The sequence below is a fragment of the Lactuca saligna genome, chromosome 6 (assembly GCF_052625555.1).
Source record: "Lactuca saligna cultivar CGN05327 chromosome 6, ASM5262555v1, whole genome shotgun sequence".
Lineage (NCBI taxonomy): Eukaryota > Viridiplantae > Streptophyta > Magnoliopsida > Asterales > Asteraceae > Lactuca > Lactuca saligna.
Window position 1 is genome coordinate 159943067 of NC_136422.1, and position 72089 is coordinate 160015155.

The 72089-nt window shown below is 39.3% G+C and overlaps 4 protein-coding genes and 1 non-coding gene across 6 annotated transcripts; 1 reads left to right on the forward strand and 4 right to left on the reverse strand.

The window, feature by feature from the left end:
- Positions 1-18349: 18349 nt before the first annotated feature.
- On the forward strand, positions 18350-20680 carry LOC145000275 (large ribosomal subunit protein uL3z-like). Its single transcript, XM_078959476.1, has 5 exons — positions 18350-18461; positions 18781-18887; positions 19231-19341; positions 19445-20159; positions 20250-20680. Exons 2-5 carry the CDS (start codon positions 18803-18805, stop codon positions 20506-20508), a joined length of 1170 nt encoding a protein of 389 aa, XP_078815602.1. The 5' UTR covers positions 18350-18461; positions 18781-18802; the 3' UTR covers positions 20509-20680.
- Positions 20681-24212: 3532 nt separating this feature from the next.
- On the reverse strand, positions 24213-27759 carry LOC145001333 (uncharacterized). Its single transcript, XM_078960709.1, has 2 exons — positions 25148-27759; positions 24213-24825 (listed from the first exon to the last, which is right to left on the reverse strand). The coding sequence occupies exons 1-2, from the start codon at positions 27669-27671 to the stop codon at positions 24521-24523; spliced, it is 2829 nt and encodes a 942-aa protein (XP_078816835.1). The 5' UTR covers positions 27672-27759; the 3' UTR covers positions 24213-24520.
- Positions 27760-30096: 2337 nt separating this feature from the next.
- On the reverse strand, positions 30097-32608 carry LOC145003206 (uncharacterized). Of its 2 annotated transcripts, none has more exons than XM_078962334.1 (9): positions 32436-32608; positions 32181-32305; positions 31739-31819; positions 31557-31645; positions 31383-31457; positions 31225-31286; positions 31061-31117; positions 30681-30938; positions 30097-30461 (listed from the first exon to the last, which is right to left on the reverse strand). In XM_078962334.1, exons 2-9 carry the CDS (start codon positions 32301-32303, stop codon positions 30361-30363), a joined length of 846 nt encoding a protein of 281 aa, XP_078818460.1. In that variant the 5' UTR covers positions 32304-32305; positions 32436-32608; the 3' UTR covers positions 30097-30360. The 2 variants fall into 2 exon arrangements, with proteins under 2 accessions (XP_078818460.1, XP_078818459.1); XM_078962333.1 differs by having other exon boundaries at positions 30681-30941; positions 32436-32607.
- Positions 32609-35895: 3287 nt separating this feature from the next.
- On the reverse strand, positions 35896-40205 carry LOC145001051 (somatic embryogenesis receptor kinase 1). Its single transcript, XM_078960381.1, has 11 exons — positions 39716-40205; positions 39356-39488; positions 39179-39250; positions 38953-39096; positions 38796-38867; positions 38656-38727; positions 38452-38564; positions 38228-38359; positions 37804-38145; positions 36488-36882; positions 35896-36425 (listed from the first exon to the last, which is right to left on the reverse strand). Exons 1-11 carry the CDS (start codon positions 39807-39809, stop codon positions 36111-36113), a joined length of 1884 nt encoding a protein of 627 aa, XP_078816507.1. The 5' UTR covers positions 39810-40205; the 3' UTR covers positions 35896-36110.
- Positions 40206-46898: 6693 nt separating this feature from the next.
- On the reverse strand, positions 46899-47005 carry LOC145003576 (small nucleolar RNA R71). The gene has a single exon (XR_013662031.1). It is a non-coding gene; the product is annotated as a small nucleolar RNA R71 (small nucleolar RNA).
- Positions 47006-72089: the final 25084 nt, after the last annotated feature.

Consider the following 72089-nt stretch of genomic DNA (forward strand, 5'->3'; position numbering starts at 1 on the left):
CCAATGCTCAATACTAATTTCATAAGCACTCATAAACTTTGTAGCAAACCTTTGCTATGTCTAAAACTTTTCAGACAATCTACAAACAAATTTATGACAATCTTTCTTCATATCTACTTCCAACATATGAGCGATTGTGGACTGTTCGAATAATCTCATTATTCAGGAAGTCAAAACATGCAAAAATCGGAAAAATAGATAAATAATCAACACATGATAGAAACTTTCTTATAAATAACACACTTTTATTTAATCATCAATTGTTGAGTATGACTTTATCTATTACAAGTTTCCTACCTATCTAATCTGAACTAATATCGTCCTTCAGCCCTACGCTCCTAGCGTGCTGAAAATGCTTGACCCTACTCAGTCCCTTCGTAAGGGGATCTGCTGGGTTATCTTCTGACGATACCCTCTTCACAACGAGGAGTCCCTCTTCTACCCGATGTCTAATAAAATGGTATTTCCTGTCGATATGTCGAGATCTGCCATGATCCCTTGGTTCCTTGGTTAAGGCAACCGCTCCTTCATTATCACAGAAAATTTCCATGGGCTCCTTTATGGATGGCACAACTCCAAGGTCTCCAATGAAGTTCTTCAACCATATAGCCTCCTTTGACGCTTCGCTCGCCGCAATATACTCTGATTCGCACGTTGAATCAGCTACGGTCTCTTGTTTGGAACTTTTCCAAGTCACTGCTCCTCCATTTAGGGTAAAGACCCAGCCCGACTGCGATCGGAAGTTATCCCGATCCGTCTGAAAACTAGCATCACTGTACCCTCGTACCCTTAAGTCATCACTCCCACCGAGGACTAGAAACCATTCCTTGGTCCTCCGAAGGTACTTAAGAATATTCTTAACTGCAATCCAATGTGCTCTACCAGGATTCCCCTGATATCTGCTGACCATGCTTAAAGCGAAGGCCACATCAGGGCGAGTACAAGTCATAGCGTACATGATAGAGCCTACTACGGAAGCGTAGGGTACTCGGCTCATATAAGCTATCTCTGTCTCTGTACTCGGGCTCTGAGTCTTACTCAGCTTGGTATTGCTTTGGATTGGCAACTCCCCTTTCTTGGAATTTTCCATACTAAAACGCTTTAGCACCTTTTCCAAGTATGTATCCTGACTGAGTCCTATCAGTCTCTTTTCCCTGTTTCTTACTATTCTTATTCCCAGAATATAAGCAGCTTCTCCGAGGTCCTTCATAGCGAAACATTTCCCAAGCCAGGACTTGACCTCCTGCAAGGTTGGGACATCGTTTCCTATGAGTAGTATGTCGTCGACATACAATACGAGAAAGATTATTATACTCCCACTGGCTTTGACATACACACAAGATTCATCTTCGCTTCGCAGAAAGCCAAACTCTTTAACCTTCTCATCAAAACAAAGATTCCATCTGCGAGATGCTTGTTTCAATCCATAAATAGAGCTCTCAAGCTTGCATACTCTATTCAGATGCTTCACATCGATAAAACCCTCTGGCTGATTCATGTAGACATCCTCAGCCAACTTTCCATTAAGGAAAGCGGTCTTTACGTCCATCTGCCATATTTCATAATCATGAAACGCAGCTATGGCAAGCATCACCCTAATAGACTTTATCTTCGCAACTGGTGAGAAGGTCTCATCATGGTCAACTCCGGGAGTTTGAGTAAAGCCCTTCGCAACCAATCGCGCTTTATAAGTATGCACTTTCCCATCCATGTTCGTCTTCTTCTTGAAGATCCACTTGCACCCGACTGTCTTACGACCTGGTACATTATCAACCAAATTCCAAACTTGGTTGTCGTACATGGACTGAATCTCGCTGTCCATAGCCTCTTTCCATTTTGCAGACTCTGGGCCTACCATGGCTTCCTTATAGTTGCCAGGTTCATCCAAATTTACTAGTGTACTATCACTAATAAACGTATCCCCTTCAGTAGTAATATGAAAACCATAAAACTGGGGTGGAACACTAGCCCTAGAGGAACGTCGAAGAGGTAAGGACACGTCAACAGGTTCAACAGGAGTTTCCTCCTCAAGTTGAGTGCCAGTGTCAGAGGTTCCTTCATCGCTTTGATCTTGAATTTCTTCAAGTTCAATTTGCCTCCCACTGTCTTCTTGGCCTATCAATTCCTTTTCTCGGAAAACTCCTCTTCTAGCAACGAAGACAACATTGTCACTCGGTCTATAGAAAAGGTAGCCAAAAGACTTCTGTGGATAGCCGATGAAATAACACTTCTCACTACGAGGTTCAAGTTTGTCGTGAGTCTCTCGTCGTACGAAAGCCTCACAACCCCAAACCTTAATATGTGCCAACGAGGGAGCCTTCCCTGTCCACATCTCGTGAGGAGTCTTGGAAACCTTCTTAGTGGGAACTAAGTTAAGTATATGGGCGGCAGTCTCTAAGGCATACCCCCAGAAAGCTATTGGTAACGAAGTCCGACTCATCATAGAACGAACCATGTCCAACAAGGTCCGATTACGTCTCTCAGCCACACCGTTCAATTGTGGCGTTCTTGGAGGCGTCAATTGCGAAACGATTCCACATTCTTTTAGATAGTCGTGAAACTCAAGACTTAGGTACTCTCCTCCTCGGTCTGACCGAAGCATCTTGATTTTCTTGCCCAGCTGATTCTCCACTTCACTCTTAAACTCTTTGAACTTTTCAAAGGTTTCCGACTTTTGCTTGATCAAGTAGATATATCCATATCTGCTATAATCATCTGTAAAAGTCACGTAGAAGCGGCAAGCATCCCTTGTGGTGGATCTAAAGGGCCCACACACATCAGTGTGTATGAGATCCAATAAACCCTCACCCCTTTCACAAGTGCCAGTAAAGGGTGACTTGGTCATCTTCCCAAGTAAACAAGATTCACACGTATCATCGTCCCTAAGGTCGAATGACTCCAACACTCCATCCTTTTGGAGTTGGGCTATGCGTTTCTTGTTGACATGGCCAAGGCGACAGTGCCACAAGCATGCTTTGTCTAGACTAGTAGACGAATCAATATTCAAAACATTATTTCCGAAATTATCAACAATCATCACAGATTCATAAATCCCATTACAAGGTAATGCATTGAAATAAAAGACACCATTCAAATAAACATTAATAGAACCATTACTATTATCAAAAGAATATCTGAAACCTTGTCTAAACAACCCGTGAAAAGAAATAATGTTTCTTGCCATATCTGGCGAATAACAGCAATTCTCTAAATCTATTCCTAACCCATTTCTCAACACTAAAGAATAAACACCGACTTTGGTCACAGGCGATGATCTTCTGTTTCCCATAATCAGGTTCATCTTCCCATGCTCCATTTCCCTACTTCTTTTTAGGCCCTGCAAATCAGAACAAATGTGGTAACCACATCCTGTATCAAGAACCCATGAAGTAGCAAATGATGAGTTATTAGATTTAATAGAATATATACCTGCAAATGTGGGCTTGATCTTCCCATCTTTTATGTCCTGCAGATATTGTGGGCAGCTTCGCTTCCAGTGGCCCTTTTGGTGGCAATAGAAGCACTCTGCTTCTTTAGGATCGGAAGAGGGTCTAGCGGGGCCTACTTTGGTCCCACTTGAGGACGAACCATCACGGGGTTTCCCCTTATGGTGGCTCTTACATGGAGCCTTCCTCTTTTTACCCTTTCCTTGACCTATCGCCATCACAGGAGCGGCCACAGCAGGGGACGGTGCAACGGATTTGTCTTTGAGGTTGCTCTCAGCAGTCCTCAAGAGTCCTTGGAGCTTGCTCAAGGAGACCTCCTCTTTATTCATATGGTAGGTCATCCTAAACTGATTGTAGCAGGAGGGCAAGGAGTGGAGGATTATGTCGATAGCCAAATCCTCATCAAACTTAACATTAAGTTTGAGAAGACGATCAACATACCTCTGCATTTTCTGCAAATGAGAGGTTAGGGATTCTCCACTCCCCATCTTAGCGGTGATCATGTTAGTAATGATCTCATAGCGCTCTTGCCTCGCGCTCTGGTGATACCTTTCCAGCAAATCCTGATGCATTTCATATGGATACATGTCCTCATAGGACTTTTGGAGTTCGGGGTTCATGGTGGCCAGCATGATGCAGTGAACTTTCGTGGCATCACGCTCGTGGGCCTCAAAGGCGGCCAATTCCTCAGGAGTAGCAACATCTGGGATGATCTTCTCAAGCTTTTCATCGAGGACATATTCTTTGTCCTCGTAGCGTGTGATCATGCGGATATACCTCATCCACTCGGTGAAGTTTGAACCATCAAATGTCACTTTCTGACACAAGTTCATCAACGAGAATGACCCAGAAGCGTTGTTGTTGTTGTTTGTTGACATCTGAAAAGGAACAAAGTTTGATTAGGAACAAAGTTTGATTAGAAATGAATCCCTAATTAAACACCCAAATGAGTAATTAGGGCTAGGATCCAACAACATTATTTACAACTTAGAAAGGGATGCCGTACTCTAAAAGTAAATAATTTGAAGGTAAGTGAATGACGATTCACTAATTCTCACCATGAAAAACGAAAAAGCAATTTAGGTTTTAAATGTATTGAAAACTCCTAGATCTTTGAGATTCATTGAACTTTTCAATGGCATGTTTAAATCTCGATATGCATTTCAAATTTGCGACTGGGATGCCGAGGATCGCAAACAAATTTGTGAATAACCATGCGAATCAACGCGGTGCACTCAATGTCTTTATCACCTAATCAATGTGCCGGTGAACCACACACGCTCCATTGATCTATGACAAACATCGAGTCACCCTTCGCTACCAATGTCATCCCCAAATTGATGTTCCGGTTAACCACACGCGCTCCATCAACGTTTGACAAGGGTACGAAGTGTAATTCCATGGATTAGCATCATTTTCACATTTTACCCTAAAGTAACTAAGAGTGGGAATTTGTAAAACAATGTAGTTACTTTAATATTTCCATTATACTTTTAATGAGGAATTAAGTGCCCTATCCTATCCGTTCGGCTAACGACCCTCCACCAGTCAAGCAAGCGGTAGATATGAGTGTACATCCATTAAGCGCCATTTTATAGGCAGCAACCTTATACCCACCTTATAGACTGGCTTCGTGAATGAGGCCTACTAGCGATAAGACTAGCTTATTCTTATACATATATAATAATTAATCTTATAATATCATAATTGTATAAGGGTGTATTTTAAAACATTTCAAAAATACTAGTATCTTAATGTGTATTTAAAATTTTCGGAATTAAGGCTATTTAATTTAAAATTTTAAACACCAAAAAATCTTTGATTTAATAATTATCAAAATCAAACAATTAATTTGAAATATTAAATCTTTAGGGATTATCATAAAATTAAACTATTAATTTATTTAATCCTTTTATTTTTAAATATATGGAAAGGATAATACAAGATCTTCAATTATCTAGTTTAAACAATTAAATTGATAATCACAAAGATAGTATTATCCATATCCCTAAAATCTTGGGATCTTATCTTGGGGACAAGGGTTTTTCGAAATCCCTAGGGTTTCATAACCCTAATTTCGAAATTTGGAGGCTAGGCAAAAAGGTTTCAAGAACCCTATCAAAAATCGCCAACTAGGGTTTGGCAACCCTAATTTGCGAAAATCACCAAGCCTTAGGGTTTACTTGCCATAAACCCTAATTTGTCAAGTTCATAATATGCATCAAATCCAATTGAAAACAAAAAACCTGGCTCTGATACCACTGTTAGGTTTTATACAAACAATCCTATGTGTGCATGCAACCCTAGTTTGGATCTATGTTTTCACTATAAGACATACAACTTTATGAACACAAAATAAACCCTAGCATGCTTCTATAATTTTCGAAATTTACATAGAAGTGTAGAAAACATACCTTTGTTGTTATATAGCAATAACAACTAGTTTCCTTGATCTCTTGAACTCTCTAGAACTCTTGAAAGCAAGCACCACAATTGTAGTGCCTCTAATGGCTCACAAACACCTTGAAGCAAGAAGGCAACTAAGAGAGAGAAGGGAATGATGCTAATTTCGGCCCTAGGGTTCCCTTGGAATCAAGTGGCCTTAAATTGAAGCATAGGGTATGTATTTATACTATAGGGTGCTAGGGTTTCAGACAAAACCCTAATGGACATCTTAGCCACCAAGCAGCCCAAGAAACCTTATAGAATGAGGCCTTGGACGAAAATATGATGATCCTTCATCATAATTTCGTTCTCCCTTAATCCATTAGGTTTCCTAGCCCAAAACTCAACTATCACACAATTGACAGTTTATACCCCTTTATTTAATTTGTCTCTTTTAGTCACCAAATTAATTCCTAATTAATTTATGACTAATACTAATCAAATAAATATGATTTCTCCTTTAATATATTATTCTTATAATATATTAATAAATCATAATATCTCCTCTCTCATATCAAATTACCTTGTCAAGTTGCTTTGGTGAAGGCAACCCAAAAGGACCATGCACACTCGGGTCAAGTATATACCAAATACGGTTACTGACTTAGACATTAATCCAACATTGATCACCTACTACTGCTGCTGCTGCTCCGGAAACTCCCCGGCTGTAATTCCCACAATATACTTAATCATACACTGCTAACTGTCCTTTGGGTAAAAAGACCATTTTGCCCCTGGTCTAGCCCTAAGTCAAATCGAAGTCAACTATTAGTTTACCCGACTCGCCGAGTGGATCTCCACTCGCCGAGTCCCTAGCAAACTATGGTCCTGGGTCCCTGATTCTACTCGTCGAGTTGGGCTATGACTCGACGAGTTCATCTTCTAAACTGACGTTCAACCCCTTCATCCTACTCGCCGAGTTGTATGAACAACTCGTCGAGTTCATCTTTATCCGAAGAACACTTTATGCTAAGACTCGCCGAGTTGTATGAACAACTCGTCGAGTCTGTTCTTGATCTATGAAGATTGCCTTGGACTCGCCGAGTCAGGGCATTGACTCGCCGAGTCCTATCATGAGTGAGTTCAGCTTCCAACTCACCGAGTCACCCCCTGTGACTCACGGCTCAACTCGATACATCTTAAAGGGACCGGTTCAGTGACTCGCGACCAGACTCGTCGAGTCACATATGTGACTCGCCGAGTCGCAGCCATGCATCCATCAAATACGCCGATTTGCTCGATTCCAGTCCATGCCATTCACAGATCTGGGCTTCTAGGACACAAATCACACGTAAAGTTTCCAACTTTACGTGTAGATATTCACCAATAGGGATTTTAAGGCTCAAAGTGCACCAAAAGGGGTAGATCTAGGGCTTTCATGCAATATGACCCCATAAAGGCATTAGATCCAAGTTCCAGGGACTAGATCATGCCTAGATCTAAAGGCTAACAACTTATTATCACCCACAAAGCACAAACAAGCTTGGGGAAGAGCCCAAGAAGGACTCCAAGGAAGCAAAAAGAGATTACAAGCTTGAAAACAGAGGGGAAACGAGCTATACCTCAAGGAATATGTTGAAATGACACAAAGATGCCTGATCTCCTTCTCCTCTTCTTGATCTACACCTCTTTCTCCTCAAAACCTTCAAGAACACACCAAGAGCACTTCAATCTCTCAAGGAAATAAGGGAAAAACGATGTTGAGGAGTTCTGGGGGTGAATGGGGACGAGTTGGGGCGGAATGAGGATTTAAATAGGGTGCAAACCCTTGAAACTTAGGGTTTCATCCAGCAGCGGTGACTCGCCGAGTCCAGAATATGGACTCGCCGAGTCGCCCACTTAAACGTGTCCTGAGTCTCGTCCCTACTCGGCGAGTCGGACCTTATGACTCGCCGAGTCCAAGGCTAAAATAGGGCAATGCTCAAATAAAATTCACATACCGGAAACCAGGTGCTACAAATCTCCCCCACTTATTTTAGACTTCGTCCTCGAAGTCTGCTGCCCGGTCCTGAAACAGCTCGGGGTAATGCTCCATCATCTCGTCCATCGGTTCCCAAGTCCATTCCGAACCCTTGCGATGCTGCCATTGCACCTTTACTAGTTCTACCCTCTTGTTTCTCAACATCTTTGTCTTTCTGTCAAGTATTGCGACTGGGCGCTCAATGTAATTCAAGCTGTCGTCAACCTGAATATCCTCCAATGGAACTACTGCTGAATCATCCACCAGGCACTTCCGCAGCTGCGAAACATGAAAGGTGCTATGGATCTGACTGAGCTCGGCTGGCAGATCCAGCCTATACGCCACCTTGCCCACCCGGGCTACAACCCTGAACGGCCCGATGAACCTTGGGCCCAACTTGCCCCGCTTCCTGAATCGAATGACACCTTTCCAAGGCGACACTTTCAGGAGGACCATATCCCCGACTTGGAACTCCAAGTCGGATCGACGTCTATCGGCGTAGCTTTTCTGCCGACTCTGTGCAGTCTGAAGTCTGCTCCGAACCTGCTGGATCCTCTCGGTCGTCTCTAGCACCACTTCGGTGCTTCCCATGACTCTCTGACCAACCTCCCCCCAACATATCGGGGTTCTGCACTTCCGCCCAAACAACATCTCGAACGGTGGTTGGTCAATGCTCGCGTGATAGCTGTTGTTGTAGGAGAACTCAGCCAAGGGAAGATAGGTATCCCAGCTACCACCGAAATCCAACACACACGCCCGCAACATGTCCTCCAAAGTCTGGATGGTCCGCTCACTCTGACCATCTGTCTGCGGGTGAAAGGCGGTGCTAAAATGCAGACGAGTGCCCAACTCGTCATGGAATTTCTTCCAAAATCTGGAAGTAAAACGCACGTCCCTGTCCGAGATTACCGATACTGGCACTCCATGTCGTGCCACAATCTCCCTGATATAGATGTCGGCCAATTTTTCGGCCGATATGCTCTCCTGAATTGGAATAAAGTGAGCACTCTTGGTCAATCTATCCACGATGACCCATATCGAATCCACTCCACGTGTGGTCCTGGGAAGCTTTGTGATAAAATCCATCGTGATATCTTCCCATTTCCACAGTGGAATGTCCAACGGCTGCATCTTGCCATGCGGTCTCTGATGTTCGGCCTTGACCTTCCTGCAGGTCAAACACCGCTCGACGTACCATGCCACATCCCGCTTCATGCAGGGCCACTAGTAATCCGGACGAAGATCCCTATACATCTTCATCGCCCCGGGATGAATAGAAAATCGGGACTTGTGCGCCTCCTCCATCAAAATCTGACGCACGCCACTGTGATATGGCACCCACACCCTACGGTGTAATGTCAAAAGTCCTCTGCCATCATAATCAAAGGAGGAAACCTGACCCACCACACACTCGCTCTTCCGATGCTCCTCCTTGATAGCCTCCTGTTGAGCCTCCCGAATCTGCTCCAACAGGGGAGTCACCACAGTCATCCTCAAACAGACGTCCCTGATCGGCACCGTCTTGCGGCTAAGCGCATCGGCCACCACATTGGCCTTCCCCGGGTGGTAAAGGATCTCGCAATCATAATCCTTCACCACGTCCAACCACCGCCGCTGCCTCATATTCAGATTCGGCTGGTCCATGAGGTACCTCAAACTCTTGTGGTCCGTGTAGATGGTACAACGAACCCCGTATAGGTAATGCCGCCAAATCTTGAGGGCAAAGACCACCGCCCCCAACTCCAAATCGTGCGTCGGGTAGTTTGCCTCGTGAGGCTTGAGCTGCCACGAAGCGTAGGCAATGACATGCCCCCTCTGCATCAGAACTGCGCCCAACCCTGAAATGGACGCATCGCAGTAAACCACAAAATCCTCTATGCCCTCAGGCAGGGCTAGGATCGGCGCCTCACACAATTTCTGTCTCAGCATCTCAAACGCAGCCTGCTGCTCGGGTCCCCACCGAAAGACCACGGCTTTCTTCGTCAGTCGCGTCAGGGGTACGGCTATCTTGGAGAAATCCTGGATAAATCTCCGATAGTAGCCCGCCAATCCCAGGAAGCTCCGAATCTCGGATGGAGACTTCGGGACCCCCCATCTCATCACGGCCTCGACCTTGGCCGGATCAACCAGAATCCCGTTCTGGTTGACGAGGTGTCCAAGAAATTGCACCTCCCGCAACCAAAACTCACACTTGGAGAACTTGGCATACAAGCTCTCCCTCCTCAGGGTCTCCAATACCTCCCTCAGATGCTCCTCGTGTTCCTCCCGAGTCTTGGAATAGACCAAGATATCATCGATAAAGACTATCACAGACCGATCCAGCATCGGTCTACACACGCGGTTCATGAGGTCCATGAACGCGGCAGGAGCATTGGTGAGCCCAAACGGCATCACCACGAACTCGTAATGACCATAGCGCGTCCGAAACGCAGTCTTCTGCATATCCTCCTCCCTGACCCTCATCTGATGATAGCCTGAACGCAAGTCAATCTTGGAGAACCAAGATGCTCCCTGAAGCTGGTCAAATAGGTCGTCAATCCTCGGAAGCGAGTATCGGTTCTTCACCGTTACCTTGTTCAGCTCCCGATAATCTATACACATCCGATGCGACCCGTCCTTCTTTCTTACAAACAGAATCGGGGCTCCCCAGGGTGAGCTGCTCGGCCGAATGAATCCCTTGTCCAGCAGCTCCTGTAGCTGCGTAGACAACTCCTGCATCTCGGGAGGAGCCAACCGATATGGTGCTTTGGCTATCGGAGCTGCACCGGGAATGAGGTCAATCTTGAACTCCACCTGTCGCTCCGGAGGTATCCCAGGTAGTTCCTCCGGGAAAACATCAGAAAAATCTCGAACCACCGGGACCTCGCTCACGGTCGCCTTACCCACCTCCCGGGTATCCATCACATACGCGACATAACCCGCGCATCCCTGCTGAAGGTAGCGCCTAGCCCTCGCTGCTGAACATACAGTGGGTCCACACTACGGTCGCTCTCCATGAATCACTAACTCTCCCCCGCTTGGGGTCCTGACTCGCACTAGCTGCTGCGCGCAATCTATCACTACCCCATTAGGGCTCAACCAATCCATACCAATAATCACCTTGTTCCCACGCAATGGGATGGGAACCAAGTCTACCAGGTAACGCTCCTCAAACAGTCGCAGAACACAATCCCGAAACACCATCGATGCTCGCACTGATCGATCGTCAGCAATCTCTACCTCTAACGGGCAATCTAACTCGCCTGAAGTCTCATGAAATCTCTTGCTAAGAGCAAGGGAAACGAACGATCGGGATGCACCCGAGTCGAACAATACCTGAACCGGGATGCCGTTCACATGGAACGATCCTAATACACATGTATACACACGGAGCACATATCAATACCATAACATCATAAAATAAAAGATAAGAGGAAAGAATCATACCCGTCACCACATCGGGCGCGGCGCGTGCCTCCTCGGCAGTCAACTGAAATGCCCGACTCCTCACCACTGGAACCTCTGCCTTGCCCTGCCGACCATCCGTGATCCGCAGGGTCGCTGGAGCCGGCGCCTTCACTGGCGCTGCAACTGACAACTGGGGGCAATTGGCCTTCTTGTGGCCCCTCTGGTTGCAGTGAAAACACAACAACTCGGATGTCTGAATAGCTGAAGCTGGAGCAGTACAATCCCTGCTAAAGTGCCCTGTCTTGCCGCACTTGTAGCAGCCTCCTGATCCCATCCTACATATCCCCACGTGCGTCCTGCCGCATTTCCCGCAGCGGCTCGATCCTGAATGACCTTTCGGTCTACCGTCTGGTCCCTTGGGCTTCTTCCCCGAAGCCCCTCCTGCCTGACCGTCGTCCAGTTTCCGTTTCCGGATGTGCTCCAAATCTATCTCCCTCTCCCTAGCCCTGGCAATCATGGAGTCCAGGGTGGGGCAAGCCGAAAAACTAACATGCTCCCGGATGTCAGCTCGTAGCATATCATGGTAACGAGTCCTCCTCATGTCCTCGTCACCGGCATACTGGGGCACCAATAAAGCCCTCTCACGAAACTTGGCGGTGATCTCCGCCACGGTCTCTGTCGTCTGCCTCATGTCTAGAAACTCCCTGGCCAGCTGCTAAAGCTCGACCGCCGGTGCAAACTCTGCCCTGAACCTAGCCACAAAGTCCGACCAGGTCATTGCCTCGATAGCCGAGGCTCCCAACGAGTCACCCACTGACTCCCACCAATCCCGGGCTCGGTCCCGTAAACACCCTGCTGCGTACCTCACCTTCGACCCCTCGGGGCAGAAGCTAGTCAACTGGGCGGACTCGATATCCGCAATCCACCGCCTGGCGACAATGGGGTCCTTCACCCCATGGAAATCCGGCGCACCACTGCCCCTGAAGTCCTTGAAGGACAGTGTGCGAGATCCTGACTGGCTAGGGGCTAAATCGCTCCTGAATGCCCGTAGGCGATCCTCCATCAACTCTATGATCCCTTCCTTGATCGACCCAAAGAGGATGGGGGTCGACTCAAGGATGCCCCTGGTAATCTCCGACGTGATGAACTCACGTAGCCTCTCGTCAATCGGCTCAGTGCCTGATCCCGAACCTGACCCCTCTCCTGACCCGCCATCTGTCGGTCTCGGTCGAAGTACCACCATTCTGCAAAACATCATAATAATCATTAGTGATACTGCTACTTTCTGAGGGATCTCAACTACTTACAGGTTCCTTGGTCTCATCTTGGACTTCCTCGGCTCGGGTACGGATCCTCTGCTTTCAGTAGTACGGGCCCATACTACCTTCCACATCTATCCGTACCTTCTTCGAGGAATTCCTCGACTTCACCAGACCCCCTTTACTACTGCTACTCTCTGCTATTCTCATCCTAGGCTTGCCCTAGGGAAAACTCAAGTTCAACACGATTGGTCCTCAGCCGCTGTAGGTCTCCTCATAGTGCCGGTTAGCCACCACCTAAACACCATCACATGGGACGAGGATTAGATAATCCTTCAAGTAAAAGATTCGTCCCTACAACGGTTGGACTCAAACAAGAGCTGCGCAATAGGGCCAGTTCCAATACTTTGGGATTATTCAACCCTGATTACATGTGGTGGGACGTGTTTACCTAGTGGCTTACTCCCATTACTCGGAACCCCACAAAGCACGAAGCAAGCAGCATTCGGATAAGGGGAAACAGACTCAAGCCAAAACTATCCTTATAACAAGAAACGACACTTAACATAGGATGCTAAGCTCATACTATCAGGCATAACCTAAACAGGCTATCCTACTGCTGTCTACTCAATTCTAGCATGCAATATTCATAAAGCTGTAACACATAAGCAGACACATAAGGCATCACTCCTAGATCCTTAGCCCTATTCTAGCATGCAGTTCTACGTAAGCTGATAAACATGACATAAACTTGTATGGGTACTATGGGGAATACTTACTTGAGCTCGGCCGGTCGCGCACGTCACACACTTCGCTCTTTCTTATGACCCTTTTCCGAGTTTTAGAGAACATTTTCTTTTGGAAAATCTTTCAATCCCTCGATTTGAGTTCAGACACTCCCGAAGGCGTGTCCGAATCCCTCAAACCAGGGCTCTGATACCAACTTGTAACGACCCAATTTTCATGTCCAAAAATTTCATTTTTAAATATTACTTTAGAAAACATTAATAATTAAAAACATTGTTTGGTCACAACATAACACATCGCAAACCATGTTTTAAAAGTCAAACCATACATCCCATCAAATATCAGAGTACAATCCCAGTGAATCTCGTAAATGCGGAAACCGAAGAGTGTGTGTGTGACATGCTGCTACCGTGCCGGCTCCTTTCCCCTAGCTGAGGAGGTACCTGAAACCGAAACTGAAACCGTAAGCACAAAGCTTAGTGAGCTCCCCCATAATACCCCATACCATATAACATATGACAAATGACATGCAATTAGGAGATACGGGCCCCGTCCACACTCGTTAGGATACGGGCCCCGCCCACACCTCACTTTCTGAGAGATACGGGCCCCACCCACACTCGTGAAGATACGGGCCCCGCCCACACTTCGCTACCTGGGAGATACGGGCCTAGCCCACACTCCATTCTCGGAGGGATACGGGCCTCGCCCACACCCAACCGTCAACACATATCATACAAGTATCACGCAGACAACAAGTATAAACAGTTCTATCATACTGGTGTATATCACGATCAACTCGACTAATAGATACGGGCTCGGCCCACACTATAATACTAACGTCTCATCTATACGGGTCGGCCTTGGTGCCTTAGACCCGTTACTAATGAAAGGAAACTCACCTCGAAGTAGCTGCTGGTCTGTATGGGAATTGATCACCTACTACTGCTGCTGCTGCTCCGGAAACTCCCCGGCTGTAATTCCCACAATATACTTAATCATACACTGCTAACTGTCCTTTGGGTAAAAAGACCATTTTGCCCCTGGTCTAGCCCTAAGTCAAATCGAAGTCAACTATTAGTTTACCCGACTCGCCGAGTGGATCTCCACTCGCCGAGTCCCTAGCAAACTATGGTCCTGGGTCCCTGATTCTACTCGTCGAGTTGGGCTATGACTCGACGAGTTCATCTTCTAAACTGACGTTCAACCCCTTCATCCTACTCGCCGAGTTGTATGAACAACTCGTCGAGTTCATCTTTATCCGAAGAACACTTTATGCTAAGACTCGCCGAGTTGTATGAACAACTCGTCGAGTCTGTTCTTGATCTATGAAGATTGCCTTGGACTCGCCGAGTCAGGGCATTGACTCGCCGAGTCCTATCATGAGTGAGTTCAGCTTCCAACTCACCGAGTCACCCCCTGTGACTCACGGCTCAACTCGATACATCTTAAAGGGACCGGTTCAGTGACTCGCGACCAGACTCGTCGAGTCACATATGTGACTCGCCGAGTCGCAGCCATGCATCCATCAAATACGCCGATTTGCTCGATTCCAGTCCATGCCATTCACAGATCTGGGCTTCTAGGACACAAATCACACGTAAAGTTTCCAACTTTACGTGTAGATATTCACCAATAGGGATTTTAAGGCTCAAAGTGCACCAAAAGGGGTAGATCTAGGGCTTTCATGCAATATGACCCCATAAAGGCATTAGATCCAAGTTCCAGGGACTAGATCATGCCTAGATCTAAAGGCTAACAACTTATTATCACCCACAAAGCACAAACAAGCTTGGGGAAGAGCCCAAGAAGGACTCCAAGGAAGCAAAAAGAGATTACAAGCTTGAAAACAGAGGGGAAACGAGCTATACCTCAAGGAATATGTTGAAATGACACAAAGATGCCTGATCTCCTTCTCCTCTTCTTGATCTACACCTCTTTCTCCTCAAAACCTTCAAGAACACACCAAGAGCACTTCAATCTCTCAAGGAAATAAGGGAAAAACGATGTTGGGGAGTTCTGGGGGTGAATGGGGACGAGTTGGGGCAGAATGAGGGTTTAAATAGGGTGCAAACCCTTGAAACTTAGGGTTTCATCCAGCAGCGGTGACTCGCCGAGTCCAGGATATGGACTCGCCGAGTCGCCCACTTAAACGTGTCCTGAGTCTCATCCCTACTCGGCGAGTCGGACCTTATGACTCGCCGAGTCCAAGGCTAAAATAGGGCAATGCTCAAATAAAATTCACATACCGGAAACCAGGTGCTACAGTGATGACCTACCCCTTCGGTCTCTTGCAACCAATAACTTTCCTAGCATGTCAGGGTGTTGGCCTACCCCTTTGGTCCTTTCCACTGGTACCTTGCCTAGCATATCAGGGTGCTTGCCTACCCCTTCGGTCCTTTCGACCGATACCGGGGATTATTTCACCCGTACTTCTACCATATAACATTCTAGCTCATAAACACATAAGTCATTTACTGCCTAGCTTATCCGGGTGCTGGCATATCCCTTCGGCCCTATCGACCAGTACTGAGGTTTATCCTACCCCTCCTACCATTATCACATAATATCATAGCATACTAACACATAAAGCATAACAGATAGTGACATACCAAATAATTATCACAAAAGACAATCATCTCTACTATAACTCATACCAGTGGGCCAACATTGGTGCCTTCGACCCACTTCTTCTAGAAGACAACTCACCTCAAATGTCGTGTAGTAGCTGAACTGTCCTCGACTCTGGGATCAACTCCTCTCAAACTCCTACATATAAAAATCTCCTTTAATTACTCCTTTCATACTCATAACCCCTTAAAGGGTCAACTCCGGTTAGTGGTCAAAGTGAAAGTCAACATCCTAGTCAAAGTCCATATCTAGGTCAAAGTCAACATCCTGGTTGACTCAACTCGCCGAGTTGGTCCATCAACTCGTCAAGTTCCATGATCCATAAAACCCTAAAAATATCTATCCAACTCGTCGAGTTCTTCCATGAACTCGTCGAGTTCTTCCTCATAACAGAGTCGAGACATTTCCCTCTAAACTCGCTGAGTTCATCCTTGAACTCGTCGAGTTCTTCAATCTTCTAAACCCAAAATCATGGCTAACTCACTGAGTCATCTCCTAGACCCAACGAGTTTGCCTAATAACAGAAAAGGTTGGGGGACCACGACCCAACTCGCCGAGTTGCATGAACAACTCGTCGAGTTCCCTATAGGCTGAACTCATTCAATCGTTTCCAGTCGAGTTCAATGCTTTCAATCATAAATCTGATTCCCTAGGACTAAGTTACCACGTAAAGTTGCTAACTTTACGTTCATGCATGGTGCCACGAAACTCGAAACACCAAAACTAAGTTATATAAGAGGTCTAGGGCATAAGGAAGGGTCAAGGCTTGATAAAGTTGGCAACTTTAAGTCTCATAAGCTCATGAGTGTCTAGATCTGAAGTCAAAACCTCATGATACACTCAAATCTCGAAAATGACTTCAATATGGCCCAAAAGTAACAAAATACAACCGTAAATGAAGATCTAAGCAAAGGAAAGCCAATGTATCAACTTTATACCTCAAACGAGTCAGAAATGCAGCTCAACTTCCGGATCTACTGGCTTCATCTAGAATCCTCAAGCTTCTCCTTCCCCCTCAAGCTTCAAAATCACCAAGAACACCTAAAAATGGCTTAAGAACACTCAAAGGTGGATTAGGGTTTCGTGGCTAGGGTTTGGAGTGATGGAGGCTACAAATGAGGTCATCCTTTGGAGGTTAAAGTGTTTAAATAGGGTGCAAACCCTGAAAATTAGGGTTTCAATCTGGCACCTTACTCGTCGAGTTGAGGCTCTCAACTCGTCGAGTGGATTTCAAGTCCCGCATCCAAAAATCCATTCCTACTCGACGAGTTTGGGGCCTCTAACTCGTCGAGTCCCTTTGCAAAAATGACTAATTTGATTTAAATACATATCAGGATTCAGACCTTATAAAAACATCACATAAAAATTGTAACATCTTAACTTTGGGCCTAAAAGTTTTGAGTTTTTTGAGAAAAAATGGGAAATTAAAAAAATAATTTAATAAAATAAAATTAACTATAAAATAATAAAAAAATTAATTTTTTATGGAGGTAAAACCTCGAATAAAAGACTTTTACAATTATTTGAAGATTTAAATGGGTAAAAATGGGAATATTTACCAATTTATTTAACTATGCAAGATTTAAAATGTTAGGAATATGGTGGGGAGGGGTTTAATACCAAAATGGTGGGGAGATAAAAGAATAACAAGGATGGACTATACTTGCATAAGTGTCCATAGTTAGTCTATTTGAAGCTTCTTCTTCTAAAATTTCAAGCTATTGCCAATTTATTTAATAATGTATTTAATTGTTCCGGATCATGAAGTTATTTTGGGCTTAGAGGTTGGGCCTCTATGTGTTTGGAGCTAGCTAAAGCCGTACATTGGGGGAAAGCCTAGTGTATGCACGGTATAGTAAGAACAAGGAAAATGTGGAGCCATGCATGTATGCGCAATGGACATATGCGCAATGGACAAAGTGGTATGCATAACATACGTGTGCTGACTCAAAACCCTAATTTTTAGAGTTGAAGCCATAATCATTTAATGTGTGATGGATTTAAGACCCTAACTTGTATAATGATTATTTTGAACATTAAAGAGGCCACAAGTTATATGGTGAACTTGAATCATATTTTGATATGTTTATTGTTAACAACTTTATTATTATAAACTTATTAAAATATTTAATATGTTAAAATATTTAATATGTTGAACCATATTTTACAGTAAAATCCTTTTGAAAATAGTCAACTAGGCCCTAACAAATGCTGTTTCAAAAGTAAATAAATAAATCTTCAATAACAACGATGATTCATTTTATTTTATTGGACAAAAATAAACATGTATTTTTTATTTCTATAAAATGAATTCTAATTTTTATCAATATGATGTAAACATTGCCTTTGAAAATTGAAATACACACAGAGTTAGAGGCCCTGGCCCAGGAAGACAAGAACCAACTTTAGCCCAAGCCCGTTAGGTGTCTTTTAGAAAACTGAGGGGAATTTCGGAGCTTTTTGTAAAGTTTAGGGGTGCTTGTTGTGCAATGGAAACTACGACGATTATATATAATTTGCTAGGGTTTTAGTTGCATTTCACTGGGGCAACTATCGCCGCACGGCTATCTTCGCAGCAACTAGCAGGTTCTCTCATCCTTTCAACATCTCTCTAACACATTTGATCCTCGGTTGCTGTTTTCGTATGCTAATCATAGATGATAACCTTTATATCGTTTAATTCTGCAATTTAGTCGATCTGCATTTATGCGAACATCTTCAATTGACCATATACGAGTTTTATTATGTTTAAAGAGAAGCATTTCTCTTTTGCAATCATTTTGAATCCTCTATTTTTGTGTGTTCGTCGATTTAGAGATGTATATGCTTGTTTTTACTTCGATTTACAGCTCATTTGAGGTGTGTATTGTTTGTAATTGTTTTTTTCTTTTTGTTAACTTTAAAGGTGAAGGAGGAGGAAGAGTAGGATGTCTCACAGGAAGTTTGAGCACCCCAGACATGGTTCCCTTGGATTTCTCCCCAGGAAGCGTGCTGCTCGCCACAGAGGGAAAGGTATACATTGTTGTTTTTTACTTAAAATACGCATTGTCTGTTTTTTGATTGAGGACTTACATTATTATGGCTTTGTTTAACAAACTTATTTGCGATTTTGTGTCAACAAAGCCATGTCTATTTGCATCACAAATCATCATCAAAATGTTTCATTTGTAGTTTGAGGTTTATGATGTGAACAATAACGTTTCCTCTTCAATTTGATTTAATTGGTTTCTTTTACGTAAATCCTATTGGCTTAATCACTTTGACTACTTGTAATCTTAGACCTAAAACCACAATCTGATATGATTAAATCATGTTATATCTTAATCAATGTCTTTCTTCCTTATATCCATTACAGTGAAGGCTTTCCCCAAGGATGACCCAACCAAACCATGCAAGCTAACCGCTTTCTTGGGCTACAAGGCTGGGATGACTCACATTGTCAGAGATGTCGAGAAGCCTGGATCAAGTAAAACCCTCTTCAGATCTCCACTTACTTTTCAATCTTTGAAAAAAAAAGTCTGAAACTTTCTCTGTTTCTTGATTGATACATTTTTCCTTTTGATTCACAGAGCTTCACAAGAAGGAAACATGTGAAGCAGTGACCATCATCGAGACCCCACCCATGGTGGTTGTTGGAGTGGTAGCCTATGTCAAGACGCCACGTGGCCTTCGCTCATTGAACACTGTTTGGGCTCAACATCTGAGCGAAGACATCAAGAGAAGATTCTACAAAAACTGGTGCAAATCCAAGAAGAAAGCATTTGCTAAATACTCAAAGAAATTTGAATCCGACGAGGGCAAAAAGGACATTCAATCCCAGCTTGAGAAAATGAAAAAGTATGGAACTGTAATCCGGGTCTTAGCCCACACCCAGATCAGGAAAATGAAAGGGTTGAAGCAGAAGAAAGCACACCTTATGGAGATTCAAGTGAATGGAGGAACAATAGCTCAAAAGGTGGATTTTGCTTATGGATTTTTCGAAAAGCAAATCCCAATTGATGCTGTTTTCCAAAAGGATGAAATGATTGATATAATTGGAGTTACAAAAGGTAAAGGTTATGAAGGTGTTGTGACTCGTTGGGGTGTGACTAGGCTGCCACGTAAGACTCACAGAGGTCTCCGTAAGGTGGCGTGTATCGGAGCGTGGCACCCTGCCCGAGTTTCCTTCACGGTTGCCCGAGCCGGGCAGAATGGGTACCATCATCGTACTGAAATGAACAAGAAGATTTACAAGCTTGGGAAAACTGGACAAGAGTCGCACACCGCTCTTACTGAGTTTGACAGGTTTGTTATTTATGAGGACTAAAAATGTAAATAAATGTTATAGGAGGACTGAATGTGTAAATAATGTTGTGTTTAATGATTTGATTGTAGGACTGAGAAGGATATAACTCCAATGGGTGGGTTCCCTCACTATGGAGTGGTGAAGGATGACTATTTGTTGATCAAAGGTTGCTGTGTGGGCCCCAAGAAGAGGGTGGTGACACTTCGTCAATCCTTGTTGGCACAGACGTCCAGGCTGGCGCTTGAGGAGATTAAGCTCAAGTTTATTGATACTTCTTCCAAATTTGGACATGGGCGTTTCCAGACTACACAGGAGAAGCTCAAGTTCTATAACCGCATGAAGGCTTGAGGGAGAAGGGTAATTTTGGTAAGTTATTGTTAGTTAAAGTTTGTTTGAACAAGTTTATTTTTTACGAGAACAAGTTTTGGTTGGTGTTTTGTTAAATTGTTATTCAGCATGGACGTGTTTTTTGGTATTATTTGTCTTGGTTATCTTTAATACAGAAAGTATGTTTTAAATAGTTTTTTTGGTTATTTATATTCCCTTATTTAAAATATATCGTAGTAATAGATTAGCCAAATAGCCTTGATGAAAAATCTCGTGTTTCATAGTTGAAGCAAGACATTAAATATCTTAAATTTAAATTGGACTATTTGTAACGTGAGCAAGTTGCACTGAAATATGTCGAATCAAATGATCAACGAGCTGATATCTTTTATCAAGGCTTTGATGCATGTGAAGCTCATTGAAATGCTAAAGTAAGCTAGCATACATAGTAGTTAGCAAACTTTTTCCCATTCTTTTTGTTTTTTATTGTCATTGACCATTTAGTGTAATTGGTAATAGAGATTTAAACAATGATCTAAAACAGATTAGGAGGATGCAAATTGTCTAAAAGATAGGCTATCTTGGTAGCACAAGCAGCCTATGTAACTTCTTATAGAGAGTACATATATTTTGCCGATATGAAACTCTCATGAAATCCAACAATCCAAATACTCTAGAGAAATGAACTTAATATTTTGTGCTTGAGGGGGTGTTTGGCTAAGCTAATGATTTTTCATAAGCACTTTTCAACTTATAAGCTAATAAGATAGAGGGAGTTACTTATAGATTTTGATTTATTTATGGTATTACAACTTAGTAAATTATTCTTATCCAAACATTCCTTTTAACTTATATCGGTTGCAATTGGTAATAAGTTTAAAAATGAGTTGAAATAAGCTTAGCCAAACACCCTTTAAAATTTTGAATGGTTTGCATGCCTTTAAAAGTGGTTCATTTCTTGTTTTTAAAGTGGTTCATTTCTTGTTGATTCTTGTGCCGTTTTGAAATATATATATATATATATATATATATATATATATATGAAAAAGTGAATATACCCATAAGAATATATAAAGCTTAGGTACCTAAACTCATTATAATACGTCATTTTATTTAATATATATATATATATATGGAAAAATGAATATACCCATAAGAATATATAAGCTTAGGTACCTAAACCCATTATAATACGTCATTTTATTTAATATATTCATTATAATGTTATTAAACTTCAACTATTAATTTGATTTACTTTCAAAATTTTCGATATTTCATTACTATCTTCCTCTTACATCACGTCTTTTTGCCGAACACCTACTAGGCTATATATATTATTGTTGAAAATGAAAATTATGTAAGAGGAATATAAATGTGAAATTGATAAAATTTTTGGAAGTAAATCAAGTTAGAAGTTGAATTATAAGAACATTGGACAATTACAATGTATATATATGATACAAAACGATATAGTATAGTGAGTTTGGGTACCTAAGCTTATATACCCTTATATATATATATATATATATATATATATATATATATATATATATATATATATATATATATATATATATATATATATATATATATATATATATATATATATTACAACCCATGATATGTATATTCCATCTGTAAGATAGTAGTCATGCTTGTAGTGCTTGTCATTTAGATAAAAGGAACAATCAAACAACGGTGATTGGTAGGGGACGTTTAAATCATTGTTCGAACCAGCTAAACCATAGAATACATGTCAAAACCATAAATCTTGTGACGTCACCGCTTCCAGTATAATTGATGGATACCGATGGTCACCCTTATGTATTGGCCTCTCAATTCCGTTAGACAATTCCTCAAATTTCAATGTGTTCAAGCATTCCAGGGAATCATTGTCTAACTTCATGTGCTTCATATAAAAGTTGAATGTTACTGGATGTCGGACGACGTAAATATTCAGCCTTATACATTTGGACAACACCGTAGCAAAAGTTTTCAAGAGCTTCACAGAAAGTTCTTTTGACATATTCAGATACTCATCTAACAAGTCTCGGTTATAACCATTCGTTAATTGACGTATTGCTAGTGTGTATTTTTGTAGCGCACTGAAAATTTTCTGATTTGTTGCATCCCATGTTGTTTGAAATAAGGAAAATTTATCTCCATGTCACCAACAAGTTGCATAAACAAACATTTTCTCATACAAACCTTTTGCGGAATTGCGCGTGACCATAGGTTAAATCATCCGCAAAATAATGTTGGATCAACAATCTTTCAGCCTCTAAACGATCTTTGTGGATTGTGTTTCTCCTTTGAATGTTGTTTGAACTAACATTATTTTGAAGAAGAAGTTGTGCAGTACGGGACAATACAAGTAACAAATAATTTTTGATAAGTTCATCCTCAGATGATGAACTATCATCGTTAACTTCCATTACTATTTTCCGAACGCTTGGATTCATTTTGAAAAGAGAGAAAAGATAGAGAGAAAATGGAACAAACATATATATATATATATATATATATATATATATATATATATATATATATATATATATATATATATATATATATATATATATATATATAGATGATGAAACAATGGTACATATAGAGATCTTAATAAAAAAGAAAAGGAAAAGGAAAAAACATAATAGTAAAGAGAAAGATTCTCCAATCAAATGATGCCGGCATTTTAAACTTCACGGGTTCTCAAACTCTCAACCATATTTAGTTGCATTTTATTGTTTCCTTTCAAGCACTTTGCGCAAAATACCTCTAGTCAAATGATCATGCGATCAGAGAAAATACTCCATAAATTGGTTCTTTATCTTCCGATCCAACAATTGAGCTTTTAGTTCTTCATTAGCTTCGAGAATGCGTAGTTTTTATTCCCGATGTCGTTGTCTCTGTTCTGCCTCTAATTCGGTTGCAATCTTGATTCCGACAATTTGTTTGACGAGATCCAAGATTTCATTTTTTGTTGATGATGCCAATGTCACTTTTTTTTTTCATTTTCTTTTTCTATGAGGCGGTGAGTCTTCAACAATAAACGGTTGTTGTTGTTGGAGGGAGAATCCTGGAGGATTTTGTGGATCACAAGATGATGTGTAGGTGTTGGATAAAGATATTTTGGTTCGTTTAGAAGGAGGTGGAGAGTCTTCACCAGGTGTGACCGTTACCTATTTATCGTTGTCTTTCAGCCACTCCCAAGCTTGCTGATGAGGAAAACCTCCGATTAATAATTATCGCAGTCGAAATTTGAATAGCGGTCACATGCCGCTATTTGAAATCGCAGTTATTGTGGTGGTATAGCAATGATATAGCGGTTTTTTTTTTTTTTTTTTTTTTTTTTTTTTTTTTTAATATTATGTATAATTTATATTATATATTTATACAAAATTTATATATTAGATTATTAAAACTATATAATTCATAAAAAGTTATATAAAAACATGACATAATCTATATACAATATTTTAATATAGTAATATGGAAACTAAAAATGACCAAAATATCATCATAGCTCAAGTCGTTTGTGGTATCTAGGTACTGAACCAGACGAGAATGGAAGTTGTCATTTGTTACTTTGTAGTTTGTAATTAATTATATTTATTATTTAGACTTATTAAGACAAAAAGTTTAGTGGATTAGTTAAAAAAATAAAGATTTAATATTGAAATAACACATAATCGTTTTTTTTCTTTATCAAAGTAGCCTAATATGCATAAAATTGTAAAAGCGGGTGTAGCGTCGCTATAACGCCGATGAGATTCACGGTAAATAGCAGTCAATAGCACCGCTAATAACGCCACCGCTATTCGTAAAAAGCTATTTCAAATAGCGGTTCCGTAACACTGCAAAACGCTGTAGCGCCGCAATAGCACCGCTATAGCACGTTAGCCATATTGCTCATCTTACAGTTATAGATGTAGTTGAAAGCGTTACATTTCTTTTGGAGGTCTTTCCATTTGGTCAAATTCTTAATTATCAAAAACCTGTTATAACCTCATATCTTTCTCTAACACCTAGATCATCTAAATATAAAAGTTATAATTGTTGATAGTTTTATAGAAACTTGTAGCATCGATGGACGAGAGTGAGGATTTGCGTTTAAACATGCAAAAGCAAGCTCTACAACGTCGTTCACAATTTCAACAACTTGACCCGTAGGGGGCACAAGTCGTTGGTCAAGAACAACCAGTCTTGATAACTCTTCAACACTTAACCTTGACATTGTCAAATCTCCTGGATGCTTTCCCATTATCACTTCTAGTGTTAGAACCCCAAAGCTATAGACATCACACTTCTCAGTCACCGCCATTGAATATGCTAATTCTGCATGTAAATACAAAGAAATCATGATCATCAAACCCAATATGACTCAATGTGTATGATGCACACTAGTATTTATGATGCATGTATCATTACCAGACACATCCATTGTCTTGATGGACATGGATCCATTGTCTTGATGGACATGGATGTGTCTGGTTGCTAATACATATATATTTACTGATTTACATATTTGTATGTAAATCCGTAAATATGTACTTATATGTATGAGATTGTGCTTGTGCATAATTTCATACATTATGCCTATACATGTATGTATATGTATATTGTGTTTAATACATATATGTATCTTTTTGCTTCATACCTGGAGCACTATAACCGTAAGTTCCTGCGAAAGAAGTCCAGTTCGACGAACCAGCCTTCAAAAACTTAGCCGTGCCAAAATCCGACAAGTGAGCAATATACCCCGAATCAAACAAAATATTACCACTCGATAAATCTCTATGAACTATCGGTTCCAAACAATCATGATGCATATACGACAATGCATCCGCAACACCTTTGATTGCATTCAACCTCTTGCACCAATCAAATTCTTTGGCTTTTTCGGCATCATTTAGTATCGTTCTTAAACTTCCACCATCTATGAACTTATACACCAAAAACACGTGTCGTGGATGCGAACAAAAGCCATAAAGCTTCACGATGTTAACATGTCGGGTTTCGGTCAATGCACGGATCTCATTCTCAAAACCTTTAACATCCCGCAACTTGTTGTCTTCTTGTGTGTTAAACTTTTTCACAGCGACTATTTCACCGGTTGGTAATTCGGCTCGATAGACTGTTCCACAACCCCCGATCCCAATTATATACTTGGAATCGAAGTTTTCAACAGCTTCAATGATGGTTTCGTATACCATTTTCCCATCGTAGCTCCAGATGGAGAAAGGAGAGTGGTTTAAAGACTCCTCCGGCTGGTTTTTCTTCTCTTTTGATCGCCGGAAAAACAAGATTCCGGCGATCAAGAGAAAAGGGAAGCACACGGTTGGAAGTATAATCAGAATCAGAAGAGATCGGATGTTTTTGCGAGTTCTTTGTTTCGTAAGGCAATTGTTTAAACCAATGATATTACCACATAACCCTTTGTTGTTTTCGATTGCTTCGAATGGTGCTTCTTGAAAGACATGGATATCAGGAACCTTACCTTCAAACTGATTGTATGATATATCGACAGTGATCAAACTCAAAAGGTCAACAAAAGTGGATGGGATTGAACCAGTGAGATTGTTATGTGAGATGTTCAAAATTTCCAACATTTTCAAACCTCCAATCTCTCGTGGAAGTCCTCCGGTGAGCCTATTGTCACCTACATCAAGAACTTGAAGCTCAGCCAACCTCATGAGTTCAACTGGAATCGTGTCCTGTAAATCGTTCCCACTCAAATTCAAGATCCGCATCCTTAAACAGCCACTGATTTCACTTGGAATTCCACCATTGAGAGCATTTTTTGCCAAATTCAATCTTCCAAGATTCATAAGTTTCCCGAATTCACGAGGGATGCTTCCCAAAAGACGATTATCATCTAGAAAAAGATCGAGCAACGAACTTAATCTTCCTAAACTTGGCGGGATTTCCCCAGTTAACTTATTCGCTGAAAGATCAACTTCTTGCAACCGAGAGTCTCCAAGATTATCGGGTATTACTCCAGAAAGATTATTATTAGACATCTTGAGAGCCATTAGGCTACGACACTTCGCCCAGTTTGTAGATACCTCTCCATAAAGATTATTATAACTCATATCAACATACTCCAAGTCATTATACACACCAAAAACATCCGATATGTTTCCTGTAATCCAGTTCCCATCGAGCCTGAGTCGTAACAATCTACTACAGTTTCTGATCGAACTCGGGATCCGACCCGAGAATGAGTTGCTGTTTGCCGTGAATATCTGGAGCGACCCACGATCGCATATATGGTTTGGTAAACGTCCTGATAACTTGTTGCTTCCGAGCGATAATGTCTCCAGTTTTTCCGTTAAGTTGTTAAGTTCTTCAGGAAACGAACCCGTAAGATTGTTTAGAGATAATGCCAAATCAAGAAGTGATTTAAGTTGTCCTAAAGCCGGAGGAATCGAACCCGATAGTTGATTTTGATGTAAATACAACGATACAAGCCGTGTGTAGTTTCCTAAAGAACTCGGGATTGAGCCTGTTAGATGGTTGTAGTAAAGACGGAGATCGATAAGTGTTTCTGGGTTTCCCAATTTGGGAAGAATGGAACCTGTTAACTGGTTGCTATGAAGGTGAAGACGTTCGAGTCGAGTGAAGTTTTCAAAAGAACTCGGGATCGAACCGGTGAGATGGTTAACTGAAAGCCGAAGGTCTAGAAGATCATTTGGGCCTCCTATTTGAAACGGGATTGGGCCAGAGAGTGAGTTTTCGTGAAGATTAAGGTAGTATAATCGAGTTAAGTTCCCTAAAGAAGATGGGATTCGACCGTTGAAACCGTTAGATGAGAGATCGAGACTCTCGAGGGAGCTTAACTCACCGAGTTGTAACGGGATTGATCCAGTGAGTTGATTTGTGGAAAGATTCAAACTTTGGAGAGTTGTGAGAGATGTGAAGTTAAGATAATCGAGTGTACCTCGTAAGTGAAAACGATCAAGATTGATGCTAATTATGACATGAGTTGTGTTGTTGCAGCCAATGCCGACCCAGTTGTTGCATGGGTCAGACCCGACCCATGATGAAAGAAACTTACGGGTTTGGTCATCCGACAGAGTTGCTTTCCAGTTCTGGAGAGCCGGAGCTACCATGGAATTAGTTGCGAGAAGCAGTGTGATCAGGGTATGGAATATGAAGAATGTAATTAGGGATGATTTCATTTTGGCTTAAAGATTGAAGAAGATAACACATGAGTATATGACAAAAGCTAGGTTCATTTGCGTATTGTAACAGGCACTCACGAATGGTTTGACTAATTTAGCTATGTAATTATTTCTCTCTTTATCGTTGAAAGACATACGTACGGTTGTAATCAAGAGTGAGTAAATTACACGAATGATCCCTATGGTTTAGGATAATTTACGTTTTTGGTCTCTGTCTTATTTAAAAAAAACTATTTTATCATTGATTTTTTAATTTATTTAAATAAACACACCACTAGCCTCATCCCCCTCACCTTACATTACCTATCCCATTATTTTTTCCTATTTAAATAATAGTTTTTTTAGGTAAAAATCAAACGTGTAACAAAAAAAACAATAAGGACCAATGATGTAACAAAAACAAACAGTAGAGACTTTTTGAGTTAAAAAAAATAACTTAGAGACCAAACGCGCAAATTACCCAAAACCATAGGAACCATTTACTCTGTAATCAATTCATTGCCGACAATATATATATATATATATATATATATATATATATATATATATATATATATATATATATATATATATATATATATATATATATATATATATATATATATATATGAGAGATTAAATCACCTTCTATTTTTTATGTCTACAATTATTCATACTCACTAAAACTATGACAAACCATCATTCAATATTATTTTATTTGATATATTCCTAATATAGCTTTAATGAGTTAGTTAAAAAAAATATAGAATGATAACATTTGTCGTAATTTTATTGGGTATAAACATTTGTAGACATACTTCATCCATCGCATCAGAAAAATGTTATATATTGCTTAGGTGTTTGGCTGCTTCCATTTTTTCCGCCTCAAGTAGCCGAGTCATCCATTACCTATGCGGTGGCTTCGGAGTTCCTTGCCACCTCCTGCTTAGATTGAAGCGCCAATCTATGCGTTGTCACTCAATTGATCTTGTTTAAGCCTATGAAATAAGAGAACTGTTAATCCCCATGTTGCAGCTCCTCCATGTTCCTGACTTGTAACTTGAACTGTGAAGTAGGAGAAACGCCTTAATCATATGCTTTACTATAAGCGTCTGCCCCACCTTGAAGCTCCTTCAGGTTGCGTTGCCAAAACTCTTGCCATATTTTTTGTGGTCGGTTTATCGATAAAGAAAATACGAGCTAACTTGGTGTACTCTCTTGGCGACGAACCCTTCACTCAACACCGTGCATGATCTTGAGCTGGAGACGGTCCAGAATAGTTGTCGTCCCTACATATTACCCCACATGCATCTTACATCTTTGGTGGGAACGTGGAAATATTACTTTCCTTTCTAATCGTTCCTCATCCCCATCGGAAAATCGATTCCAAGTTTCTTATAATTTAAAATTATTTTAGGTTCATTACTAGCTAGGTTGGCGAATCAAGTTCTAGTTTGGGGTTAGTCGGTATCCAAAATCTCTTTTCCTAATGTAAAGGCAGCTGAGTTGTCGATTGCCTCTACATGAGTTTTGAGTTCTTATTTCATTTGGAAAGAAAACAATCTGTATCCAACCTCCATCTATTGCTGCTATATTCAGAAAGAATGATACGATGATAAAGGAGTGTCAAAAACTGAGATATTATCTTTTATAGAAGAAATTTTGGTGGATATTAGGTCTGGTCAACCCTCCTTGAGGTATGTGTTTTAATTTGTTGGTAGAATTAGTACAAGGAAAAACTCAAAATGACTTAAATGTATATTCATCTTTTATCCTTGATAATTTTACTCTTCTTTTGCTGGATACTCAAACTTTCAGATTCAGACATGTAGTCTGTTACTTTTTAGCTATTTGATTAATTTGTTGCTTTCTGTGTACCGTCTTCTGTTTCTTTTAATAGAGATGAACTACTTTTAATGCTATCTTTAGATATTTAAATTGCTTCGGTACTTATATCTGATTGTTGACGTTGGTTGAGCTCTTCAGAGTGAAGATTTAAGAAACCCTAAATAGCAAGATGCTAAGACCAACAAAATAGCATATTCACCCAACTGTAGGATAAGAGAGGGAAAACACAACCTTAGAGTAGTTTTTTAGGAATTTTTTTTAAAATTTTCAAATATATCTTTTAAGCAGAAAGAGAACATATGAGGATACAATTGGTTAAGCAGAAAAGAAACCAATGCTTCCTTATCTACTTAAAGATTATAAAACCTATATTAATGTTGGAGGAATAGACGATTTATAATTAGAATCTAATTTTATGTTGTCATCAACTATCTCACATCATATTAGTCGACTATAATCTTTTACAAAATTCCAAGATTCAAACAAGGAATCTGAATTTATGATTGGAAAGGGATTTGGAATAGAACTTCAACAAAGAGTTTCATAAATCATAAATAACTGATTTAAGAGTCGTCAAATTTGAATGAGATATACCTTGAATAAAGAATGTACTGCTCTATTATTTCCTATGAAAAATGGTGTACAACTTTTGAGAGTTTCTGTAATAACCAAATCGCTACCTACTTACTTAATTCTAAAACTACAAAAATACCCCCGCCACGTCATCACAACAGCAGCTTTAATCAATTATATCCTCCAAATTTCTTTTTTTCCATCTTTTTTTTTTTTTCATAATAATTATCAGAGCAGGCATCCACCATATTTCACCCAAGAAACACACACATCTCAAATTCAGGGCTCAAGCTACAGCTTGGACGGGTGGTGCGTCTGATCTGAAATCCCGACCACCGCCACGCCCTCGCCCACCACCTCTTCCCCGCCAAAGACCACGCCCACGCCCTGCACGGGTTAAACACTCAATATTTTGAAATTTGTTTCGGGAATGTAAGGGTAAAACGGTCATTTGGTCTCGTTCAGACCGTTTATTCGGTCTAGAAAAGAAAAAAGAAACAGACATTATGTATACAACACTTTATCCTTATCCACATAAACCAGGTACACAGAGGCCCACTAGATAGCTGACATAAAAACCCTGGAAAGATGGTTTTGAGAAGTTACCACGTCCGGGAGGAGGCATTCGTCCGGATCCACCGTAATCATTATAACCACCGAATTCTTGTGGTGGAGCACCACCACGATAACCACCACCACCACCACCACTGCCACGTCCACGGTAACCACCACGACCTCTTCCTCGTCCCCGCCCTCTTCCACCAAAACCACGCCCGTCATCCCATCCACCGCCACCATAACCTTCCCCATCTTCCCACCCACCATCTCCATTGTACTCGATGATCCCTCCATTGTTATAATTTCCTACTGTTAGGGCAAACATATGTCAGATCTGATTTTCTTATTGTTAGGGCAAACATGTGGGAATATAGAAAATGTGTAATTTTTTAAGAAAAATAAAATAAAAATTATAGATGATTATTTACCTCTACCTCTACCCCTTCCACGACCACGGCCTCTTCCACGCATGTTAGATGAGCCATCTAATGCATTATGATAAGTAATTAAATATGCAAAAGTTTTATAAATTTTCTAGTAGTAAAATTTTAGTTAACAAAAGGAAATATGTTTATGAAAATAAAAAGGTTACCTCCTTCATGATCGTATTCTACTAATGGTTTCACTAGATCAGCTGGAATAGGTTGTTGATACCTGCAGTTAGGGCAAAATTGGAATTTCAAAAACCCACAATTCATGTAAACCCTTGTTTCTTTTTTCCATGAGAAGAAAGTTTAGGGAAGTTTTTACCCGATGGATGATGTGTCAAGCTCTTTTCTTGACAAGGTAATCGTAATCACTGACACGTGGCGGGTAGTTTCAAGACTTAATTCAAGAAAGAAAAAAAAAAAGTTATTTCCACATCATTATAACATCAAGAAAAAATTAAAAAATGTTTTTTTTTTTTTTTTTTTTTGTTCTTACGGGAGGAGGCCTTCTTCTAGTGGTTCCCACATATCTGTTATATCGGCAGAACCAATAGATGTAATTTGATGAAGATCAGCAATTCTTCTCTGAAACAAGTTTTTTTAATCAGAAAAAAAAAATGAAGACGATGTATAGATATGGAAAGAATCAAAATTTGTTATATGAATCACTAATTTTACCTTAATTAATTCAGCTATCATAACAGTTTTGTTAATAGCTCTTCCCATGGCCTTGAGAGAAATCTCATCAGCTCCTTTCTCCTGTAAGATCATATCAAGTTCATCGTGAAACGAAAACTTCAGACATATAAAGGGCTAATCGCATTGAAAAAGAGACAAACTTTATGTTCGTTTATGTTTAAACTATTACTTTCTATATGGAGATAGTTTAAATTGAGAAGCAGGCCCACTGAGACAAAACATCAAACACATGGTAGGCATCCCAGAAACGAAATCGACCAGTTATTCTTAATTCTTGCTTGAACAAACCCAACTTATCGATTGCAAAAATTAGAACGAAAGAAGGCCCGATTCCAGTAACATGAGATACTCCAAGTTTAGATTAATCCCAAAATTAAGAACAAGAACAAAAAAGAAAAGAAAAGGGTGCGAAAATAAAGACCTGGACGAGAGTGATGGCATAAGTAATGTAGTTCCGCATCCTCCCCTGAGTGGTTATACGAATCTCATTCTCATTAATCGGCGCATCAGTCCTTGGCTTCTCTACCCTCTGATACCGATCCATATCTACACACACATGTCAATAATCCAGATAATAATAATGAACATCCCATATCGATGCAACATAAACCCAGAAAAGCTAAACATAAACATAAGAAAAAAAACTGGCAAAAGAAGTGTAAGAATGAAGAGGTACAGCTGATTGATTGTTAAATGAGACCCTGAAAAGAAGCTCTGCTCTGAAAAGTTTTATTGTGATTTTGGCAATAGGAGTGGATAGCTGCTGATAGTAGAGAAGTAATAATGTTTGTCGTTAAAAGAAAGAGAAAAAGAGTAGGGTTTTGTAAGTGTGGCGGTCGTATCGCCAATCAGACCGCCGTATTTATCTAATCTTAAAATTGAATTTTTGATGTCTACAAATCTTGGTTTCAATTTTCAACTTTCAACCCATCAAATCCAAACACATCGGATTCAAATAACCTGGTTTGTGTAAAAATTGTTTGTTTGTTATAAATAGTTATATAATCATTTTTAAAATTACATAAAAATAAAAGTTATAAACTGAAAAACGTATTTTTATATCTCAACTTTGAAACAACTTAGTTTTAGCTTTATATCTTAAAATTACTACAGATCGGTATTTTTTTTTTTTTTTTTTTTTTAATTCTATTGTTTTGTTTTTGTGATCGTTCTAACTAGATATACATATTTAGTAGTTATTCATACTGCCCAAATATTAGATTAAGGAGAACACTTTGCTATCCAAAAGTTCCGATATACATATTTGTCAAACTTCAAAAAAAAATATCAAAAATATAACTTTAACTTTGTGGTGAAATAATAAAACATATACTTTGAATAAAAATATGGGGTTGAAATGACATACATTTATTACACCGTGTACTTACATTTATACCTTAAAGCACTTTTTAATTTCAAATATTACATAATTAGTTAATAATCAATAAGCATTAACTAATTTCATCCCAATTATTATTTGACATAATGTTGTCATTTTAGACATATTTGATCATTTTAATTTTTTTTAACCGGCAAATAGGAGGCATATATATTAAAGAAAAACATGTTAAACAACCCAATAAGGAGCTAGGGGATACAATAAGTAAAAGAAACAAACAGAAACATGATAGCTACAACCCTATAAAAGGGTTAGTACACCAATCCGCCCAACTAATCGTCTCTGTCTCCCCAAGTATTTGACCCACGTATACATTGTAGATATGATTATATCCGTCACTTTTGTTGGTTGCATCCTCTTGTTGAATAATCTGTCATTTCTTGCCTTCCAAATACTCCATAAGTATCCATAGCAAATCCCCAATAATCTTCGCTTTTTTTTTTGGGCAATTACCTTAGTTTGACGCATAATCTATAACATCATGTACTGTCGTAAGGTCTGTAAAGGGTACCGGACACCATATTAAGATCCATTTCATGATAGATTTAGCAAATTTGCATTCAACCAATACATGATCCGCCGTCTCCTCTTTTTCGCCGCATTGAGAACAAATTATTGAGTTTACTATTATACCCCTGTTGGAGATGGCCACCGATGCTGGTATACGTCCCTGTTTAGCTCTCCATACGAATGTTGTGACTTTAATGGGTACTTCTTTTGGCCATTCGAACCTCCTAATGTCAATTGGGCCAGATTTGTCAAGTCTATTCCTCATAGCATTTACCTTGTAGTCACCATCTTGAGTTAATGGGCATGTCCATGTTTGACCGTCCGAAGTGGATTTTTTTTTTCCAATACCATATCAACCGATATCCCTAATTTATTCAGTTCTTTTTGCGAGCAAGCTATGTTGTTCCACACTCTCGCCAACGTTTTTAGAGAAAAGACGTGATCCAGTTTACCCTGTAGTTTGTGCATACTTGTGATTGCTTTGGCCCAAATAGAACCTGGATCCTTTCTGAACCTCCACCACCATTTGACTATCAAAGCTATGTTGAACGCATTTAATGATCCTACGCCAAGCCCACCTGTTTCTTTGCTTGTAATTACCTTATCCCATGATACCCAATGTGTCTTCGCGTGATCCACCGAGCCTCCCCATAAAAATCTTTGTCTGATTCTTTCCAGCTTTTCGATGACTCCCGCAGGTGCCATAAACAGAGACATGAAATAGGTTGGCAAATTACTTAGAACCAACTTGATTAAAGTAAGTCTGCCACCAAATGAAAGAGATTTTGCTTTTCATTGTGTGAGTTTATCTTGAAACCTATCGATCACTGGTTGCCAATGTTTTTTGAGGCGCATATTCGCTCCGACAGGTACTCCCAAGTAATTGAAGGGGAGTGTAGAAGGTTCACAACCAAGCGGACTGGCCATTCGAGCCACCTCTTCTGTCGCGACCCCAACCCCAAAAACCCGGGATTTGTTGAAGTTTACTTTGAGCCCCGAGGACACATAAAAACACCTTAGTATCCTTGCAAGGTTCTTTACATTGTGCTCCGACTATTCCCCAATGAATAATGCGTCATCAACATAGAGGAGATGTGAAATAATCGAACCCCCATTCGGTAGTTGTAGACCCTGAAAAACACCCTTTGCACATGCTTCTTTCATTGCCACACTTAAGCCTTCCATTGTTGTTATGAATAGGAACGAGGATAAGGGATCTCCCTGTCGAACACCCTTTGAAGTGGTAAACTCGTCAGTTGGAGTTCCATTGATCAAGATCGAAGCTTTCGAGGAGGTCAGGCACCCATTAATCCACATCCGCCATTTTCCACCAAATCCCATTTGTGATAGATTGTTGTCTAAAAATTTCCAGTTAACGCAGTCAAAGCTTTATTGAAATCTACTTTAAACAGCAGAACTTTCCTTTTAGCTTTTTTGGACCAAGAACAAATTTCGTTAACAAGAAGCGGACCATCTAAGCTGTTTCTTTCTGCCACATAAGCTGTTTGAACCTCATCTATACAACACCCCATGACCTGTTTTAATTTGCCAAATATCATTTTGTAGTTATTTTGAAGTAATTCTTTTTTCACATATCATTTTATAAGTTTTTTCTATTTTATTAAATTCTACATAATATTTTAATGCAATAATTGCAATAAATATAATAATAAATGGATATTAATTTCATTAATAAACTTACCTTTTATTTTCAACATTCTAAAAAATAAAGCTTATTAGTTTTTTTTATTTATTTAAATTATTTGTTTAAATTTAAAAGATAAAAAATATTTTCATTATAATAATTCATTATTTTTCTTATTTTCTTATAAATTTAAATTTCTCAAATATTTAAACCTTTATATTTATTTATTTATTAAAATTAACTCATTTAATACATGAATCTCACAACTAGCTAGTATTAACCACATATCTAAAAAAGTTAGAAGACTTTATATCTGTATCGAACATCTTCAAAAAACCAAACCGCCTGCTAATATCAATGTTTGTACATGTTCGACGTAGACAAAAAACAAACATGAGTAATTGGGTTATATTTCTTGAATTTAGTACCATATTTAACGATTTCAATAATTGTATGTTAATTATCAATAAAAACATACTATGTTCTTAAATTTATTCATGCTCTGTTTTTAATGTTTGCAATTTAAAATCAAAATAAATAATAAACTCACATAACATAAACACACGTGAAATCTCTCAAAAATAACCTTGAACGGATCCCATTCGTCACGTCCAATGAAACAAACACATTCATTCCAAAAGGAAGCACCATTTTCAGTTAAAACCTCATCGTCAAAATTACATTAATCCCATTAAATTATCTAATAATCCCCCCCACCCCACAATACAATTACAAGCTCAAAATATGCACAAAATTAACCACCATAATCATAATAAAACCCTAACTTTGAAATCGTCTCATCTTGGACCCGATAATTCAACAGCATGCAAATTCTCAGTGGAATCAAGAATCCAATCGGAATTAGGATGTGGTGCTAAATCCATTTCCTGTCTTAAAACTTCCACTTTCTGCCATTCATCCCATCTTTCAGCCAATCCATCACCTTCCAGCATCCTCACCACATCAGACATCTTAGGTCTCTCCATTGGAGACCCTTGTGTACACAGCAATGCCACCTGTATCAGTTGCTCCACTTCCGAATCCACATAATTCAATTCCAAATCCGGATCCACAAGCATTTCCACTTTCCTCTCTTTTAACAGCCCTTTAACCTGGAACGGAATCAGAATCAACAACGGAATGGAATAGTAAATAGTAAATACTAAATACTTACCCAATCAAGTAACATGACATCATCATCATTAGCAAGGCGAGCAAGGTCAAATGCCCTTTGACCAGTAATCAACTCCAAAAGCATGATTCCGTATCCAAAAACATCGGTTTTTTCGGAAGATTTGCCTGTGGATAAGTATTCAGGGGCAATATGGCCAATTGTGCCACGTACAGCTGTCGTGACATGTGTGTCTTTATAATCCATTAGTTTAGCTAAACCAAAATCACCAACAACTGCTTCAAACTCTTCATCCAATAAAATATTTGCAGCTTTAACATCGCGATGAATTATCTTCGGGTCACAATGATCATGTAAATATGAAAGTCCACGGGCGGATCCTAATGCGATCCGTTTTCGGGTTGCCCAATCCAAGGGTGGCTCGTTTGGAGGCCGCTCTACAAATAAATAAATAAATGGCTCAGATACCAAAAATATAGCAATGTACTTTCATTCATTTGTTTAATATAAGTAATAAAGATCTTACTTTTATACTTGTAGCAAATGTTATTAAAATTTAAATACATTGCAACTAGGGTGATACTACCCGGGCGTAATCTGTAAATTTTCTATTAGGCAGGGACCATTTTTGTAGTTTTTTTAAACATATGAACTGTTTCTGTAAAAAGAACTGCATGGGGAGCATTTCTGTAAATTACGGTGACAATTTTCGTAATTTATTTTCTACACAGGGGTCAAACCTGCCAACATACCAAAATCTTGAATATATGGACCGTTTGTGTAAAATAAAATGCACCGGGATCTTTTCTGTAAATTACAAGGGCAGTTTTTGTAATTTATTTTCTACATAGGGATCAAACCTACCAACATACGAAAAGTTAAGGGACCAAATATGCCAATACATGAAAGTATGAAACCTAAAAATTGTAGGACCAAACATGGTAAGATAGAAAAGTTAAGGGACCAAATATGCCAATATATGAAAGTCTTGTGGTCAGTCTGAAACCCGAAAATTCTAGGGACCAAACCTACCAATATACAAACATAATGTGTGATGAAACCCACAAACTGTAGGGGCTAAACCTGCCAATATACAAAACTTTTTGTGGCCAAAGTCTCAAACCCAAAAATAAATACACTATTCATTTCTCAAGTGAAATTAGTATATATAACAAATTAACAATAACAATAACAATAATAATTTATTTTTTACTTAATGGACTTAATATGGAGTATGGAGATGACTTAATGAGGTAAGCTATATAAGAGTGTTCCCTTTTCACTTAATACAAAAAGAAAGAAGGACTTAATAGACAAAAATGAAGGAATAATAAACAATAAATAATAAATAATAATACCTCTCAAACATGATGCGACACTTCCATTAGCCATGTAGGGGTAAACAAGTAATCTTTCAGTTGGAGTCATACAAAAGCCCCTTAATCTAAGAAGATTTCGGTGTACAGCCATACTAATCATCTCAACTTCTGTTTGAAACTGGAGCTCGCCACCTGGCGTCCTCTCCTCTTTCAATCTTTTTACAGCAACGAGGGACCCGTCTGCTAATCGCCCTTTGTACACTTTTCCAAATCCGCCCCTCCCCAATATGTTCTTATTGCTGAAACTATCCGTTGCCACTTGTAATTCTCTTAAAGAAAATCTTTTAAGTTGTCCTAAATGAACCTCTGGATCTTCTTCAGCTGTACACTCATGTTTTCAACTCAATTAATTCAATATCTTTTTAAAAAAAAAAAAAAAAAAGTTTTTTTTTTAATGACTAACCAGGCACATCAAAGAAAAATTCCTGAGGCTTTCGACGCCGCCACCACGCAAATGCAATAGCAGGGGCGGCAAACAGCAGTGCCGCCCCAGCCGCCACCCCTCCGGCGATAGCTCCGGTGGCACTATTTCCACCTGAAAATACACAACAACGGATTCTTACTTTCAAAACAATTGAATATAAAAAAAAAAAAAAAAAGATTATAGAAATATTTTGAGCTAATCACCTGGTTGAGAAACTGGTGGTGGCTCCACAAAAGGTGGAGGTGGTGAGAATGGAGGTGACCCCGGGCAGGGGTGCCCGGTGACCGGGCCACAAAGATCCAGGTTGTTAGCAAAACTAAGAGTTTGACAATTGACATTAATCTTGTATTAGATATATTCTTGAAGAAAAAAATGAAAAAAAGAATAAGATTATTTTATTAAGAAACCTGATTGGTGTAAATAGTGAAAAAGATCCATTGTCTGGAACTGATCCAGACAGACGATTATTTGATAAATCCCTAAAATGATAAATTAGAAAATGAGAAGAATATTTTTTACTTAATGGAAAAAGTCAAAGAACACTTACAGAACTTGCAAAGATGTGATGTTAGTCAACTGCAATGGGATTGGACCGGTCAAACTGTTATTGTTCAGCCGACTATCCTTACACAAGCATTAAAAATAAAAATTATTAATTTCTTTTTGGTCAAATGCAAGTCAAAGGATGAGGTAAGTCAACATACAGGAATCGCAACTTTGAAAGCTTCCCCAATGTGACAGGAATTGGCCCTGAAAAACTGTTGAGGTAAAGATCTAAGCTCACTAAATTTGTTAAATTTCCAACATCGTTTGGAATTGGGCCACTTATGTTATTGCTGTATAATTCCCTGTAGAAAATAATCAAAGAAACAATCATCAAAAGTGTGTAATTGTAAATGTAGAAGTGTTATTTTAGAGAACGATACTTACAGGTATTGCAAATTCTTTAACAGACCAATTTGGGGAACCAATGTGCCAGATAGAGCTGCATTTCCCAAATCACTGAAAAATTCATGGTGTGAAGAGATTAAATGAATCTATGTGGTAATTGAATGTATTGTTGATTTGTTATTCAAAAGGATTTAAATAAAAGGGACACAGGCTTACACTCGTATGACGCTGTTATCATTGTTGCAGGTGACATGAAACCAAGTGCAAGGGTTTACAAGGGTCGGATCCCAGCTTTGGAGCACACTATTCGGGTCATCCAAATTAGTCCTTAAGCTATGCAAAGCATCGCCTGTCAACAAGATGGTATAATCGACAATCAAACAGTAAGATAAATATCACATGTGTAAGAAATAAGAATTAAACCAAATTATGTAACCGATTCTATTGCTAAATTTAGTAGCCTGAAGATCCCTAATTTGAAAAACAGATTAGTCAAAATCACAATCTAGAAAGTAGAAACCTCCCAAAAGTGGAAATTTTGTAACAAATAAATATCAGAGCATAACATGAACTCACCTTCCATATTAGCAAAAATGAGCTTCGCTGGATGAAGGACGATGATCGAACACGCTAAAAACAATATCAGAGCTTCGCTCCCCATCACATTCATACACAATGTTGTTGAGGGATTATGTTATTTTGCTTCAGTCATCTTCAACTGTCGTCTCTTAGATCCAAATAGTATACACACAACGGCAACATTACTAGTTAGCACAAAATCCCACAAAAACCCTAACCACAAGACTCCAAATTTCCTCAAGTTTCCACCATTTCGGGGAAGAAAAACACCAGGAGAATTAGAATTGAAAGCCTGATCTCATAAAAGGGGAAAATGGGGAAAGAACACCACGAAAATTTCGAAATTTGCCCTTTTTAAGTACGATCTTTACGTATCTTGTTTTGCTAACTTTTCATCTGCTGTTTTACGTTTCTCTCACCATAAATCTCTCTCTCTCTCTCTCTCTCTCTCTCTACTGCGGAATGTGTTGGAGAGATTAGAAGCAACTTTTTGGGCGTGTGCAGTGGCTTTTCAGACCTGCCTGCCCGAATGGAACTGCCCGATCTGCCCGAGACTCTAAAACGGCTTCGCGCTATCCAGCTGCCCCGTAATTAAACGTCTTTTTTTTTTATTTAAATTTAAGATAATTAGAAAAGTAAAGTTATTCGGCTCCCAATAAATTAATAAAATTTACAAATTATAATTTAATATTTATATATGCAAAAACTAATGTGAAGCAAAAGAAAACATATAATTGATCTATTAATTTTATTAATTATAATAAATTTATATTATTGGTTATTTATAATGTTAGTTGATGATTTTATAAACCGTTTTATGTTATATCAAACGTGTATATATATATATATAAAATAACAAAGTAGTATGAAAAAATAAATAGTATGACTTTAGATGATTTAATAGACCATTTTAAGTTGTGCAATTATATCTAAAATCTATGTTGATTTATATATAAAACAAATTAAAAATAATATGAAAAAATACTACAACTTTCAACAATATAAAACCATTACAAAATTTAGTATAACATTCAAATCAAACAAACCTTATTAAACACTTATAGATCATTTAAAAGGAATATTTAGAAATCAACATACATTTGATATATATATATATATATATATATATATATATATATATATATATATATATATATATATATATATATATATATATATATATATATATATATAAACATTATTAAAAAAAATTGCGTTGAAATAATCATTGATGCGACAAAACTCATTTTTTTAAACTCTTTTCATATTTGAATTATGAACATTTTGAAACATATTATGATCAAAACTTATTTATACAGTACAAATGTAGCTATAGTGTGTATAAATAAATGAAAAAAAAAGCATTGAACATTAATAATCATAACTTAAATAATAAAAAAAAAACTCTTGAATGTAGTGGGAAAAAAATGATTAATTATATTAAATTTGAAACGAAAACTATATTTAAAATAGAAAACTCTTAAATTGTAATAAGAGTTTAAAACACTTAAGTTATATGCAATAATATAATATAAATATTGATAGTTACATGTTATAATAACAATATTATTGGAATTTATCATTTAAATAATCATTTTTACACTAAGTTGTAACTGATTTTATAATTATTTTTTGAATACTATAAGATAAATATAATAAGTTTTGTTTGAATTGAACAAGATAAAGTTTTAATTTAATAATAATTATAGATAATTTTAAATGACTTCAAAATAATTTATTTAAGTATTTTATTTATTTATTTATTTATTTATTATTATTATTATTATTATTATTGTTGTTGTTGTTGTTGTTGTTGTTGTTGTTGTTATATCAAATAACAATAATCTTTTAACATAATATAATCTATTTTGTAGTTTTATACTTCAGTATTGTACTTTTATCGTTATAACTATGAAATATTGGAAGAGAATGAATAGTACAAGTAAAAAGGTGATTTGAAATTCAAAGCTCTGGTAATTGTTAAGTACTAAGACCAATCTTTAAAAAATAAAAACATGTTAAGTGTGGGTTATGGAGAGGAGAGTGTTACACGTGAAGTATATTTTTATCACTTATATTTTCTTATAAAAGTATTAATATTTTCTTTAAGGGATAATGACTTGATAGGGTAAGATACTTTTTGAAATGTACACATTTAGTCCTTATTTTTTTTTTCTTGTAAAATAAACCCTTATGGCTATGAGAGGTAAATACGATGTAGGAAATGTCCCTTAGGGTAAATCTTTAGGGAAGAATAAATAAAGAAAATGGGGATGGGTAATCAGGTTAATTGTTTGACATGGAATTTGTGATAAATCGAATTAACTATATTATTGTGGGCTGAAAACCCTATGTACTCACCAAGTTTCCCAACCTGACCCACTAAGTTTATTTGTATCACGGGTATCGATGCGAAGATACATGACACTGAGAGATTAAAGGAGGTGTAGATCATTAGTGTAAATTAATGTAAGGCATGTTTATGCTTATGTTTCTGTATTGACGATGACATTCCAATGTTTTAATATAAGTAAAATATATTTCTTCGGAAATGCTTTGATAATATCATTATCATGTTTTATGGGAACAAATTTTGCAATATTATTCTTCAAAAAGGATACTCTGATTTAAAAATAAGCATAACAAATCGGTCTTTTCTGGTTATGAAAATGGAGATGCCACAGTTGGTATCAAAACATTAGTTTAAGCGAACTAGGAATTTGTAAGAAATTTTTAGACTTAAACTTAGAATGTTAAGCGACGATTGTGAGATGAGTGTCTGTTATATTTAGGATGTATGCCTGAATAGACACAAGCACTAGCTTATGTGGGGGAGATGACTAAATTGCTTTTATGTGCTAAATGATTTATGTTATAATATATCTTATATGCTTTATGTTGCTATGAGATCTATGGTCTATTGCCGACCGGATTTGGAAATTTTATGTATTAAGACTTCTAAATGTTTAATTACATTATTATAACTGGCGTGTAACTTTTCAGAGTGATAAGGAGATTTATACGTATATCGATGTGAATGTAACACCTGTAAAAATCAAGCCAATTTAAAACTTTTAAAACATTCAAAACCATTAAGTTATTACAATTTGTTTTTAAAATAGTTTAAACATCAGAGTATCCCCATAATCAATTCATAAAATATAAGGAGTTGCATGATCACGCCTTGGCCTTCCCCCGATCATCAGAAGTACCTGAAACAATAATCGATAAATGTAAGCTCGAAGGCTTAGTGAGTTACCCCCAAAATACCAACCCATATAAATATAATCATAACATATAAACAAATACAACATGCATAATGAACCATTAGTTTCCCTGGACCAACTCCCGGTACTCAGTCTATCTGGATCACTCTCCGAGCCCTCGAAACGTCTGGTCCGCCCTCCTCGGGGTCTTCAGCCTATCCGGACCGCTTGCTGGGCCTTTAGCCTCTGACTAATTTGCCCATCCCGGGCATGCGTTCTATCCAATCTGCCCTGGGTGTCTTGGCCTACAGCACACAGTAGGACCTGCCTCAACCCAATCCCCCAAACCAACAAACATGTGCACATACATATAAGCAAGTAGTCATGCAGATCTAACAGATCACTAATCATGGCAACCATTCTATAACCAGGATACTGATCTAACCAATGACTAGCATAGCAACCATCCTATAACCAGGATACATATCATAAAGCATAACATGCAATGAACCCGGATACAAATCCGAAAAGGGCCAACATTGGTGCCTTAGACCCTGTTGATATAGGGAGGATAACTCAGTTGTCAAGTAGCTCGGAACGATAGTATCAATCTCCTCTAAAGTAGCTCCAACACCAACACCTACCAATGATCCAATCCCATAATTTCCAAAATTACAAAAATACCCCTCAGATGTCAACTTAGTCAACCCTTAGTCAAAGTCAAAGTCAATGGTTGAGGTCAACAGTCCATGTTGACCTAACTCGTCAAGTGCAGTTCACTGAATCGTCGAGTCCTTCTAGAACTCAAGGATTCACGAAGATCCCTAGTCGACTCGTCGAGTTTCTAGGAACTCGTTGAGTTCATGTGTGTCCAATGTCGGGAAGACCCTAACCAACTCGCCGAGTCGTCCTACTGACTCTCCGAGTTCATGCAGGAACCTATACAGACAATATTTATCGGACTCACCGAGTTGTTCATGCAACTCGTCGAGTCCCTTCAGTCCTTTTTCCATCCAAACAATTCTAAACTATTACAAGGCTCTATATTGCAGATCAAGCTTCCAATGGCATGTTCATCACGTCATGTTGCAAACTTCATGTGCATGCAAAGATTTAAAGGCTTAGAATATCAAATCCAAGATTATATTGGGGTTTAACTCAAAAGGGCAGGCTCATACTTGCTAAAGCTGTGAACTTTATAGCTATGAAGTTGCAACTTCAAATCCTAACCGATACCCAAAAATGGTTAACATACATCCTAGAAAAGCCCTAATCTTAAACTTAAAGAGATCTAGGAGGAGGAAAGTCAAGGTAGTGACCTGTTACCTTCAAAATGATGCCAATAAGATGAAGAGTCAGATCCACCAACTCCTCTATTCTCCAATCCTCTTATACTTCAAGCCTTCCTCTTCCCAATCACCTACCAAGTTTGAAAATCACACAAAAAGGAGAGCACATATGAAGTAGGGTTTTAGAGCTCAAGGGAACAGTGAGAGGAGGCCAAGGAGGCTAATGATCCTTTAAATAGGGTGCAAAGTCCTAGAAATTAGGGTTTCACCCGCCAGCTCCAACTCGTCGAGTTGGTCACTAAACATTCGCGACCAAATTCGCTCCTACTCAACGAGTCAAGGCATCCACCTCGTCGAGTAGACTGATATGTGCATATTTGATCATGTTATTCTAATAAAATCTTAATACTTTTTGGCTATTTTGTCTCAGATATTGAACAAAAGGTACTTAATTATGTTAAAATTATATTTTTAGCCTAAAAGACATGCTCGAGTTAAAAAGGAAGCGGGATTAGCAAACGAAAGATTGGGGAACAAACAAACAAGAAATAAAGCTAAAAGAATGAAGAACTCGGTGAGTTGGTCATCTACTCGCCGAGTAGACACGAAACTTTGCGAATAATAAAAATCCTTGCCGTACACATATTCTAAGTGATGGACTCATGGAGTTGGTCACTGGACTCGACAAGTCGCCTCTGTTTTCAGAAATGTATATAAAGGGTTATTTGCCCTAGAACAGGTTTTTCTTCTAGCAATTTTGGCGACTTAGAAGCAAATTAAAGGTTATTGGAGATCTGGAATTTGAAGGTTAAACCTAGAGATCGATTCGAAGGAGATTAAAGGCAACATATACTCTCTTTTCCTTAATCTATTGCATAAACCTATGTTTACACTTTGGATATCATTTTTAGGTTGTTTTTTTCTGTAATTATGAGCTAAAACTCATAACTTCTTTTTAGGGTAGATTAGCTTGTTAATATGGATTGATTTTATGGTATGGATTATTTGTTTTGGTGAAAATTGTTTTGTCAAGCTTGTGAAAGATCCTTATGTGTTAACAACAACTATTTTTTGTTAATTACTAAGTATATTAAGTTGCGTGAACATCCTCTTAATTGCTTTCCTCATATGATTTATGTGAAAACATTATTATATGCTTAGGAATAGTGAACATGAAACTAGGGTTAACTAGAAAATAGGTAAGTTAATGTGTAAGCTTGTGTGACGAACAATCATACAAGATGTTAATCAAATTAGCAATTTAATTAGCTACACCTACAAGTCTTACTTAATCTGAATCAAAATACTAAGAAATTCATTAGTTTAACCAGTTGGCCACTATTTAAATTAATTTGTTTTCTAAGGATTGGTAATAGTGAACATGAACCCAATCACATTAATCGGTAGATAATGACAAAATAATCCATTGCACTTGCCATAAAATCATCTATAGAAACAAGTGAGTCAAACCTAAACAAAAGTCTCTTTTAATATTGAATTTAGTTACCTTCTAATTCCTTAGTTATTGATTTCCTTTGTTTGCATGTTAGTTAGTTAGTTAAGTTTCTAGTCTTGAGAAACTAGAGAAAACCCCCTCTTTTATTATTTGATTTAGTCTAGATAATTCTAGGAGTTAGGTTAAATATTACCACTCCCTGTGTTCGATATCGTACTTACCTGAACTAAACTGCTAAATAGGTACACTGCCTTTTGTGTGTCTATTTATGTGTCTAAGTTAGTAGGATAAATCTAGTAGATTTAACACACATCAAGTTTTTGGCGTCGTTGCCGGGGAACGGTTTTTAATAATTATCTTAATTGCTACTGTTATCGATCATTTGTGTAAGATTTATTTTGCATAAAGTTACTATTTATAGCATTTAATTAGTTAGTTTAAAGTTCTAGTTTTTCTGTTTTTAACTTAGGTTTTTCGTTTTTGTTTTCGCTTTAACTCGTCGAGTCCATCGCAAATTTTCCAGTTTCGTTTTTATTTAATTGTTTTTCTTTTTACGCATGTTTTCTATTTCTTTCAGGTATTTTATGACCCGAGGATCCAACTCTGCACTACTTCCACCACTTGAAGACCCGAAATTAGCTTTTCGCAAGAACAAGGACGAGACCGAAGAAGATACTCAAAAGAAGTCACCTTTTAAGAGTCTTAAATCATTTTTTGGAAAAAAGAAAGTAAAGAAAGTGGGGGAATCAAGCAACAAAGAGGAAGACACCGAGTAAGAAACCGAGAAAGAGGAAAGCGTAACCGATTTTGAATAAAGCGATCCAGAAGGCGAACCCGACAATACCATGGGAGACATTGCAAACATCCCCATGGGGGACTACAAGAGATGAATGCATGACGACAGTGGGTCGAGACTCGTGGAACCTGCAATACCTGAAATTGGTACCTTTGAGCTAAAAGGCCACATTCTCGCACATCTCAAGGAAATCCCATTCTACGGGAAAGATTATGAAGACGCATACAAGCATATCGAAGAGGTCAACAACATAGCCGACTACTTCAACATCCCTAATGTGCCTCGCGAGACTGTTTTGCTTCGTATGCTACCGGTCACTTTCAAGGGAGCCGCGGAAGATTGGTTACAATCACTCCCTACAGGATCAATCACTACTTGGGCTAAAATGCGTGAAGAGTTCATAGACCAATTTTGCCTTCCTTCCAAAATAGCAAATTTGAAGAAGGAAATTGCAAACTTTGAACAAAATGCAGGAGAGTCACTTTATGAGGCATGGGAAAGGTACAAGGGTTTGCTAAGGAATTGCCCCCATCATGATCTTAGCGTTCAACAAGAGGTCTCCATTTTCTGTGATGGAGTCAACGTGACAACAAGGCAACTCCTTGACTCCCAAGGACTACTTACTAAGAAAGCATACGCGACAATAAAGGAGCTAATTGAAGAATTATCTAAGCACTCTAGAGAATATCATAATCCTAGGAATGACTCAGCTCAAGGGGTGGTGAACTCGGTCAATGATAGTATGGCAGCCGTAATGGCTAAATTGGAGAGTTTGGACCGAAGAATGACAAAGATGGATCAATCCATCCATGCCATCCGGGTGGGATGTGAAAACTGTAATGGGCCTCACCTTACTAAAGATTGTGATCTAGACGAATATGGGAACCAGAAGACACAAGTATGTTACTCAAGTGGCGATAGATATGACGAAGATTGGTTAAAACTGAAAAAAAGAGTGACTACCTTATGATGAGTACAAGAAGGCTAAGGAGGAAAAATATAGGCTGTAGGCAAGAGGTTTTTATCAAAAGGAGGAGTCGATGCAAGAAAAGAAGATGGAATTTGAAGACATGCTCACCAGATTTGCAGCTGCATCTGAGAAAAGACACAACGACACCGATGATGCAATAAGAGAACAACAAGCTATGATGAAAGTGCAACAATCATTGATGAGAAATCAGCAGGCCTCTATACTAAACATTGAAAAACAGTTAGGCCAACTTGCACTACCGAGAAAAATTCGAAAGGTGCTCACATTAACATTGTGACGACTAGAAGTGGGAAAATAATTACCCCTCTGGCACCTATAGAGAATGATGATATAATAGAGGTGCAGGAGAAGCAGAAAGAAGACCTGAAGTACCAATCAATCAATCCAACTCGTCGAGTCAGAGACATGGAATCGACGAGTCCAAAGTCAGAAAAGAAAAATGACCCTCCGTTGAAACATTATCAACCTCCATTGCCATTTCCAAGTCGGGCTAGACAAGACAAGCACAATGAAGAGTATCAAAAGTTCCTGGAACACATCAAGGCCCTCCAAATCAATAATCCTTTCATAGAAGCGGTTCCACAAATGCCTAAGTACACGAAATTCTTAAAGGAGCTACTTACTAATCGAAAGAAGCTGGAATAGGTGTCCAAAGTGGTGCTTAATGAAAACTGTTTAGCTGCAATGTTGAACAAATTACCAAAGAAGATGGGGGACCCGGGTAGCTTAACTTTGCCATGCGAATTTGGAAACTTAGCTACAAGTTATGCATTGGCGGATTCGGAGGTGAGTGTAAATCTTATACCATACCCCTTCTTTAAAAAGTTGGACCTTTCGGAGCCAAAACTAATCCGCATGGCAATACATTTAGTAAACAAGATGGTGACTTTTCCAAGGGGAATATGTACTTATTGGTAAAAGTCGATAAATTTGTATTCCTCACGGATTTCATAGTCCTAGATATGGAAGAAGATCACCAAGTCCTGATCATTCTTGGAAGACCTTTCCTAAATACGCAAGTGCTATAGTCAACATGAGAGAATCCAAGCTTACCCTCCGGGTGGGAGAAGAGTTAGTCACATTTGGTGTTGATCGAGCAATGAAACATTCCAAGTATAGTGATGACAAGGCCTTCTCGGCGGACATTTTCGATGAACTAATGGAAGAATTGAAATAAGACAAGTCAAGCGAATCCACGTATGCCCTTGAAGGTGACTTTGATGCTGAAAGGGATCTGCAAGAGATAGAAAGAATGCTTGAGGAATCAGAATACGAAGAAATAATCAGGAGCTCTGAAAAGTCAACTCGCCGAGTTAAAGTCACTGACTCGACGAGTCCATCAGGAAAATCGCGATCAGACGAAGAGTTTAGCCTGGACTCGCCAAGTCCCCCCTGTGGACTTGACGTGTTCGGTGTACAAAACATGAATTTAGAGCTAAAAACCTTACCTGAACATTTGGAATACGTGTTTCTCTAATAAGGAAATCAAAAGCCTATTATCATTGCTTCCGACCTCACTAAAGCTGAAAAAGAGGAGTTAGTGCAAGTTCTAAGAAAAGAAAAAATGCCATCGCATGGAAAATTAATGACATAAAGGGAATAAGTCCTTCATATTGTTCTCATAAAATAATTCTTGAAGAAGGTGAAAAGTCGGTTGTTCAACACCAAAGGCGTTTAAACCCCAACATGCAAGAGGTGGTCAAGAAAGAAGTTGTCAAGCTTTTAGATGCTGGGATAATCTACTCTATTTTTTATAGCACATGGGTTAGTCCTGTTCATGTGGTATAGAATAAAGGAGGAACAACGGTCGTGACTAACGAGAAGAATGAACTTATACCGACAAGAACCATAACCGGGTGGTGCGTTTGCATTGACTACCGGAAGCTTAATGATGCTACATGCAAGGATCACTTTCCGCTGCCATTTATCGATCAAATGCTTGAAAGGCTATCTGGGCATCTTTACTGTTGTTTTCTTGATGGTTTCTCAGGTTACTTCCAAATTCCAATTGACCCACAAGATCAAGAATAGAGCACTTTTACTTGCCCAAGTGGGACATTTGCATATAGACATATGCCTTTCGGGTTATGCAATGCACCGGCTACATTCCAAAGGTGTAGATGGCTATCTTCCACAACATGATCGAAAAATTTATGGAGGTTTTCATGGACGACTTCTCAGTTTTTGGGTCCTCTTTTGAAGATTGCTTATCTAACTTAAACCTAATGTTGGCAAGATGTGAGAAGACAAACTTAGTCCTAAATTAGGAGAAGTGTCACTTTATGGTAAAGGAAGGGATTGTGTTAGGCCACAAGGTTTCAAGGTTGGGAATAAATGTGGATAGAGCAAAAATTAACACCATAGCTAATTTTCCACCTCTAACTAATGTAAAATGGGTAAGGAGCTTTCTAGGCCATGCAGGATTTTACCACCATTTTATTAAAGAGTTTTCGAAGATCACAAGGCCTTTAACTCAATTGCTATCGAAGGATGACCTGTTTGACTTTTCTAAGGAATGTCACGAAGCATTTCAATTGTTAAAGGAAAAGTTAACCACTACCCCTATCATGATAGCCCCAAATTGGAGCCTTCCTTTTGAGCTTATGTGTGATACTAGTGACTCTGCGGTGGGAGCTGTTTTGGGACAAAGAATTGACAAACATTTTCAACCGATCTACTATGCAAGTAAGACTTTAAACCCAACTCAAGTGAACTACACTACTACCAAGAAGGAGCTGCTCGTGGTGGTTTATGCTTTTGATAAATTCTGCCCATATCTAGTTTTATCAAAAACAATTGTATTTACTGACCATTCTACCATTAAGTATCTCTTTGCCAAACAATATGCTAAACCAAGACTAATACGTTGGGTATTGCTGTTACAAGAATTCGACATTGAGATTAGAGAAAAAAGGGAATGGAGAATGTAGCAGCTATCATTATCAAGGTTAAAGATCCCGCACTTGGAAGAATTAGAAGAAAACAAGATTGGAGATGATTTTCCCGAAGAGTATCTTATGGTTGTAGAAGGAGAAGTACCTTGGTATGCTGATTTAGCTAACTACTTAGCAAGTGACTATATTCCAAAGGATTTGACTAGACAACAAAAGAAGAAATTCTTTTCTGAAATCAAGTATTATTTTTGGGATGAGCCATACCTCTTTCGAAGCTGCGCAGACGGGATGATAAGAAGATGTGTATTCGGGAAAGAGAGTCAAGAAATCTTGAAACATTGTCATAGCGGGCTCACTGGAGGACATCATGGAGTGAAATATACGACTAAAAAGGTATGTGATACGGGTTTTTATTGGCCTACAATTTTTAAAGATGCCACTCAATACGTTAAGGAATGCGATTCATGCCAAAGGTCGGAAAATATTTCCTCCCGAAACGAGATGCCCCAAAATAGCATTCAAGTTTGTGAAAATTTTGATGTATGGGGGATCGAATTTATGGGACCATTCCCAATGTCCAAAGGAAACAAATATATATTAGTGGCGGTAGATTATGTATCTAAATAGGCGGAGGCACAAACTTTACCTTCTAATGATGCTCGTATGGTGGTGCGTTTCCTTAAGAAGTTGTTTTCAACATTTTGTGTTCCTAAAGCTCTAATTAGTGATCGGGGAGCCCATTTTGCAAATGATCAATTGGCTAAGGTGTTACAAAAAGATGGTGTACATTATATATTTTCCACCTCATATCATCCACAAACAAGTGGACAAACCGAAGTTACAAACCGGGCATTAAAACAAATATTGGAGCAATCGGTTGGAAGTAATAGAAAAGAATGGTCGGACAAGCTTGACGACGCACTTTGGGCTTTTCGAACAACTTTTAAAACTCCTATTGTTACTACACCATATAGGTTAGTTTATGGAAAGAATTTCCACTTGCCGGTTGAATTCGAGCATAAAGCATTTTGGGCCTTGAAGTTGTGTAGTTGAACTAGCCGAACTTCGTGCTAACCGATTGATGCAAATGAATGACCTTGAGGAACTTAGAAATGAAGCCTACATGAGCTCTTTAATATATAAAGGTAAAACTAAAAAGTGGCATGATGCAAGGTTGAAGGGTAACAAGGATTTTGAAGTCAATCAAAAAGTGCTTCTATACAATTCAAGATTAAAGCTCTTTCCGGGAAAATTGCGCACTCGTTGGTTTGGGCCTTTACAATAAAACATGTCTATCTGTACGGGGTGGTTGAGTTATGGAGCAATGATGGGTCAAGTTTCAAAGTCAATGGGCATAGGATCAAGAAATAAGAAGAGGGAATACCAAAGGATGAAGGACAAGAAGAAGAGTTGGACCTGGAGAAAGCCGCTGCAACGTAGAGTGGGAAGGAGTCTAACTAAAGACTCCTTAAAAAGAAGCGCTTACAGGAGGCAACTCGATGCTAGAGTTTGCTTTCATTTGCCCTTTTATTTTTCGTTTTTTTAGTCTTTTATTTTCTTTGGTGTGTTATTAGGATTTTCAGTCCACTTCTTCATAATACCTTGAAATGATTGTTTAAGGATAAGCAAAGCTTAAGTGTGGGGTGTGGTGGATTCATTTTTAAGAAAACAAAAGTTGGCCAAACAGAGAAAAAAAACTCGTCGAGTCGGTTACCTCACTTAGCGAGCCCAAATTCTGAGTTTTTTTTTTAATCGCGACCCTACTCAGTAAGTCGGATACCTTACTCGACGAGTCGGTCCTAATTACTGAAAAAAATAATTTTTAAATTCTCTAAATTAGGGTTTTTTACCCTAATAGGTAACTTATTCATTCCAACAGCCACCACAACCCTACTCGATGAGCAAGTTTCCTCTCAAGCAAGCATCTCCAATTTTTCGTGATTTCTTTAATTTCTTGTCAAAAGGTAAGATCTTTCACTCTTAACTATGTTAAAGGTTCAATCTTTGATGATTTCATGGCTCAATTTTGTTACAATTCCGATTTTTGAACTTGACATGATTTTTAGGGTTTCGATTTTGGTCAAATTAGGGTGTTATACTTGGGATTTTTGTGAATTAGCACTTGATATAGGACCCTAGACAAACCCCTGGAACAAATTTCAAGTTTTCATGGTTGATTCAGTCCAAATCAGGAACCCGACTCAAACAGTTCATCAGACTCGCCGAGTCTGTTCATGGACTCTACAAGTCCATACTGTTACTTTCCAGATTTCTGATTTTTAATGTTCTCTGTGGTTTGTTTGTTGTGTTTTGGGTTTGATTTTGCAGGAAATGTCTACAAGAGGACAAATCTCACGTGGAAGTAGCCATGGGGACATCCCTTGGTTGAATTTTCCATAAATAAACTCAAAGTCAACATTGGTTCGGATGAAGAAGAAGCTAGAAACATTGAAGAAGAAGGAGATTTATGTTCCAAATGAGATTGATTGGGATTGGATAGGACAAGTGGGTCTAGAAGAGGAGTTGACCCCATACTTGGTCAAAACTTTTGCACAAAACGGGGTCTCAGTCACATGTGATAGGTGGCAAAGGCTTTTCCGAATCCAAGAGTCGGTGTACCAAGAACTCTGTTGGGAATTCTTTTCTACCGTTACTCTCTTAGGGGGTAATGACTACTACAATCCAAATGCCCTCACATTTTTTCTCGGTGGGGAAGCCCGTCAGTGTAGTATCGTGGAGGTAAGTTGGAGAATGGAAATTTATGACCAATCTGTGGTCATGTCTGGGGCCTTTGGTACTTTTCTAGACAATTATCATAAGGAGTTTCCGGAGGGTGTAGTTGGTTCAACATGGTGGAACACGATATCAAATAGAGTTTACATTCCTTTAGAAACTCAAGAGGGAAGTATACGGCCCCCCATTCATCGTCTAATTCACCGCTTGATTGCTAGTACCATAAATATGCGCAAAGTTGATGACAAAGTCCTGACTCTTGATGTCTTCTAATTGTGGTGCATTATTGTGCCAAATACATTTTGCAATATACCTTATTGTTTGGCAAAGTATTTGGGAGAGGGATCAGTCAAAGAGAGGGTAACTTCAAAGATTAATGGTGGAATGTTTGTGAACCGCTTGGCAAGGTCGTATGGTGTGTTGGAAAGAGGAGTCGGGAATTTCTTGACAATGATACCCACACCTCCGTTTAGTCTAATGTTGTATAGAAGGGCAAGGATTGTGGAATACTACGGTTGTGGTCATATTGCCATCCCAAATGATGATGCGGTTTTGACACCCGAGGAACCGGGTAGGCGAGTTAGGCCAAGATGAGAAAATGTTCAAGAAGACCTGCCGGTGATCCCGATTGATAATGAGATACCAATGGATTGGTATAATATGGAGGTAAGAAGGTATCAAGATGACCTTGAAAGAAGCATGAATTATCACAATAGGTCATTTATTCACTTGTTCAATAACTTGTATATTGCACCCATGGACGGACCTGAGTACCTGTATGTGAGGAGTTGGGAAGAGAGGATAAGTTCAAGACAAAGTGGAGTCGGGGGGAGCGGAGTTGGAGAAGATGAAGAATGATTATCCTTTTTTGTTTTTATTTTTGTGTGGTCATTTCAAGATAATTTTTATTTTTTGCTTGTTTGGTTTGTTTTTAATTTTAATGTGTGAAACTTGTAGTAATTAGGGATTAAGTAGGATTTTTAATTGTTTTCCTTTCCTATTATGTATGTGTTGTTTTTGGTATTTTCAGTTTGCGGGTAAGGGATGAATGCAAGAGTATAGAGTCAAGATTAACCAAGGAACAAAAAAAAATCGAGTCTAGCCGAGAGAAATAGAAGTTTTGAGTCCGAGTATGAGTTCGATCATGAAAGGGGTTAAAGAGTGTCTATTAACTGAAGAAAAAAATAAAAGGGAGTGTCATCTTGATGTTGCCTAAGTACACCAGAACCGGACATGAAGCAGAAGATAATTATTTTCATACAACGCCTACTCGTCGAGTACATATATTGAACTCGATGACTCCAAGTTAAAAAAAAAACCCGATTTTTCTACCAAATACGTTACAACTCGGCGAGTCCATATATGAACTCGACGAGCTGCTTAGTCTTCTACTTCCAAGCTCATGATTTAATCACATTTGATGGGGGTAATTGGCTATACTTTTGAAGACCATTTCCTAAGAATTTCTAAGAGTTTTTTCCGCATATTTAGAGCTGTCAACCACATGAGATTTGACACCCAAGGCATGGATCAGCTGTTCCCATGTCTAAATTCAATTGAAGATGGAGCTTTAAATGAAGAAGATCAACCTCGCCACTATGATCTCAGGGGAGTTTGTTCCAATTCCCTCTTTACTTTATTATTTATTTATCATGCATGATATGCAATGGGGACATTGCATAATTTAAGTGTGGGGTAGGAGGTTGGTTATTTTAGTTAAATTTGAAATTGTTTTGCATTAAAATTGCTAGGGCTAAATTAGGAAACTTTGGTAAAAGCAATTAGGATTCATGCTAGTATTGTATTTGATGATTTTTATGAGGACCCAGATGTTTAGTTGAGCATATATACGTTCTAGTGCATTTGTGGCCCCCTTTATTCTTGTAAAATCATGGGACAAAAACACAATCTCGCTTAGTTTGAGGAACGTAAAATATTTAGCATCGTGTACTTGAAATGTATTCAGGAAGACTAATACCTTAACCAATAAAGAATGAAGTTAAGATCCTTGCTTAAGCATGCAGGATTTGAGTGAAAAAATTGTGAGGAACATGTTGAAAAAAAAAAGAGAAACTACCAAGAAGTTAAAGAATTTTGGAGCTATCAAAGTATAAAGTATGAAGATCAAAATTCTAAACAAAATTCAAAAGTTGAAGATACCAAAATTCAAATAAATAAGGTGGTGAATTGAAGGGATCAAAGATCAAATAAATGAAGAATTCAAAGAGCTCCATTGTGGTATCAAAGTTGTAATTTTTCTAGAATTTATGTATGCTTGGTAGTTTAACCAAAAATGCCTTGAGGTTAGGAAGTCTTCTGCGGATGGATTCGGAGGGATGCATAAAATGAGTGTTGTTCAAAATAAGTGCGAGAGTGTTTATGAGGATTGTTAGTCTTTAGAATTAGGGGGTCCTTAGGAAAATTTTAGACACAAATGCATGCGTTGCGGTCTTGGCATAATCGCTGAGTTTGATTAAGATTGTCTTATATGGTATTAGTATGATAAAAAATCAGTTTTGCTTGGGGGCAAGCAAAAGTCAAGTGAGGGTATTTTGATATGTACATATTTGATTATGTATTTCATATACAATCTTAATACTTTTTGTCTATTTTGTCTCAATTATTTAACAAATGGTACTTAATTATGTTTAAATTATATTTTCATCCTAAAAGACATGCTCGAGTTAGAAAGGAAGCGGGATTGGCAAACGAAATCTCGGGGAACAAACAAAGAAGAAATAAAGCTAAAAGAATGAAGAACTAGGCAAGTTGGCCATCTACTCGCCGAGTAGACACGAAGCTTCGCAAACAATAAAAATCATTTCCGTACACGGATTCTAAGTGATGGACTCGTTGATTCGGTCACTAGACTCGACGAGTCGCCCTTATTTTTAGAAATCTATATAAAGGGCTTATTTTCCCGAGACTAGGATTTTCTCCGGGAACTTTTGGCGACTCAAAAGTGAATTAAAGGTTATTGGAGCTTTGGAATTCGAAGGTTAACGCTAGAGATCGATTCGAAGGAGGTTAAAGGCAACATATACTCTCTTTTCTCTAATCTATTACATAAACCTATGTTTACACGTATGGATTTTGTTTTTGAGTTGTTATTTGTTGTAATTATGAGCTAAAAACTCATAACTTCTATTTAGGGTAGATTAGCTTGTTAATATGGGTTGATTTTATGGTGTGGATTATTTGTTTTGGTTAAAATTGTTCTGTCAAGCTTGTGAAAGATCCTTATGTGTTAACAACTATTTTCTGTTAATTACTAAGTATATTAAGTTGCATGAACATCATCTTAATTGTTTGCCTCATATGATTTATGTGAAAACATTATTATATGCATAGGAATAGTGAACAGGAAACTAGGGTTAACTAGAAAATATGTAAGTTAATGTGTAAGCTTGTGTGACGAACAGTCATACAAGATGTTAACTGAATTAGCAATTTAATTAGCTACACCTACAAGTCTTACTTAATCCGAATCAAAATACTAGGAAATTCATTAGTTTAACCAATTGGCTACTGTTTAAATTAATCTGTTTTCTAAGGATTGGTAATAGTGAACATGAACCCAATCACATTAATCGGTAGCCAATGATAAAATTAATCTATTGCACTTGCCATAAAATAATCTATAGAAACAAGTGAGTCGAACCTAAACAGAAGTCTCTTTTAATATTGAATTTAGTTACCTTCAAATTCCTTAGTTATTGACTTCCTTTGTTTGCATGCTAGTTAGTTTGTTAAGTTTCTAGTCTTGAAATACTAGAGAAAACCCCTCTTTTATTATTTACTTTAGTCTAGATAATTCTAGGAGTTAGGTTAACTATTACCGTTCCCTGTGTTCGATACCCTGCTTACCTGAACTAAATTGCGAATCGATAGGTACACTGCCTTTCGTGTGTCTATTTTTGTGTCTAATTTAGTAGGATAAAACTGGTAGATTTTACACACATCATAGTCCTTTCAAAATAAATAAAAGACTGAAGATTTTATACCTTAGAGTCGGGGTGTTACATTTCTCCCCCACTTGAACTAGACTTCGTCCTTGAAGTCTGCTGCGGTGAACAACTCCGGATAATGTTCCCTCATCTCAGCCTTCGGCTCCCAAGTCCACTCAGATCCCCTCTGATGCTCCCATTTTACCTTTACCAAAGGTACCTCCTTGTTTAGTAGAACCTTCAATTTCCTCTCCAGAATGGCGATCGACCTCTCCGCATAATTCAGGCGCTCGTCGACCTATATGTCATCCAAGGACACCACTGCCTCCTCATCTAACACAAACTTTCGTAAATGTGACATGTGGAAAGTGTTCTGGATCTGACTAATCTACTCTGGTAGCTCTAGTCTATAAGCGACCCTGCCAACCCTGGAAATGATCCTGAATGACCTGATGTATCGGGGACCTAATTTCCCCCTCTTCCTGAAACGAGTCACACCCTTCCAGGGTGAGACTTTCAAGAGTACCATGTCACCTACCTGAAACTCCAACTCAGATCGGTATTGATTAGCGTAACTCTTCTGCCGACTCTGAGCGGTCTTTAACCACTTCCTGATGTGATGTATCATCCTGGTAGTCTACAAAACTACCTCCGTATGACCCATCACCCTATGCCCAACCTCACCCCAACTGATCGGGGTGTGACACCTCTGTCCATACAACAACTCATAAGGCAGAGTGTCAATGCTAGAATGAAAAATGTTGTTGTAGGAGAACTCTTCAAGTGGTAGGTAGGAGTCCCAGCTTCCACCAAAGTCGATAACACAAGCCCGCAACATATCTTCAAGGGTCTGTATGGTCTGTTTGCTTTGGCCATATATCTGAGGGTGGATTGATGTACTAATATGCAGCCGAATGCCCAGTTCCTCGTGGAACTTCTGCCAGAAACGGGAGGTGAAACGAACATCACGATGTCATACAATTGAGACCAGCACCCCATGGTGAGCAATGATCTCGTGGATATATACCTCTGCCGGCTTCTCGGCCGATGAACTCTCCCGAATGGCTAGGAAGTGGGCGCTCTTGGTCAACTGATCCACGATGACCCATATACTGTTGAGACCCTTTGCCGTTCTTGGCAATTTGGTGATGAAATACATCGTGATCTGTTCCCACTTCCACATGGGAACCTCTAGAGGTTGTAGCTTTCCATGCGGCCTTTGATGCTCGGCCTTGACCATCCTGCATGTCAAGCACCTCTCGATATATCAAGCACCTCTTGACATATAAATAAAATATATTTCTTCGGAAATGCTTTGATAATATCATTATCATGTTTTCTGGGAACAAATTCTACAATATTATTCTTCAAAAGAGATAATCTGATTTTAAAATAAGCATAACAAATCGATCTTTTTTGGCCGTGAAAATGGGGATGTCACACTATATATCCAAGTGTTAACCCTTCTCGAGTTTCCTTGCATCCAACCTCCATTCCCAAAGAAACCTTAATCAATTTTGAGCCTTGTGAATGCATTTTCTTGGTGTTTTGAGCCTTAGAGAGGTAATTGGAAGAAGAAGGTGATGATAATATTATTGGGAGTGCAAATTCGACTTTAGATCCGAGTTGTTATGCATCTTCTGGAGTTGGAGGAGGTATAAATCCCTCATCTTATGAGCATTTAGCCTTATGTTTCTTGTATAAAATCTTATTTAGGTCCCTTTAATGGTTTTTCTTGGAGTTGGGAGAACTTAAGAAATTCTGATGTAATGAATTGTCCTCTAGACTTAGTTTAATCTTGAATGGTGGGAAGTTTTGCTCTATCTATGTCCCTTATAGAGGATTTATCCAATTTTGGTCCCAAATCAAGTTATGGTTTAAGATTATGACATTTTTAGTGGATGGAATGATTAAAGTTGAAACTTTTAACCCTTTAGAGCTTCAATAAACCTAAATCTGAGCCTTAGGAAATTAGACTTAGTGATTAATAGCTTAATAGATCAAGTTGATCTGGTCTTCACTACGCCGCGGTGAGTAGCGTGTTGCAGTATGATGCATGAAGGAATCAGATTTCTATCTTATCATTGAAGGTATACGACGCGATCAATGTTTACTACAATGCGTTGGACCATTGACCATTAATTGTTGACTTTTTGACCCTTGGCTTTTGACCAACTTTGAATTTTGTGATTTTTTAGTAAAAGAGCTTTTTAAACCATTTGGTTAAGGGCAAAATGGTCTTTTGTCCTAAGGAGAGAAGTTAAAGGAAGAAAACTCGCTAGAAGAGTTAGTTAGATTTCATACCTTAATTATTGAACTAGGGTCATTATTGGTGTAGTGGTTCAAGGCAGTATCGGTACCACTTAGCTTAGTGTGTGGATTACCTTATTAGACACTCAAGTGAGTTCTCAGGAACTTACTTATTATGTAGGTTATGATGCAGGGCCATGACAACCCTCTCGGAAGGAAGTAGCTAGGACCATGACATACCTCTCAAAGGGAAGTGGTCAATACCAGGTTAACTATAAATAGACCTCTTGGATAGAATCTAGTGGATTGTAGGCAGTTATGTTAGTTATCATGTGTTATGTGTTCAGATTTATATGATTATGACTTGATGTTTATGTTTATGTTGTGAAAATGCATATGATCTGTATAATGGGTGAGTGTTATGAAGGCTTAATAAGCCTTAGGTTTATAGTTGCCACTTTATGTTTTTAGTTGTAGGTCCTTTAAGCTCGAAAGGTAAAGATCTGGCATGATTGAAATATGTGGACATTCTTGGAGGGGTATGACATTTATTTTAACCATCTTATGTTACCTAATGGTTTTCCAAAAAAAAAAGAAACTTATCTTTCGTATTTGACAATGTTTTGTGATACTATGTTTTATGATTGATATGGATATAAACCCCTGTTTTGGTAATGTTATACTCTCATTTGGAAAATTTTATAAGTGATTTTTTGGTATGTTACACTTGCCATCTTGACTGGTAACTTAGATAGATAACTAAAGAGATTATAGTCCTTTGTTAGCTGTCTGTTGTATTGTTTATTTACAAGATCAATGGAATACAATTGTGTTTCACAGTACTTTAGCTTTACATTTATTCATCCATGATGGTTTAATGATCATAATTATATCATGCATTTTCTTTTTAGATGAATTTGTAAATAAGATAACTTGTCTCCTTATATGCATCGTAATAAATTATTTCATGAATTGTAACATCCAGTTTTGGTATTCTTATTTCAAAATTATGGACCGTAATTCGATCATATAAAGGCCTTGGGCTTCAAGGATACATAGTTTAGAATATATCAGATGTTGATAATGTTGGTTAAGCGATTAAATCCCTCGAATCGTGCATTGAAGGAAAAGGGTAAGATGGGAAAAATAATATTTTAGGCTCCTTGCATGGATTATGGTTTTATTTCGCCAATTATAAATTCAGAAGTAGTTAGATGGTTGTGGGGCTTGTCAATACCTTCATGTGCATATAAAGATCATCGGAAACGGAGTTGAAATTAAAAAGTTATGATTGTTTGAAGCTAGAGTGGAATTGGGTGAAAACATGTCGTCACGAGGTGATAAGCATTTTGTCACAAAGCGACGAGTCATCACGATGTGACAAGCAGGTCGTCACGAGGTGAAAACTGTGCAGCTCAAGACCACAGATTTTTAGGGTTTTTAAGGTATTTAAAGGTAAGAATTCATGTTTTAGGGTATTTTCTTAGCCTCCACCACTTTTAGAACTCCTTAGGAGCAACCCTAGCCTCCCTCTTCAAGATTTGAGATCCTCCCTTCTCCTCTATCCCCTTTTGGATGCTTTTGGTGGTATTTTTATAAAGCTTGAAGATCAAGAAGGTTCTTTTGGTTGCAAGGAATGTTGTTTCAAGTTTGGATCCATCAAAATCACCCTATTTCTGGACTATTGCGAGTATAAAGTTCATATCTTGCTCCTTAGTTCTTTAGATCTCTTCATTTGTGATTTTTGGCACTTTTGGTCCATTTAATGGGTGATCTTGGATTTGAGTGGACTCCAACATCTTTTGATCGGCTTGGAATGCTTCTTGGACCTCATAGACTAGGGAAGTTATGATCTTTTGCCTTCCCTTTTAGCCATGCAAGTTATCTTGGTCCTTTAGGTCACTGTGGTGTATTAAAGTTTAAATCTTGGAAGTTTAAGACACTATTATGGAAAAAGTTGGAAACTTTATCCATCTTAACATCATGTTGATTAAGATCTAAAGGTTGGAGACTTGGACTTAATGGATTAAGTTGAGAAAGATGTATTCTTGGTCCCTTTGAGACCTAAAAACTATATCTTGGTTGTTTGGACCATCCTAATGGATAAAGTTGGAAACTTTATCCATTATGAAGCTATTAGGAATCCAATATGAGGATATGAGTTTTTGTGTTTAAAGATTAAGATCTTGATGAAGAAAAAACTTTCTGACCAAAACCACGATGTGGCCAAGGAAGGGCCAAGACGTGGTGGCACGCTGCAACACGCCTGTTTGGTCTGTACATGACCACGATGTGGGAAAAGATTTTCCACGACGTGGGGGTCATCTGAGTTGATTTTGGTCTTTGAATTTTTGAATTGAGTATTTGGCTAAGGACTGGTCTCGGTTTGGCTTTAGGAAGCTTGGGTTGGCTGTTTGTTGCTGATGTAGCTATTGAGCTATTTGTAACATCTAAAAAATCACAACAAGTTTAAACTTTTCAAAACAACTCATTTACTAAAAAGAAGTATTTTAAAAAACCATTGCTACCAAAAAATTATTTAAAATCAGAATCTCCCAAGATTAACAACAAAAAACCAAGGATGTGTGCGGTCATGCCTTCACCTTGCCACAGTCCTCTAAAGTTCCTCAAGCAAAACTAAAAACTGTAAGCAAACGTTTAGTGAGTTACCCCAAGGTACCATCACATAACCATAACAAAAAAATGCATACAGAGCCTTCAATATGACTGGACCAACTTTACCGGGCCTTCAGCCTATCTGGACTGCTCTTAGGGCCTTCGACCTGACTGGTCTGCCTTGCATGCCTTCAGTCTATCCGGGATGCCTTGGGTATCTTGGTCTTCAACACAAAGCAGGACCGCCTCAACCCAATGTACCATCACATATCAACATATACAACATATACCATAACAATTAATAGCCAGCATATACAGGTGGTCATACATATCTAATAGATCACTATAACTTAGAAACATCCTATGTACCATGATGTAGATCTAACAGATCATTACAACATAGCAACATCTTATATACCAGGATACATATCTAACAGATCACTACATCATAGCAACATACGGTAAACCATGATATCAATCCAACGGACAGACATTGGTGCCTTAGACCCGTAAGTATAGTGAGGAAAGACTCACCTCACAGACTGAATGTATTCTGAATAACTCCCATCTCTAACAACCAGATCAACCCAAATCCTAAATGTCAAAACATTTTCCATTTCTAAATTAATATCATTCTCCTAAAATACCCTTGGTCAAAATTGGTCAACAGTCAAAAGTCAAGTCAACACCCAGCTGAGTCAACCTAGTCAATCCAACTCAGCCAGGTCGACACAATCGAGTATGTTGCGTGTACTATTCTGTACACGGGGCGTACTCGATGGTTGACCGGGTTACGGGGCTCTGACCGCGTATGCGCAACATACCACTTGGTACACCCAACGTACGCGCCTGTTCAACCCTTTTCTAACGCCCCGATTCTCAGGTATTGCATAAATAAGATTTATTGGGTTAATCTCTACTCGACGAGTTGGTTGCCCTACTCATCGAGTAGCAGTGGGGTGGGATCGCGTGTTAAGTGACCTACTCGACGAGTCCATATTGGGACTCGGCGAGTAGGAGCTGGCAGATGAAACCCTAAATCCTAGGGTTTTGCACCTTATTTAAAGGAATCTTAGCCTCCCTTAGGCCTCTTTAGAGTTATAGAGAGTCCTTGAGAACCCTAATACTTGTGTGTGTGCCCATTGTGTGTTTGAAGCTTGAAAAGAGGATCCTTGGAGGGAGAAGGCTTGGAGGAGAAGGAGATTGGAGCAAGTAGAGTGTGGGAATCAACACTTATCTCGGTTATCATCTTCTAGAGGTACCCAAATCGCTATTTTTCCTTGTATATTTCTTCTATTGGTTGAGTTTAGGGTTTTTGTGGAATATTAGGTTGGTAAGATGAGCTATGGGCTAGATCTGAGGTTGTAATTTCAGATCTGGACCCTCCTTGGATTCTAGAAGCATAAAGTTACAGTTTTGGTCAGGATTGAGGTTCCTCTTGAGCATGAAGCTCCATTAAGAACTTAAAATAGGCATTTACAGCCTTTATAGCCATGCATGCACGTAAAGTTTGCAACTTTACGTGATAGGCATGACCTAGAATCTTGGATTTGCGATTTGGAGCCGCCGGATGGCTCAAAATAAGTGTGTATGGAACAAGGACTGAATGGACTCGGCGAGTCGTAGGGTTGACCGGTGAGTCACATGAAGATGGCCGTGAACTCGACGAGTTGGAGGAACAATTCGGTGAGTCCGATGATGTTTGTCATAGACTCGACGAGTTGAAGAACAACTCAGCGAGTCGGATGAGTTTTCTCCAGGACATGTATGCGTGTGTATCCATCGAGTTGCAAGGAGGAAACTCGACGGGTGGCCTTAAAGTTTGGTCGATAATCGAAGGAACTCAACGAGTCACCCCGATGACTCGATGAATTGGAATGTGCTTCAAGGAACTCGGCAAGTATCCAAGGGTACTCGGTGAGTCGAGGTCAACATGGACTATATATTGACCTTGACTGAGGACTTTGAATTTGATCAGGGGTTGACAAGTGGGTTATGGAGTACCTTATAAGGATAAGGACTTACGAGTATATTGTACTATGATAATAGGTGGTGGAGCCTGTGTCAAGTGATCCGAGAGTTGGAGTTTGCCTTCCGAGTCGACATCTGCAAGGTGAGTTATCCTCACTGCTGAGTTATAAACACTCTTTGATCGATTAGATCTTTGCAACAGGTAGATAATGAAAGTAAAACAATGAAACAATACTCAAGAATGGATTTGAATGTGTTGAATGATTAGAACGTTCAATCCTCAGCAGAGCTCGATAAAGAACTTCCGCTGTAGAGGATTCTAGGGTTACAAAAGAGATCTTCTTAATTACATGTAAAAACCAACGATCTATCAGTTATGAAAAAGATGCATGCAAGCATTTATTAATACACAAACCCTAGTAAAATAAGATACGAATGGACATGCCCATGCAGTATACAAGATGGGCCAGGAAGCGAGCCCAAGACGCAACATCAAGTACCCAACAATCTCCCCCTTTGCGTCAATTGGGGCGAGACCTCACTCCAACTTGCTTACCCCCGCGACACTGGCTTTCTTTACGGTCTTGAACAGGCAGGGGATGATAGCAAGAAGTGTTTGTCAGAAGTGAATGTACCAATTTATCATATCATTGAAGTACTTTTTATCACTATCCGAGTTCTGCTTGCACCGATTGATGATACCCAGAACATGCTCCAAACAGGTAGTGGTGTAAAGATGTTTGTCAGCCAAAGCAAATAGGCATTTCTGACATTCTGCCCTGGTGAACAGGACTGAGTTCTGTTTCGGGTCAATCTTTCCCATCTTCATTCGGTTTATATCGCTTGCAGAACCAACTGGAGTGATGATGGGCTTCTTCCTTAGAACATTAGCAACCTCTTGATCCAGCTTAGCCACCTCCAAAATATAGCAAACTAACATTCTCTTGAAATGGTCTATGATCGGACCATATTCTGCTTCATTGACAAGTAGAATGTTGTGCAATATAATCCAATCATGAGGGTTTAAGTTGGGAAGATCAGCCAGAGAGATGGAATGCTCGGATTTGTTAGATCCCCTCAAGACCTTGAATCTAACATTAACGAAATTGCCTTCACGAACAGGTTTGAGAACCCGAACGTTGGTTATCTTCTGTGCGCTCCATGTATGGTACTAAGGTTGAGCGGTCCTCAGATAATAGTCTATAAGCTCCCTATCCACCTTTGGGTGAGGATGGGGAACTTCAGCTATATGAGCGAATGCATGGAAGATAAAGGCTTTTCGGGTCAGGGGCATGTCGAACTGGGAATCGACCGAATTGACACGGCCTAAGGAGATGACCGGTTCTAACCAAAGAGTGCAGGGGGACTCAATGGCTTCTTTGATAAGCACTTCGAGAGTCCAAGGAGGAAATAAAGTTTTCCTACTTTCAAGGAGATCATGAGCCTCCTTTATCTTCCTCTCCTTAGCCTCGGCGTCCCTGACGATGCGAGCATTTTCATCCAGCTCTCTCTCTCTGGTCTGTTTCCTGACTAAGATGACAATCGGTTCTTGATCATCACTTTCATCACTGTCGTCAACAATTTGTTTGGCTTTGGTTTGAGCACTCAAACCTGATGCAGGAACAGGTGTTGGTTTGGGTGCTTTCGGAGGGACAAGTGATGAAAATGGAAGTGATTGAGCTTTGGAACTTGGAGGGGGTTTCGTTTGAGCTGTGGAATTCTTTTTTTCCCCCTTGTTTCGGATGGTCCTCCTGCTCAGGAATGCCTTCAATACGGCTAAGCAGGGCAAGAGCCGGAGCGAGCTTCTCTTCAAGAGAACGCCTCACCGAATAGTTAAGAATCGGATCATGGGCTTCGATAATATTAGACAAAGCTCCGTGGACATCTGAAACACAACTCCTGACCACAGCTTTCTCAGACCGAAGAGAATCGATCTCCTTCTCGGCTTGGGAGAGTTGATGAGTTGCCAGAGTAAGCTCGGTAGACTTTCGAGCAAGCTCGTCCTTTGTGGTGGATTCGGCGGCAAGAGTGGCTTGAAAGGAAAGAAGACGATCCGCAACCGAAGACTGAAAAGATTGATTGTCTTCTTTGAGTTTCTGGCGGAAGCTGGAAAATTGGTCTTTTTCAGTTTCAAAGGAATGGACCAACTTCTCCACAACAGTACGAATCTTCTTAGTGTTTGTTTCTGATGCCACCTGCAAAGACTCCAGCCAGATCTGGGCGTCTTGAAATAGTTTTTCGACTTTTTCGGTCGCAACAGCACTAGCCTTCGTGGATTTATCAATAGCAGCAGCAGCTGAGCTGATGGAGGCTTCGTGTGCTTTGGAGAGAGATTCCACCATCCCCTGAATGGCAGCCTCCGAAAAGTGATGTAACAACCCGTTATTTCAAGTCAGTAAAAATCGAGTCATGTAACCTCTTTGAGAAAGGAAATAGAATATCATCGAAAAATGAAGTATTCAAAAACTCTATTTAGAGTACACTATGTGGTAGTTATCATCTTAAGGTTTCCAAACATATAAATAACACAAAAATCCGAGTTATAACGAAGAAGTTATGCTTATTCTAAGTTTTCCGACAAAAACCAGCAATACGAAGTTGCGTAAAAACGCAAAGTTTCAATAAAACACTTTCCGACCTTAGGTGTCTAAATGAAAGTTGTAGATCGTAGTCTCACATTCGCGGGGATATAAAGAACGTCAAAAACGGAGTTCGTATGAAGGAGATATGAATTTTCGAAGTTTGATAATTAATTTATATATATTTTTATTAAAACTTCGGTATTATCCGAAGGGGAGTCAGCATCCTCATCCGAGGTACGCGCTGCGTACCCATGTACGCCCCGCGTACCCGAGGAACTTGGCCTCAAACCGTCCACGTCGCCCTATGCGAGGCACCCGACCCGCCCGTCCGACCCGCCGTCCCATCCGACCCGACTGCCTGAGCCGTCCCATCCGAGGCCGAGGCAGTCGAGGCTTCGGTCACGCATGACGTACGTGTACGCGTTGCGTACAAGTGTACGCCCCGCGTACGAGGCCTCTCAGGCCCCCTATAAATAGCATGCGAGGGTTCCCGGGAAAATGGCCCATTCTCTCTCCTTTTTCTTGCGTTTTACCTCGTTTTCCGTGCTCGCACTACCCCGATGCCCTGGTCATTTTGTGCAAGTCCCGAAGGTCGATTTTCTCCCGAGGAATCCCGAGATTTCCGAGAAAAATCCATTTCCCGAGACGAAACTCTGCCCGATTTTCCATCTTGCTATCTTCAAGCTTTCAAGTGAGTTCATACCCCTTTCAAACACACTTTAAATACATTTTCAAATGCTTTTATACTCTTTTAGGGGGGGGGGGGATACAAGTAAACATACGGTTATTATCGTGTATTTTATAAAGTTTCACTTAGCTTGTTTTACCGAATAAATCACTTGGAACTCATTACTATTATGGAAAACTCTTGTCATACTTTGTGTGCATTAGACTTATACAAAGTATATAACGATTTCAAAGTACCTTTCATTGCTAAGTCGTTTTATACATTCTAAAAACTTATGATTTTGATTTGTCAAACATTGTGAAAAAGGATAAACTTTGCATAGAAAACTATCACTTTAATACGGGCTTAATTGAGAATCCATGAGACGTGTATATCTTCAAACGTTACTTTTCTTTATTAGAAAGTAATGCTGCAAGTCCTGTCTATAACCAGAGTCTCCCGCTTGGAGAACGTGTCAAATGTGTATAGATCTATATGGGAAGTCATGATCCCGCGCCCTGACTGTTAGCTACAGTCCATCTTTTGGGGTGACAGTTGTCATAACGCTGCGACGCCTGAAGAACGTCGTTACAGGCATATTATGTTTAGTATGGTTATAAAACTCATCGGATATACAATTATTATGGTATTATGCTTTTATGAACGAGTAACTATTAAAACTATTCTTCATCTAACAAATGCGATATTCGTATAGTTTTATTATATAAAACTATGACACAACTTTTGAGAACGTCGGTTTCTTGCGATTTTCGGTCTTAGAGACTGCCATTTATGTTAGGAAAATAAGGGTTTCTCCTGCATACAAACCAAACAACTAATAGGAAAATAAGGGATTTTCCTGGTGCAATTATTTACAACTTATAACACGAACATTTATATGCATTTCATGCTTTTATAAGAAAATAAGGGTTTTTCTTGGAAAACACAACAACTCGTATTTCAACCATTAGGGAAAATATGGGATTTTCTGGATCTAATACATTCACTTTCAACACAACAAATCACAACTCTTTACATTTGAAATGCTGCGTCTTCTGGAAAATATACACCCATTTTGGAATGGCATCCAATTTTTCTAAACTACTTATGAACTCACCAACTTAATTGTTGACACTTTTTCTTTGAAATAACTTGTATTCTCAGGGAACCGCTAAGCAGGTTTGGGAATCATCTTTTGGGATTAACGCGCTGGCGTTAATTACTTCTTTTGAATGATGTTTATGTATTTATCTTTTGAACATGTAATGAATACAACTATGTAAACATCTTGGAAACTTTAATATATATGGTGGTGTGTACTTTCCTTTCTATGAACTGTTATGATACTGAATATGACGTCCTCCGCCCCCGAACGTTTCCGCCGTTCTGGTTTGGGGGTGTGACAGATTGGTATCAGAGTTTTGTTTATAGGGAATTAAGTATATCAAAACCATTCCTTTTTGATATACAACTATAAACTCAACTGGGCAAAAACACTCTGAGGAAAATTCATACTTTTGAAAGTAAATCTAATTAGTTTTAAGGTAAGCATGCACTCATTTTTATACTAATAACAGTTTCATAGTAAATAACTTTAGAAGTATTATAAATAAGTTGTGCAGCACAGGTACGCCTTGGGACATGTAATCGGAACTGGGAAGAATATAGCCTGATCAACTATATTTGTCCAAGAGCCGACTAATGTATGCCAAGGAGTGTCTGTAATGGACAACAAATTTAAAACTTACCAAAAGCATATCGCTAAAGAATATTGAGGGAGTATTCGAGTGCCGTCAACCATTAAACTTAAGGGTAAGTTTCATGTGCTCTAGCTTATAGTAAACTTTTAACTCTATTCTCGTACAGTCTAAATGGCGGGATTCGATCACCCCAATGACCCCTACTACCCCAACCAAGGTAATGGAGGGTGGATCAAAGAAGATCCTGAAGAAGACGAAGAGCCTATAGAGTTGGAGGGAGGGGATGACTCTGGCACGGATTCGGAGCCAGAAATTATAAATCCACCAATCCCACAATCTCCCGTCCACGTGAGGAATTTCCAAGGACCCACTCCAGTGTGGGGAAGTCACCTCCATCATTGGAGCCCACAACAAAGCTTACGCCCTCCTTACGGCATGTGCCGAGACTTCTATGATGTGAGAGGCGGGGGATCAGCCGACCGCGCACTTCCGGTCATGGTTGGCAAACTCGCCAACCAGTGCTATCAATCCGGAGTGCAAGCCAACCGAATCCGAGAGGTCAATGTGGAAGTACAAATCCACACGGCCGATATCAACCGCCTAGAGTTGTTGCAGAACGACATCCACATTCGCGCCGAAGCATTTCAAGCACAAGCAAATGCGGCCTTCGCAGAATTAAGAGAACAACAAGCTGCGTTTGATAAACGCCTCATGGAGTCGAAGCAGTCCGACATGGAGTCGAGCTCCAAACGCAAAGTAGTACTTGCCCAACTCTCAAATTTTGTTATAAATTAGGACTTCGGATAAAAGTATTATTTTCTTTAAATTGTTCTGTAATCGGAGGCCTTTATAAAGGCCAAGAAATTTTGTCTAGACCCCGTTGTAACACAACTATATGTTTAATATATATAAGAGTATACCCCTTTTCTTGTTGTTGTTAATCATGCGCAAATCGTTCGATTCATTGGTACATCTATTCAAACTTTACTTTCAAGCTCAAAACATTGTGTCAGTCAAACCCAACTTCTTAGAACTATTAGAAGTTAACTCAATATCATTCAACTCTGAACTGCCAAAACTTATAAAATTTTCCATATTTTTTCTTTTGGCAGCACGATGCCTCCTCGTCCAAACCTAAGGCCCAGGCCGGGCACTGTACCACCACCACCTCCACCACCAGCTTATGATCCAGCCATGGTTCAGGCTGCTATCACAGCAGCAGTAACTGCAGCCCTCTCGCAAATAAACTCCCACGGAAATGGAGGGGCGGGAAGCAGCACGAATCATCCAAATCATGGCACTGGTCATGGCCAAGGAAGAGAATGTACTTACAAGGAGTTCTCTAACGCTAAGCCAAAAACTTTTAATGGAACTCGGGGAGTCATTGCACTAATGCAATGGTTCGAGAAGACCGAAACGGTCTTCGAGATCTGCTCATGCCTAGAAGCAAGAAAAGTCAAGTTCGCTGCTTGCACTTTCGTAGATCGAGCCCTCACTTGGTGGAAAAGCCATGTGAATTCAGTGACGCTCACTGTCGCCAACGCCATGAGTTGGGACGATCTAAAGGTTCTACTACTGGAAGAATACTGCCCAAGGGGCGAAGTGCAAAAGCTTGAGCAGGAGCTCTGGAATCTAAAAATGACTGGGTTTGACCTAGTCACCTACACAGCTAGGTTCAACGACCTCGCTGCACTGTGCCCTACCATGGTCAACCCAGAATCAAAGAAGGTTGAAAGGTACATTTGGGGGTTGTCACCCCAGATTCAAGGGCATGTCCTAGCTTCCGGCCCTGTTACCTACAACAGCACTAAACGCCTGGCTCAGTGACTCATCGACCACGGAGTAAAACCCAGTATCATTTCAACAACCACAAATCCACCTAGGGAGGCTCAGGGCCAGAGTAGGCCTTGGAAAAAAAGGAGGGGACAAAATCTCCAGGAAAACCCCAAGAAACAACAAGTAATAGCGACCCACGCTATGACTGTACCTGTGAACCCTGCCCCCACAAGCTCATATAATGGGAAACTTCCTAAATGCAACCGATGCAGCTTCCACCACCACGGTCCTTGCCCTGATCTTTAATGCACCAAGTGTAATAAGAAGGGACATACAGCCCGCTATTGCAAAGGGCCAACCCAACCATCCTTCCCCACTACTAATACCGGGGTAAGCCGCGCCTGCTTTGAGTGCGGAGACACGGGGCACTACCGCAGGGACTGCCCAAGGGCAAACAACCGGAATACCGGTGGAAGGGGCCGAGTTTTCGCAATGGGACAAGATGAAGCCATTGCGGACCCTACTGTTGTTACGGGTACGTTTCTTCTCGATAACTCGTATGCATGCATTTGGTTTGATAGTGGAGCGGAAAGGAGTTTTGTGAGTCACGACTTTAAAAGCCTGCTAAAATCAATACCACAATCATTAAGTGAACCATTCATAGTAGAAATGGCCAACGGGAAAACCGAAGGCACTAAGGAGATATACTTAAACTGCACCCTAACTTTAAACGATAATCCCTTTTCAATCAACCTCATGCCAGTCTCGATTAAGAGTTTCGATGTCATCATTGGCATGGATTGGCTGAGTTCTCATCATGCGGACATTCTATGTTACGATAAGGTCGTTCGCCTTAATCTGCCAACCGGCGAAACTTTCATTGTCTTGGGCGACAAACCAAGTACCACTCTTCGTATCATCTCAAGTATCCAAGCTCGGAAATGCCTACGCAAGGAGTGTCACGCATTCTTGGCACATGTTGTAGATGTGAAACGCGAAGTCCAAGACATCAAGAGTGTGCCCGACGTATGCGATTTTCCCGACGTTTTTCCCGAGGACCTTCCGGGAATACCACCCGCGAGACAAGTTGAGTTCCAAATCGATCTAGTTCCCGGAGCTACCCCAGTAGCCAAAGCACCCTATCGATTAGCCCCGACAGTGATGCAAGAGCTATCCAGCCAACTGAATGAACTACTTGGAAAAGGATTCATCAGGCCGAGCTTCTCGCCATGGGGAGCACCCGTACTGTTCGTGAAAAAGAAGGATGGATCATTCAGAATGTGCATCGACTATCGAGAGCTCAACAAACTTACCATTAAGAACCGATACCCCCTACCCCGAATCGATGACTTATTCGACCAACTCCAAGGAGCCAACTACTTCTCCAAGATCGATCTGAGGTCGGGATATCACCAGCTGCGAGTCCTAGAGAGTGATATTCCCAAGACGGCCTTCCGAACACGATACGGACATTACGAGTTCGTAGTGATGTCGTTC

Coding starts and splice junctions, on each gene's coding strand:
- LOC145000275 (XM_078959476.1), top strand. CDS start 18,803: ATGTCTCACAGGAAGTTTGAGCACCCCAGACATGGTTCCCTTGGATTT. Junction 18,888..19,230: donor TGCTCGCCACAGAGGGAAAG/GTATACATTGTT, acceptor TATCCATTACAG/TGAAGGCTTTCCCCAAGGAT. Junction 19,342..19,444: donor TGTCGAGAAGCCTGGATCAA/GTAAAACCCTCT, acceptor TTTGATTCACAG/AGCTTCACAAGAAGGAAACA.
- LOC145001333 (XM_078960709.1), bottom strand. CDS start 27,671: ATGAAATCATCCCTAATTACATTCTTCATATTCCATACCCTGATCACA. Junction 24,826..25,147: donor TTACGGTTATAGTGCTCCAG/GTATGAAGCAAA, acceptor ATTTACATGCAG/AATTAGCATATTCAATGGCG.
- LOC145003206 (XM_078962333.1), bottom strand. CDS start 32,303: ATGGATCGGTATCAGAGGGTAGAGAAGCCAAGGACTGATGCGCCGATT. Junction 31,458..31,556: donor CTAGAAGAAGGCCTCCTCCC/GTAAGAACAAAA, acceptor TCTTGAATTAAG/TCTTGAAACTACCCGCCACG. Junction 30,462..30,680: donor AATGCCTCCTCCCGGACGTG/GTAACTTCTCAA, acceptor TAACCCGTGCAG/GGCGTGGGCGTGGTCTTTGG.
- LOC145001051 (XM_078960381.1), bottom strand. CDS start 39,809: ATGAATGTGATGGGGAGCGAAGCTCTGATATTGTTTTTAGCGTGTTCG. Junction 39,489..39,715: donor CATTTTTGCTAATATGGAAG/GTGAGTTCATGT, acceptor TCTTGTTGACAG/GCGATGCTTTGCATAGCTTA. Junction 38,868..38,952: donor CTTTCAAAGTTGCGATTCCT/GTATGTTGACTT, acceptor GTGTAAGGATAG/TCGGCTGAACAATAACAGTT.